This window comes from Prionailurus viverrinus, chromosome X (assembly GCF_022837055.1).
Source record: "Prionailurus viverrinus isolate Anna chromosome X, UM_Priviv_1.0, whole genome shotgun sequence".
Taxonomy (NCBI): domain Eukaryota; kingdom Metazoa; phylum Chordata; class Mammalia; order Carnivora; family Felidae; genus Prionailurus; species Prionailurus viverrinus.
In genome coordinates this window covers 60,286,844-60,358,932 of record NC_062579.1, presented here as the reverse complement: position 1 = coordinate 60,358,932, position 72,089 = coordinate 60,286,844, and the positions used below count along the sequence as shown (strand labels likewise).

At 36.7% G+C, this 72,089-nt stretch overlaps 1 pseudogene; it reads left to right on the top strand.

Moving 5' to 3' along the window:
• Positions 1–11,926: 11,926 nt before the first annotated feature.
• LOC125156989 (40S ribosomal protein SA-like) lies at positions 11,927–38,890 on the top strand (annotated as a pseudogene).
• Positions 38,891–72,089: the final 33,199 nt, after the last annotated feature.

Sequence of the window (72,089 nt, the reverse complement as noted above, 5' to 3'; positions counted from 1 at the left end):
TATGTGAGGGCACGTTTACCCCTTGCTGCTTTCAGAATTTTCTCTTTATCCTTGTATTTTGCCAGTTTCACTATGATATGTCGTGTAGAAGATCGATTCAAGTTACGTCTGAAGGGAGTTCTCTGTGCCTCTTGGATTTCAATGCCTTTTTCCTTCCCCAGTTCAGGGAAGTTCTCAGCTAGTTCTCTGGGGTTCTTCAAGTACCCCTTCAGCACCTTTCCCTCTCTCTTCCTCCTCTGGGATACCAATTATGCGTATATTATTTCTTTTTAGTGTATCACTTAGTTCTCTAATTTTCCCCTCATACTCCTTGATTTTTTTATCTCTCTTTCCCTCAGCTTCCTCTTTTTCCATAACTTTATCTTCTAGTTCACCTATTCTTTCCTCTGCCTCTTCAGTCCGAGCCGTGGTGGTTTCCATTTTGTTTTGCATTTCGTTTAAAGCGCTTTTCAGCTCCTCGTGATTGTTCCTTAGTCCCTTGATATCTGTAGCAAGAGATTCTCTGCTGTCCTGTATACTGTTTTCAAGCCCAGCGATTAATTTTATGACTATTATTCTAAATTCACTTTCTGTTATATTATTTAAATCCTTTTTGATCAGCTCATTAGCTGTTGTTATTTCCTGGAGATTCTTCTGAGGGGAATTCTTCCGCTTGGTCATTTTGGATAGTCCCTGGCGTGGTGAGGACCTGCAGGGCACTTCATCTGTGCTGTGGTGTATAACTGGAGTTGGTGGGCGGGGCCGCAGTCAGACCTGATGTCTGCCCCCAGCCCACCACTGGGGCCACAGTCAGACTGGTGTGTGCCTTCTCTTCCCCTCTCCTAGGGGCGGGATTCACTGTGGGGTGGCGTGGCCCATCTGGGCTATTTGCACACTGCCAGGCTTGTGATGCTGGGGATCTGGCGTATTAGCTGGGGTGGGTAGGCAAGGTGCATGGGGGCAGGAGTGGCAGGTTTAGCTCGCTTCTCCTTAGGTGATCCACTTCAGAAGGGGCCCTGTGGCAGCAGGAGGGAGTCAGATCTGCTGCCGGAGGTTTGGCTCTGCAGAAGCACAGAGTTGGGTGTTTGAGAGGAGCGAGCAAGTTCCCTGGCAGGAACTGGTTCCCTTTGGGATTTGGGCTGGGGGATGGGCGGGGGAGATGGCGCTGGCGAGTGCCTTTGTTACCCACCAAACTGAGCTCTGTCGTCCGGGGGCTCAGCAGCTCTCCCCCCCTTTGTCCTCCAGCCTTCCCGCTTTCTGAGCAGAGTTGTTAACTTATGACCTCCCAGAGGCTAAGTCGCGCTTGCTGTCGGAACACACTCAGTCCAACTGGCCCCTCCGCTCTTGCCAGCCAGACTCGGGTGCTCTGCTTGGCTGGTGAGCCGCCCCTCTGCCCCGGCTCCCTCCCGCCAATCCGTGGAGCGCGCACCGCCTCGCCGCCCTTCCTACCCTCTTCCATGGGTCCTCGTCTGCGCTTGGTTCCGGAGACTCCATTCTGCTAATCCTCTGGTGGTTTTCTGGGTTATTTAGGCATGTGTAGGTGGAATCTAAGTGATCAGCAGGATGCGCGGTGAGCCCAGAGTCCTCCTACGCCGCCAGCTTCTTCCAAACTCCCCTAAAGATAATATATAGTTAAATTCAGAGTACTTTAATATAACATTGCTAGTGAATCAATAAATGATAATACTATTATAAAGTTTAAGTCAAATTACTGTAAATAATTATAGCAACAATATTTGCTAATGGATACATAATAAAATATGTGAATGGTGACATCAAAATTAAAAATATATATATTTTTAACTTTCTGAGAAACCTCCATATTGTTTTGTACATTGGTTACACCAGTTTGAATTTCCAGAAACAGCACAAGAGGACTGCTTTTTCTCCATATCCTTCCACATTTTTTGTTTCTTGTGTTGTTGATTTTAACCATTTTGACAGGTGTCAGGTATACCTCATTGTCACTTTGTTGATGATGATGAGGTGATATGTCATCATCATTTTGCTGATCATTGATGAACATCTTGTCATGTGTCTGTTGGTCGTCTGGATATCTTCCTTGGAGAAATGTCTGTTCATATCTTCTGTCCATTTCTAATTGGATTATTTGTTTTTGTACAGTGTTGAGTTTTATAATTTCTTTATATATTTTAAATACTAACCCTTTATTAGATATGACATTTGCAAATATCTTCTTCCCTTCCATAGTTTGCCTTTTAGTTTGTTGATATATTCCCTCGCTGTGCAGAAGCTTTTTATTTTGATATAAAGTCCCAAAAGTTTATTTTTGCTTTTATTTCTCTTGTCTCAGAAAACATAGATAGAAAAATGTTGCTATAGCCAATGTTAAGGAAATCACTGCCTGTATTCTCTTCTGCGATTTTTATGGTTCCAAATCTCACATTTAGATATTTAATCCATTTTGAATTTATCTTTGTGTATGGTGTAAGAGAGTGGTCCACTTTTCATTCTTTAACATGATGTTGTCAGTTTTCCCAACACCATTTGTTGAAGAGATGGTATTTTTCCCATTGGGCACTCTTTCTTGCTTTGTCAAAGATTAATTCACCATATAGTCATGGATTTATTTCTGGGTTTTCTATTCTGTTAAATTTATTTATCTGTCTATTTTTTGTGCCAGTACCATACTGTTTTGATTACTGCAGGTTTGTAATATAACTCGGTATCTGGAATTGTGATGCCTCCAGCTTTGCTTTTCTTTTTCAAGACTGCTCTGGATATTTGGGGTTTTTTATAGTTTCATACAAATAATAAGTTTCTTTCTTCCAGTTTTCTGAAAAATGCATTGGTATTTTGATTGGGTTGCATTGACTGTGTAGATTGCTTTGGGTAGTATAGACATTTTAAAAATATTTATTTTTTCTAATCCATAAGCATGGAATGAATTTCCTTTTATGTGTCATCTTAATTTTTTTGCCAATGTTTTATAGTTTTTAGAGTACACATCTTTCATCTATTTGTATAGGATTATTAAAAGTTAAAAATATAATTACTCTATGATCCAGCAATTGCACTACTGGGTATTTACACAAAGAGCACAAAAACACTAATTCAAAATAATACCTGCACCCTTATGTTTATATCCGAATTATAAAACCAGTCCAAGTGTCCACTGAGAGATGAATAAAGAAGAAGTGGTATATATCCACAGTGGGATATATTCAGGATTAAAAAAGCATATTATCGTGCCATTTGCAAAGGCATGGATGGAACTAGAGAATATAGTGCTAAGTAAAATTTGTCAGAGAAACACAAATACCATATAATTTCACTCATATGTGGTATTTAAGAAACAAAACAAATGAGCATAGGGAAAAAAGAGAAAGAGAGAGACAAACCAAGAAGCAGAGTCTTATAGAGAAGAAACTTATGGTTACCAGAGGAGATGTGAGTGGATGATGAGTGAAAATAGTTGATGGGGATGAAGGAGTGTACTTATCATGATGAGTACTGGTTCATGTATGGAATTGAATCACTATACTGTATACATGAAACTAATATAACACTATGTTAAATAACTAGACTGAAAAAAAAAACCTTGAAGGGTACCTGGGTGGCTCAGACATTTAATCTTCCAGCTCTTGATTTTGGCTCATGTCATGATCTCACAGTTTCATGGAGCATCGGGCTCTGCACTAATAATGTGGAGCCTGCTTTGAATTCTCCTCTCTATGCCCCTCCCCTTTTCTGTCACTCCCTAAATAAATAAAGTTAAACACAATTTTGGAAAAATAAATAAATAAATTTTGTTGGAGAAGAAGAAAAATGTATGTATTCTGTGTGTAATTTAAGGTGTTATCAACTGAAAGTAGACTACAATAATTATAAGATTTTGTTGCAAATCTCGTGATAACTATAAAGTGAAACCCTACAGTAGATAGACAGTAGATAAAGAGAAAAGAATCAAAGCAGAAAATCAACAAATGAGAAAGTAAGACAGGAATAGAAGAAAAGGAGGGGGGTGGAAAGCCTTATAAAACACCTAAAACAATTAGCGTAATGGCTACTATAAAAACTTATGCATCAATAATCACTTTATACAAATTAATTAAATTATTCAATCAAATAATATACAGTGTCTGGATAAATAAAAATAATAAATGTTTATAAGCTGCCTATAAGAGTCTTACTTCAGCTATAATGACACAAAGAATGAGGGTAAAAGGATGTAAAAATATAGTCTATGCAAATGGACATCAAAAGAAACCAGTGATAGCTACACATATTCAGGTAAACAAGACTTTATGTGAAAAACTCTAACAAAAAATAATGTTATAAAATGATAAAGAGCTGAATTAATCAAGAGGACAAAACAATTATAAATATGTATGCACCTAGCATTGGAGTACTTTAATATATAAAGCAAATATTTACTGATTGGAAGGAAGAAGTAGACAGCAATACCATACTAGTAGGGGGACTTCAGCATATCAATTTCAACGAAAGATAGATCATCTAGACAGAAATTCTACAAGGAAACATTGGACTTGAATTACACATTAGAAGAAATCGACCTAAAACACATTTACAGAACATTTTATCTAACAGCATCAAAATGCTTATTCTTCTTAAGTGCGTACAAAACATTCCCATGATAGATTCTTCTTAGGCAACTAAACAAGTCTTAACAAATTAAAAAAGTTTGAACTCGTATCAAGGATCATTTCTTACCACAAAGATATGAAACTAGAGTACAATAAAAATAACAAAATTTGAAAATTCACAAACATTTGAGGGCTAAACAAAATGTGCCTGAATAGCCAATGGGTCCATGAAGAAATCAACAAGAAAATCAAAAGATACTTTGAAACAAAAAAGATTGAATTACAACATACCAAAACATGAGATTCAGAAACTCCAGTTCTAAGAGTGAAGTTTTTAATGAGAAGCAACAATATTAAAAAAATAAATAAATAAAACCTCTTAAACAATATAACTTTATATCTCCATGAACTGGAATAAAAAGATCAAACTGAGCCCAAAGTTATGAAATACAGGAAAATAACAAAGGTCAGAATATAAAAAAAAAATAAAATAGAGACTAGAAAGACAATAGAAAAGATCAATAAAACTATTATTTTGGGATTCTAGTCAAGATGGCGGCATAGGAGGATGCTGGGCTCACCGCGCATCCTGCTGATCACTTAGATTCCACCTACACCTGCCTGAATAACCCAGAAAAACGCCAGAGGATTAGCAGAATGGATTCCCCAGAGCCAAGCGCAGACAAGAGGCCCACGGAAGAGGGTAGGAAGGGCGGCAAGACAGTGCACGCTCCACGGACTGGCGGGAGGGAGCCGGGGCCGAGGGGCAGCTCGCCGGCCAAGCAGAGCCCCCGAGTCTGGCTGGCAAAAGCGGAGGGGCCGGGCGGACTGTGTTCCGACAGCAAGCGTGACTTAGCGTCTGGGAGGACATAAGTTAGCAGCTCTGCTCGGAAAGCAGGAAGGCTGGAGGACAAAGGGGGGGAGAGTTGCTGAGCCCCCCTGGGTGACAGAGCTCAGTTTGGCGGGGAACAAAGGCTCTCGCCAGTGCCATCTCCCCCGCCCATCCCCCAGCCAAAATCCAAAAGGGAACCAGTTCCTGCCAGGGAACTTGATCACTCCACGCGCAAACACCCAACTCTGTGCTTCTGCGGAGCCAAAGCTCCGGCAGCAGATCTGACTCCCTCCCGCTGCCACAGGGCCCCTCTTGAAGTGGATCACCTAAGGAGAAGCGAGCTAAGCCTGCCACTCCTGCCCCCGTGCACCTTGCCTACCTACCCCAGCTAATACGCCAGATCCCCAGCATCACAAGCCTGGCAGTGTGCAAATAGCCCAGACGGGCCACGCCACCCCACAGTGAATCCCGCCCCTAGGAGAGGGGAAGAGAAGGCACACACCAGTCTGACTGTGGCCCCAGTGGTGGGCTGGGGGCAGACATCAGGTCTGACTGCGGCCCTGCCCACCAACTCCAGTTATATACCACAGCACAGGGGAAGTGCCCTGCAGGTCCTCACCATGCCAGGGACTATCCAAAATGACCAAGCGGAAGAATTCCCCTCAGAAGAATCTCCAGGAAATAACAACAGCTAATGAGCTGATCAAAAAGGATTTAAATAATATAACAGAAAGTGAATTTAGAATAATAGTCATAAAATTAATCGCTGGGCTTGAAAACAGTATACAGGACAGCAGAGAATCTCTTGCTACAGATATCAAGGGACTAAGGAACAGTCACAAGGAGCTGAAAAACGCTTTAAATGAAATGCAAAACAAAATGGAAACCACCATGGCTCGGATTGAAGAGGCAGAGGAAAGAATAGGTGAACTAGAAGATAAAGTTATGGAAAAAGAGGAAGCTGAGAGAAAGAGAGATAAAAAAATCCAGGAGTAGGAGTGGAAAATTAGAGACTAAGTGATACACTAAAAAGAAATAATATACACATAATTCGTATCCCAGAGGAGGAAGAGAGAGGGAAAGGTGCTGAAGGGGTACTTGAAGAAATTATAGCTGAGAACTTCCCTGAACTGGGGAAGGAAAAAGGCATTGAAATCCAAGAGGCACAGAGAACTCCCTTCAGACGTGACTTGAATCGATCTTCTACACGACATATCATAGTGAAACTGGCAAAATACAAGGATAAAGAGAAAATTCTGAAAGCAGCAAGGGGTAAACGTACCCTCACATATAAAGGGAGACCTATAAGACTCGTGACTGATCTCTCTTTTGAAACTTGGCAAGCCAGAAAGAATTGGCACGAGATTTGCAGGGTGCTAGACAGAAAAAATATGCAGCTGAGAATCCTTTATCCAGCAAGTCTGTCATTTAGAATAGAAGGAGAGATAAAGGTCTTCCCAAACAAACAAAAACTGAAGGAATTTGTCACCACTAAACCAGCCCTACAAGAGATCCTAAGGGGGACCCTGTGAGACAAAGTACCAGAGGCATCACTACAAGCATAAAACATACATACATCACAATGACTCTAAACCCGTATCTTTCTATAATAACACTGAATGTAAATGGATTAAATGCGCCAACCAAAAGACATAGGGTATCAGAATGGATAAAAAAACAAGACCCATCTATTTTCTGTCTACAAGAGACTCATTTTAGACCTGAGGACACCTTTAGATTGAGAGTGAGGGGATGGAGAACTATTTATCATGCTACTGGAACAAAAGAAAGCTGGAGTAGCCACACTTATATCAGACAAACTAGGCTTTAAATTAAGGGCTGTAACAAGAGATGAAGAAGGACATTATATAATAGTTACAGGGTCTATCCATCAGGAAGAGCTAACAATTATAAATGTCTATGCACCGAATACTGGAGCCCCCAAATATATAAAACAATTACCCATAAACATAAGCAACCTTATTGATAAGAATGTGGTAATTGCAGGGGACTTTAACACCCCACTTACAGAAATGGATAGATCATCTAGACAAATGGTCAATAAAGAAACAAGGGCCCTGAATGAGACATTGGATCAGATGGACTTGACAGATATATTTAGAAGTCTGCATCCCAAAGCAACAGAATATACTTTCTTCTCGAGTGCACATGGAACATTCTCCAAGATAGATCATATACTGGGCCACAAAACAGCCCTTCATAAGTTTACAAGAATTGAAATTATACCATGCATGCTTTCAGACCACAATGCTATGAAGCTTGAAATCAACCACAGGAAAAAGTCTGAAAAACCTCCAAAAGCATGGAGGTTAAAGAACACCCTACTAACGAATGAGTGGGTCAACCAGGCAATTAGAGAAGAAATTAAAAAATATATGGAAACAAACGAAAATGAAAATACAACAATCCAAACGCTTTGGGATGCAGCGAAGGCAGTCCTGAGAGGAAAATACATTGCACACCAGGCCTGTCTCAAGAAACAAGAAAAATCCCAATTACAAAATCTAACAGCACACCTAAAGGAAATGGAAGCAGAACAGCAAAGGCAGCCTAAACCCAGCAGAAGAAGAGAAATAATAAAGATCAGAGCAGAAATAAACAATATAGAATCTAAAAAAACTGTAGAGCAGATCAACGAAACCAAGAGTTGGTTTTTTGAAAAAATAAACAAAATTGACAAACCTCTAGCCAGGCTTCTCAAAAAGAAAAGGGAGATGACCCAAATAGATAAAATCATGAATGAAAATGGAATTATTACACCCAATCCCTCAGAGATACAAACAATTATCAGGGAATACTATGAAAAATTATATGCCAACAAATTGGACAACCTGGAAGAAATGGACAAATTCCTGAACACCCACACTCTTCCAAAACTCATTCAGGAGGAAATAGAAAGCTTGAACAGACCCATAACCAGCGAAGAAATTGAATCGTTTATCAAAAATCTCCCAACAAATAAGAGTCCAGGACCAGATGGCTTCCCAGGGGAGTTCTACCAGGTGTTTAAAGCAGAGATAATACCTTTCCTTCTCAAGCTATTCCAAGAAATAGAAAGGGAAGGAAAACTTCCAGACTCATTCTATGAATCCAGTATTCCTTTGATTCCTACACCAGACAGAGGCCCAGTAAAAAAAGAGAACTACAGGCCAATATCCCTGATGAATATGGATGCAAAAATTCTCATTAAGATACTAGCAAATCGAATTCAATGGCATATAAAAAGAATGATTCACCATGACCAAGTGGGATTCATTCCTGGGATGCAGGGCTGGTTCAACATTCGCAAATCAATCAACGTGATACATCACATTAACAAAAAAAAAGAGAAGAACCATATGATCCTTTCAATCGATGCAGAAAAGGCCTTTGACAAAATCCAGCACCCTTTCTTAATAAAAACGCTTGAAAAAGTCAGGATAGAAGGAACATACTTAAATATCATAAAAGCCATTTATGAAAAGCCCACAGCTAACATCATCCTCAACGGGGAAAAACTGAGAGCTTTTTCCCTGAGATCAGCAATACGACAGGGATGCCCACTCTCACCACTGTTGTTTAACATAGTGCTGGAAGTTCTAGCATCAGCAATCAGACAACAAAAGGAAATCAAAGGCATCAAAATTGGCAAAGATTAAGTCAAGCTTTCGCTTTTTGCAGATGACATGATATTATACATGGAAAATCCGATAAACTCCACCAAAAGTCTGCTAGAACTGATACATGAATTCAGCAAAGTTGCAGGATACAAAATCAATGTACAGAAATCAGTTGCATTCTTATACACTAACAATGAAGCAACAGAAAGACAAATAAAGAAACGGATCCCATTCACAATTGCACCAAGAAGCATAAAATACCTAGGAATAAATCTAACCAAAGATGTAAAAGATCTGTATGCTGAAAACTATAGAAAGCTTATGAAGGAAATTGAAGAAGATTTAAAGAAATGGAAAGACATTCCCTGCTCATGGATTGGAAGAATAAATATTGTCAAAATGTCAATACTACCCAAAGCTATCTACACATTCAATGCAATCCCAATCAAAATTGCACCAGCATTCTTCTCTAAACTAGAACAAGCAATCCTAAAATTCATATGGAACCACAAAAGGCCCCGAATAGGCAAAGGAATTTTGAAGGAGAAGACCAAAGCAGGAGGCATCACAATCCCAGACTTTAGCCTCTACTACAAAGCTGTCATCATCAAGACAGCATGGTATTGGCACAAAAACAGACACATAGACCAATGGAATAGAATAGAAACCCCAGACCTAGACCCACAAACGTATGGCCAACTCATCTTTGACAAAGCAGGAAAGAACATCCAATGGAAAAAAGACAGTCTCTTTAACAAATGGTGCTGGGAGAACTGGACAGCAACATGCAGAAGGTTGAAACTAGACCACTTTCTCACACCATTCACAAAAATAAACTCAAAATGGATAAAGGACCTGAATGTGAGACAGGAAACCATCAAAACCTTAGAGGAGAAAGCAGGAAAAGACCTCTCTGACCTCAGCCGTAGCAATCTCTTACTCGACACATCCCCAAAGGCAAGGGAATTAAAAGCAAAAGTGAATTACTGGGACCTTATGAAGATAAAAAGCTTCTGTACAGCAAAGGAAATAACCAACAAAACTAAAAGGCAACCAACGGAATGGGAAAAGATATTTGCAAATGACATATCGGACAAAGGGCTAGTCTCCAAAATCTATAAAGAGCTCACCAAACTCCACACCCGAAAAACAAATAACCCAGTGAAGAAATGGGCAGAAAACATGAATAGACACTTCTCTAAAGAAGACATCCAGATGGCCAACAGGCACATGAAAAGATGTTCAGCGTCGCTCCTTATCAGGGAAATGCAAATCAAAACCACACTCAGGTATCACCTCACGCCAGTCAGAGTGGCCAAAATGAACAAATCAGGAGACTATCGATGCTGGAGAGGATGTGGAGAAACGGGAACCCTCTTGCACTGTTGGTGGGAATGCAAATTGGTGCAGCCGCTCTGGAAAGCAGTGTGGAGGTTCCTCAGAAAATTAAAAACAGACCTACCCTATGACCCAGCAATAGCACTGCTATGAATTTACCCAAGGGATACAGGAGTACTGATGCATAGGGCCACTTGTACCCCAATGTTTATAGCAGCACTCTCAACAATAGCAAAATTATGGAAAGAGCCTAAATGTCCATCAACTGATGAATGGATAAAGAAATTGTGGTTTATATACACAATGGAATTCTACGTGGCCATGAGAAAGAATGAAATACGGCCTTTTGTAGCAATGTGGATGGAACTGGAGAGTGTGATGCTAAGTGAAATAAGCCATACAGAGAAAGACAGATACCATATGGTTTCACTCTTATGTGGATCCTGATAAACTTAACAGGAACCCATGGGGGAGGGGAAGGAAAAAAAAAAAGAGGTTAGAGTGGGAGAGAGCCAAAGCATAAGAGACTGTTAAAAACTGAGAACAAACTGAGGATTGATGGGGGGTGGGAGGGAGGGGAGGTTGGGTGATGGGTATTGAGGAGGGCACCTTTTGGGATGAGCACTGGGTGTTGTATGGAAACCAATTTGTCAATAAATTTCATATAAAAAAAAGAAGTACTATCTGCATTAAAAAATACCTCGGGGAAAAAAAAGCTATTATTTTGGTTGTTTTTCGTTGTTGTTTTTCTTTTTTACAAAGTAAATGGAATTGGGAAATCTTTAATTAGAGTAAGAAAACAAAATAGAAAATTCAAATATATCAGATTATAAATGAATGAAAGGGCATCATATATGACACCATAGAATCACAAAGGATCACATGATACTATAAACAATTATATGTCAAATAATTGGATAACCTAAAAATGCAGAAACTCTTAGAGACAGAAAACCTACCAATATTTAATTATAAAGTTATAGAAAATCTGGACAAATTGCTACTAAGGATATTACAACAATAATGAAACACCACTCAACAAGTAAATATCTAGGACCAGTTGAGTCACTGTTGAATTCTACCATTTAAGTAAGAATTAATGCCAAACTTTTCAAATCTTTCTAAAAGTTCGAAGAGAAAGGGACACTTACAAAGGTATTTTATGAGACAAAATTATCCTGTTATCAAAACCATGTAAGGACATTAAAAGAAAATAAAATTATTGACCCCTGTCTCTGATAAAATCCATTGCAAAAATCTTAACAAAATATTACCAAATCAAATTCCACTGCACATAAAAATAATTACACACCATGATCAGGTGGGATTTATTCATTGGATTCAAGGATATTTCAACATACACAAATCAATAAAGCTGATGCATCACATTAACAAAATAAAGGATAAATATCATACAATTTTCTCAATGATACAGCAAACGCATTTGGCAAAATTCAACATCTTTTAATGATAAATACTCTCACAAATTAGGTATAAATGAAATATATCCGCTTTTCCATGCTACCCAGGAAGGGGTCCATAGGGTATTGTTTTGTATTCCCATTGTAACTTAAAGGGAAACTTTCACAATGTCCAGAGCCCTTGATGTCCTGCAAATGAAGGACGATGTCTTCAAATTTCTTGCAGCAGGAACCCACTTAGATGGCACCAACCTTGACTTCCAAAGGGAACAGCACATCTAAAAAAGGAAAAGTGATGGTATTTACATCATAAATCTGAAGAGAACCTTGGAGAAGATTCTGCTGGCAACTCATTCCATTGTTGCTATTGAAAATCCAGCTGATGTCAGTGTCATATCATCCCGGAATACTGGCCAGCCAGCTGTGCTGAAGTTTGCTGCTGCTACTGGAGCCACTCCTATTGCTGGCCGCTTCACTCCTGGAACCTTCACTAAAAACATCCAGGCAGCTTTCTGGGAGCCAAGACTTCTGGTGGTTACTGATCCCAGGGCTGACCACTCACAGAAGCTTCTAATGTTAACCTGCCTGCCATCGGTCTGTGTAGCACAGACTCTCTGCGCTATGTGGACATTGCCATCCCTTGCAAAAACAAGGGAGCTCATTCGGTGGGCTTGATGTGGTGGATGCTGGCCCAGGAAGTTCTGTGCATGTGTGGCACCATTTCCTGTGAACACCTATGGGAGGTCAAGCCTGATCTCTCCTTCTATAGGGATCCTGAAGAGATTGAAAAGAAAGAGCAAGCTGCTGCCATAAAGGCTATGACCAAGGAATAATTTCAGGGTGAATGGACTGTTCCAGTTCCTGAGTTCACTGTTACTCAACTTGAAGTCACAAACTGGTCTGAAGGCATGCAGGTGCCCTCTGTGCCTAGTCAGCAATTCCCTACTGAGGACTGGAGCACTCGTCCTGCCACTGAATACTGGTCTGCAGCTCCCACTGCTCGGGCTACTGAATAGGTAGGAACAACCACTGACTTGTCTGAAGCTGCTTTTCTACAGAGAAACAAAAAAGAAATAAGGTTAATGGAAAATAAACAGTTTCAAAAAGCTTAAAAAATATTTAAAAAATGAATGAAATAGGGGCGCATGGGTGGCTCAGTCGGTTGAGCGTCCGACTTCAGCCCAGGTCATGATCTCGCAGTCTGTGATTTCGAGCCCCGCGTCAGGCTCTGGGCTGATGGCTCAGAGCCTGGAGCCTGCTTCCGATTCTGTGTCTCCCTCTCTCTCTGCCCCTCCCCCGTTCATGCTCTGTCTCTCTCTGTCTCAAAAATAAAATTAAAAAAACGTTAAAAAAATTTAAAAAAATGAATGAAATATATCCCAACATAATAAAAGCTATCCATGACAAGGCCGTAAATGTTTCATTCAATGGTGCAAAATTAAAAACCTTTTTTCTAAGGTCAGAAACAAGAAAAGAATGTTCATTCTAATCAATTCTATTACTGGTAGTAATATCCAGATAACTATTCGATAAAAGAAAATCAAAGGCACACAAACTGGAAAACATATAGTATAACTGTATTTGCAGAAGACATCATCATACATATAGAAAAAGCTAAAGACTTTACTAAAATACTATTATAATAAGTGAATTTAATTAAGTTACAGGATAAAATGATTAATATGCACATTCAGTTGTGTTTCTATATGCTAACAATGACATATTTGTAAAAGCCATTGAGAAAACTATTTCATTTACAGTAGAATGAAAATAAATAATAAACTTATGAATATATACAACCAAGAAGTTGACATACCTATGCAATTAAAACTGTACAACATTGATAAAAGAAATTGAAGAAGACACAAGTAAATAGAGACATTCTGAGTTCATGGATTGAAGACAAAATATTGTTAAAGTATTCATGCTCCTCAATGTGATTACAAAATCAATGAATTCCTATCAAAATTCAAGTGGCATTTTTCAAAGACAAAAAAATCTTAAAACCTGCATGAAATTCAGAAAAGACCCCACTGGTTGCTTAACTTGCTTACACCAAGACCCATCTCCCTGTGTTCTGGTGAGACTGCCCTTCTTGGTCAAGCTTGTATCATCCCCAGCATGCTGGTCTCCAGAAGATCAGCATGCTTCTGTCCACACCATATATTTAAAACCTGTGGTTTTAAAGGTCAGAAGACTGGGAATAGGGTCTGGAGGTTACTGTGCTGCTCCTGGAAATAATGAAAGCAAACACCATGGGGGCAGACAGCATAGAAACAGCAATATGAAAAATGCTTGGGGCACACAGGGAAGATATTTTATATTCTAGGAGCTTCCCTGAGAGGCAACATTTACAAGGTGCCTCTCCAGGAAAAAAGAAGCTGTCTGGGGACAATTCCCCCCACCGTTGGGCATAAACAGAGCCACCTGAAAGGAAGCTGCTTAGCTTGGACACTGGCTGCCTAACTTGTTTACATCGAGCTCCACCACCTGTGATCTGGAAGGACTGCCCTTCTCAGTCAAGCTTGACTCAGTCCCAGCATGGCAGGACATTCCCCTTAGAAGATCAGGACAAACCCCTGCCCACACCACGTTTCCAGACTAGAGAGTTCTGAAGGGCCGTGGTTCTGGTAGACTGGGTGTCAGGTCTTATTTCACAAGCATATCAATCAGACCAGAGCACAACTAGTTAAAAGTCACCACAGTCAGCCCAGGGACCAAACGTTGCCCACATCAGGCAAGGAGAGCCTCTGCAGATGACTGGCCTGAAAGATAGAGAAGTCAGAATAGAGTAGCAGAGCACACACAGCACACACCACAGGCACTGCATGAAGCTCCTGACCCTGAGCACTATGTGACCTCTTCTTTCTAAACCCATTACCCTGAGAAGCAGGAAACATAATGGAGTTTTCTAACACAGAGAAGGCAGAAACGTAAACAAAATACCAAAACTGAGGAATTTAAAACAAATGAAAGAACAATATAAAACCCCAGACAGAGATGTAGAAAAAAACAGATAGACGTAAAATACCTAAGGAAAAATTTAAAGCAAAAATCATAATGATATTTAATGATCTTGAGAAAAGAACACATCAGTGAAACACAACAGGTATAAAAGAGTTTTAAAAAAGAATGAATCAGAGATGAAAAATGCCACAAATTAGATTGGAAACTGGCTTGCTGCAATAAACACCAGACTGGAAAAAGCAGAGTAATGTATTAGTGATCTAGAAGATAAAATAATGGACAATAATGAAGCTGAACAAAAGAAGTAAAGAACTAGGGGTGCCTGGGTGGCTCAGTTGCTTAAGTGTCTGACTTCAGCTCAGGTCATGATCTCACAGTTTGTGGGTTTGAGCCCCACATCAGGCTCTGTGCTGACAGCTCAGAGCCTGGAGCCTGCTTCAGATTCTCTGTCTCCCTTTCTCTCTGCCCCTCCTCTCTTCTCTCTCTCTCCTTATAAAATAAATAAATAAAAAAGAGTAGACTTAGAGAAATCAGTGACTCCATAAAATGTAATAACATTTTTAGTATAGGAGTCCCAGAAGGAGACACAGAAAAAAAGGGGCAGAAAGTTTAGTTGAAGAAATAATAGCTGAAAGTATCCCTCATCTTCAGAAGGAAATACACATCCAGATCCGGGAAGCACATAGAATTCTCATCAAAATCAGCAAAATCAGGCAAACATCAAGACTTTTTAATTTAATAATTTGTTTTCAAAGTTTCTTTATTTTGAGAGAGAGAAAGAATGAGAGCATGTGCACAGGGAAAGGACAGAGAGAGAGTCTCAGGCAGGCTCCACGCTGTCAGCACAGAGCCTGATGCAGGGCTCAATCCCACAAACCAGGAAATCATGACCTGAGCTGAAATCAAGAGTCAGAAGCTTAACCAACTGAGCCACTCAGGCACACCTCAAGATATATTGCTATTAAAGTTGCAGAATAAAGTGGTAATGAAAAAAATCTTAAAAGTGGCAAAACAAAAGAAGTGCTTAACTTACAAGGGAAGACCCATAAGACTAGCTTAAGATTTCTCAACAGGGGCACCTGGATGGCTCAGTTGGTTGAGCATCCGACTTCACCTCAAGTCATGATCTCCCGGTCTGTAAGTTTGAGCTCAAGTTGGGCTCTGTTCTGACAGGTTGGGGCCTGGAGCCTGCCTCAGATTCTGTGTCTCCCTCTCTCTCTGCCCCTCCCCTGCTCATGCTCTGTCTCTCTCTCTTTGTCAAATATAAAAAAAAACATTAAAAATGTTTAAATAAAAAAATAAAAAGATTTCTCAACAAAAACTTAGCAAGCCAGAAGGGAGTAGCATGATATATTCAAAGTGCTCAATAGGAAAAATTGCATCCCAATAATGCTCTTTACAGCAAGGCTATGGTTCAAAATAGAAGAAGAGATAGAGTTTCCCAGACAAACAAAAACTAAAGGAGTCCATGACCACTAAACTATCCTGGCAAGAAATATTAAAGAAGACTCTTTGAGTGGGAAGGAAAGACCAAAAGTGACAAAGACAAGAAAGGATCAGAGAAAATCTCCATGTACAGTGATAAACAAGAAATAAAATGACACTAAATACCCATGTATCAATATTACTTTGAATGTAAATGGAGTAAGCACTCAAGTCAAAACACACGGGACATCCAAACGGATAAAAGTCAAGACTCATCTATATGCTACCTACAAGAAACTTACTTTAGACCTAAAGACACCTACAGATTGAAAATGAGGGTATGAAGAATCATTTACATGCAAATGGACATGAAAAGACAGAGTAGCAATATATATATCAGAAAACTAAACTTAAAAAAATAGACTATAACAAGAGATGAAAAATGGGACTATACCATCATAAAGGGGACACTCCAACAAGGAGATCTAGCAATTGTAAATATTTATGCATCCAACATGGGAGTATATATATATATATATATATATATATATATATATATATAACATAAAATCATTCATTGATAATAATACAATAATAATAGAGAACTTTAACACCCCACTTACATTAATAGACAGACCATCTAAACAGAAAATCAACAAGGAAACAATGGCTTTGAATGTCAACTAGACCAGATAGACTTAACAGATATATCCAGAATATTTTATTGTAAAACAGCAGAATACACATTATTTTCAAGTGCACATAGGATATTCTCCAGAATAGATCACATGGTACAAGTCACATTTCAAGCCTCAAGAAGTACAAAGAGATTGAGATTATACCATACATATTTTTCTGAACACAGAAGTATGAAACTTGAGCTCAAAACAAGAAAGAAATGGAAAAGAACACAAACACATAGAGGTAAAACAACATGACACTAAATAATGAACAGGTCAACCAGAATATCAACAAATGAAGAAAAATCTAGAGCTTTTTCTCTATGGTCAGGAACAAGATGGGAATGCCCGCTCTCACCACTGTTATTTAAGATAGTTTTGGAAGTACTATCCACAGCAATCAGACAACACAAAGAAATAAAAGGCATTCAAATCAGCAAGGAAACAATCAAACTTTTAGTATTTCCAGATTACATGGTACTATATATATAAAACCTGAAAGACTGCAATAAAAAATTTCCAGAATTTATACACGATTCAGTACAGTCATAGGTTACAAAATCAACGTACACAAACATGCTGCATTTCTATACACCAACAATGAATCTGCAGAAAGAGAAATCATGGAATAAATCTCACTTACAATTGCACCAAAACCCTAAGATACTTAGGAATAAACCTAACCAAGGAGAGTAAAAACCTGTACTCTGAAGGGTATAAATCACTGATGAAAGAAATTGAAGATGACACAAAGAAAGGTAAAGCATCCCATGCTCAGGTATTGAAAAACTATCTGTAATATCTATATATCTATATCTATATCTATATCTATAAATGTATATATTACCCAAAGCAATCTCCTATTCAGTGCAATCCCAATCAAAATACTAATGCATTTCTCACAGGACTAGAGCAAACAGTTGTAATATTTGAATGGAACAACAAAAGACACCAAAGAGCCAAAGCAATTTTTAAAAAGCAAAGCAAAGCTGGAAGCATCACTATTACAGACTTCAAGTTTTATTACAAAGCTGTAGTGATCAAGACAGTATGGTACTGGCACAAAAAAAATAGACACACATATCAATAGAACAGAACTAAGAATCCTGAAATGGTCCCACAACTATATGGTCAATTAATCTTCAACAAAGCAGGAAATAATATCTAATCAAAAAAACAGGCTCTTCAACAAATAGTGTTGGGAAAATGGGACAGCAGTATGCAAAATAATGAATCTGGACCACTTTCTTACACCATACACAAAAATTAATTCAAAATGGATTTAAGACATATGTGAGACAGGAAACCATGAAATCCCAGAGGAAAACACAGGCAGTAATCCCTTTGATACCAGCCATAGAAAGTTCTTACAAGGTATGTCTTTTTAGGAAAGGGGAAACAAAGACAAAAATAAACTATTGGGACTTCATAAAAACAAAACAAAACAAAAAAAAAACTTCAAACTGGAGGAAATATTCAGCATATGTAAAAGGCAACCTATGTAATGGGAGAATATAGTTGCAATTGACATATCCAATAAAGGGTTAGTATACAAAAAATATAAAGAACTTATAAGATTCTTCTCTTCAAAACCAAATAATCTAATTAAAAATGGGCAGAAGACATGAACAGACATTCCCCCCCCCCAAAAAGACATACAGATATCCAATAGTCACATGTCAAGATGCTCGACATCAATGATCCTCAAGAAAATACAAGTCGGGGTACCTGGGTGGCTCAGTCGGTTGAGCGTCCGACTTTGGCTCAGGTCATGATCTCGCGGTCAGTGAGTTTGAGCCCCGTGTCAGGCTCTGTGCTAACAGCTTAGAGCGTGGAGCCTGTTTCGGATTCTGTGTCTCCCTCTCTCTCTGCCCCTCCCCCTCTCATGCTCTGTTTCTCTCTCTGTCAAAAATAAATAAACATTAAATAAAAATTAAAAAAAAAGAAAATACAAGTCAAAGCTATAATGAGGTATCACTTCACACCCACGAGAATGGCTACAATCAACAACACAAGAAACAATATGTGTTAGTGAGGATGTGGAGAAAGAAGAACCTTCTTACAATGTTGATGGGAATGTAGACTTGTGCAGTCACTGTAGAAAATAGTATGGAGGTTCCTCTAAAAGTTAGAACTGCCTTTTGATCTTCTAATAATACTACTAACATATACCCAAGGAATAAAATAAAGACTAATTTGAAGGGATACATGAACCTCGAATGTTTATAGCAGTATTATGTACAGTAACCAAATTATGGAAAGAACCAAAATGTCTATCAAGTGACAAATGGATAAAGAATTGGTATATATATACCAAATTATATATATATATATATATATATATATATATATATAATGGAATATATATATATATATACACAATGGAATATATATATATAATGGAATATATATATATATATATATATATATATATATATAGGAATACTACTCTGCAATACAAAATAATGAAGCCTTGCCATATCCAATGACATGGATGGAGCTAGAGATTATTATGTTAATGACATAAATCAGTCAGAGAAATACAAATACCATATGGTTTTACTCATATGTGGAATTTACAAAAAAACAAGTGATCATAGGGGGGGATAAGAGAGAGGCAAGCCAAGAAACAGACTCAACTACAGAAAATAAAATGATGGTTAATAGAGGGGAGGTCAGTGGGGGGATGGGTTTATTTTTGTGATGGGGATTAAGAAGTGCAACAGTTGTGATGGGCATCAAGTGTTGTATGTAAATGAATAATCACTAAATTGTACACCTGAAACTAATATTACATTAATGTTAATTCACAGGAATTTAATTAAAACTTTAAAAAAGTGAAATTAAATAGGTTATACAACTGCAGACCCCAGGTAAGTTAAAAGGATAATGAAAAAATACTAGTAAAAACCATATCCCCACAAAGTTGATAATCTAGATGGAATAGACTAATTCCTTGAATAACATAATCTTCCAAAACTCATACAATAAGAAACAGATGAGCTAGATAGGATGATACTTTTTAAACAAATTGAATCAATAATTATTCAAATTTCAAAACAGAAAGCACCATGCCCATTTTTGTTTGATGGCAAATTCTACCAAATATTTATGGACGAATTATAGTAATTCTCTACAGTCTCCTTTAGAGGATGGAATGGGAAGAAATATTTTGTATCTCACTTATGTGGCCAAAATTACTCTATTACTAAATTCAGAGAAAGACATTAAAAGAAAACAAATCTACAGACCAGTGTATTTCAGGAACAAAGAAGTAAAATTTCTTCAAAAAATATTAGTAACTTAAAATAAAAAACATGAAAATAATTATGTATCATGACCAATATTTGCCCCAGGTATGCAAAACTATTTTAACATTCTAAAATTAATTAATGCTATCCAAAAGAAAAATAAAGTAAAAGGAAAAAACACACATGATCATATCAGCAGATTCAGAAAAATCATTGGACAAAATTCAACACCAATTCATGAGTAAAACCTCTCAGTAAATTAGATATAGAGACGAACGTTTACCAAAATGATACAGTGTCTTAAAAACTTAGTTAACATCATAGATAATGATGAGATACTCAAAGCTCTCCTTTGAAGATCAGGTACAAGATGAGGATAACCTTTCTCACCACTTCATTTCAACATTTTCTGAAAGTCCTTCTTAAAGCAGTAAAGCAAGAAAAAGGAACTAAATAGTATATATATTAGGAAGGAAGACATAAAACTACCTTTGTAGATTAAATAATTATCTATGTCAAAAATATGAAAGAATGAACAACAATAAAAATCTTGGAACTAATAAATGATTATAACAAAATTTTAAGATACAAAGGTGATATACAAAAGTGAATTGCTTTCTTATATATCAACAATAATTAAATAGAGTTTAAAATTTTAAAAATAACATTTACAATAGCTTCAGAAACTGAAATCCATTTGTATAAATCTAACAAATTATATATAATATCTATGTGAAGAAATTGCAAAACCCCAGTGCATGAAATCAAAGAAGAATTGGAAAGCCAGTGTGTAAGAGATTCAATATTGCCAAAATTTTAGTTATTTTCAAAATGATCTATAGATTCAATGCCATCCCAATCAAAAGTCCAGCGAAGTATTTTATGGGTTTTGACAAACTAATTCTAAAGTTTATATAGAGACCCAAAATACCTCGTATAGCCAACACAATTTTGAAAGAGAAGAGCAAAGTTGGAAACTGGACATTGCAAAACTTCACATCTTACTATAGAGCTTCAGTATTCAAGATAGTGTGATAATCATTAAAGGATAGACAAATAGATCGCTAGAACAGAATAGAGTCCAGAAATAGATGACCATGAATATAGTTTACTGATACGTTACAGAGGAGAAAAATAATACAATGAAGCAAGATGATGTCTTCAACAAATGGTGTCAGCACATCTGTACAATCACATGCAAAAATTTAATCCAGACACAGAACTTATACACTGCCCAAATATTAACTCAAGGATCTAAATCTCTTTATTTATTTATTACAAAAATATTGTTTATTTATTTTTGAGAGAGAAAGAGAGCGTAAGTGAGGGAGAGGTAGAGAGAGAGGGAGGCACAAAACCCGAAATAGGGTCCAGGTTCTGTGCTGTCAGCACAGAGCCCAACACAGGGCTCTAACTCATGAACCATGAGATCATGACCTGAGCCATAGTTGGATGCTCAACCTACTGAGACACCCAGGTGCCCCACAGATCTAAATTTTAAAAACATGAGTATACCTACATGACCTTGGGTTTGAAATGACCTTTCAGATGTAACTCCCAAGTCACAATCATGAAACAAATAATTGATAAGATAACTTCATTAAAATTAGAAACTTCTGCTCTGCAATAGATATTGCAAGAGAATGAGAAGACAAACCATATATTTGGAGAAAATGTTTGCAAAGAGACATCTGTAAAGGACTGTTATCCAAAATATACATAAAAACCTCTTAAAATTTGATAATAAGGAAACAAACAAGTCGATGTAAAAATGGGCCAAGACATTAACAGACACCTCACCAAAAAGATATACATATAACAAATAAACACATGAATATGTAATCTAAATCATATGTTTTCAGGAGAATGAACACTAAACCAACAATGAGATATGACTATATACCTATTCGAATGGTCATAATTGAGAATTCTCAAAATACCAAGTGCTGCCAAGAGAAAAAACAGCAATTCTCATATATTGCTGTTAGAAATGCAAAATAGTACAGCCAATTTAGAGGACAGTTTGGTGTTTAATTTTGCTTTATTTTTACTAAACAAAATATTACTCTTACATATTTTCCAGCAGTTGTGCTTCTTAATATTTATCCAAAGAGAACAGCAATCACTTTCATCCTCCTAGAAAAAAAAAATCAAAAGAATATTAAAAAAAAACTTACACCATGAACAATACAATTTATCCTAAAAATGTAAGGTAGGTTCAAACTATGTAAATCAATCGATACGAATCATTACATTAACATAATGAAGGATAAAAATGACATGTATATCTCAGTAGATACAGTAAAACTATAAGGCAAAATTCAGCACTGTTTCATGTTAAACACACACACACACACACACACACACACACACTTGTAAAGAAGGAAGAGAAGAAATAAAAATTAAGACCGTATTTGACAAGCCCACAACTTACATCATGCTCAATGGTGAAAATTTGAAAGATTTTCCTATAAGATCAGGAACAAGACCAGGATATTCAATCTAACCAGTTATATTCAACTTAGTACTGGCAATCCTAGTCAGTGCAGTTGGACAAAAAACATAAATAAAATACATCCAGATGAGAAAGAACAAAGTTAAATTATCTTTGCTTATATATGACATATTCCTATATGCAGATAACCTTAAAAATGCACAAAATAGGGGCGCCTGGATGGCTCAGTCAGTTGGGCGTCTGACTTTGACTAAGGTCATGATCTCACGGTTCGTGGGTTTGAGCCTCGCATCGGGCTCTGTGCTGACAGCTCAGAGCCTAGAGCCTGCTTCGGATGCTGTGTCTCCCTTTTTCTCTGCCCCTCCCCCACTCATGCTCTGTCTCTCTGTCAAAAATAAATAAACATTAAAAATTTTTTTAAATGCACAAAATAACTATCAGAACTACAAGCAAATTCAGTAGTTGCAGATTTAAAAGAACCATGTAAAAGTTAGTTTTATTTCTATACATTAACAATTAACTATCCATAAAGGAAGTTAATAATGTAATCCCATTTGGTTATCAAAAGGAATAAATTACTTAGGAATACATTTAACCAAGGAAGTAAAAGGCTTGTAAACTAAAAACTATAAAACACTGAGGAAAAAAATATTAAAGCAGATGCCAATAAATGGAGAAACATCTCATGTGCATACATTGGGATAATTAATATTGTTAAACATCCTTACTACCTGAAGTGATCTACAGATTCAGTGAAATCTCCATCACAAGTCCAGAAGCAACTTTTACAGACATAGAAATAATTCAAAAGAAGAAATAATTCTAAAATTTATATGAAATCCCAAAAGATCATGAATAGCCAAGGCAATGTTAAGCAAATAGAAAAAAAAAAGCTGACTATATCACATTTCCTAATTTCAAAATATAGTAAAAAGCTACAGTAGTCAAAACAGTATTGTACTAAAAATAGACATGTGGACCAATGGAACAAAAAGTAGAGGCAAGATATAAACTTATGGTCAATTAATCTTCAAGAAGGGTGCTGAGAATGCACACTGTAGAAGAGATAGTCTCTTCAATGAATGGTATAATGCAAACATGATATCTATACCAAGAAAATAAAATTAGACTTTTATCTTACACCATACATTAAACATTGACTCAACTTCAATTAAAGATTTAAATGTAATTTCTGAAATTGTAAAAATCCCCAAGAAAACAAAGGGGGAAGTAAGCTTCTTGATATTGGTCTTGCCAAATTTCTTGGATATAACATCAAAAGCACAGGCAACAAAAGTAAAAATAGGCAAGTAGGAGTGCATCAAATTTAAAAGCTCCGAACAGCAAAGGAAACAACAGGCAGTCTATAAAATGGAAGAAAATAATTATAATCCATATATTTGATAAAAGGCAATTTAAATATATATATATATATATATATATATATATATATATATATACAACTCCTGTGGCTCAATAGCAAAAAAATGCAAACAACAACCTGATTAAATATAGGCAAAGGAATTGAACTACTTTTCTCCAAAGAAAACGTACAAAAGGACAACAGGTATATGGAAAGATGCTCAATATTGCTAATGATTAGGGAAATGTAAATCAAGAATTGAAATTAGAATCTTGAATAGATATCCAGTGTACATTTTAGCACTTATTCACATTAGCCTAGATATGGAAATATTATGTCGTATTGCAGGATTCAGAATCAGATCAGCAGATCTGTCAAGAGATGAATAAAGAAAATGTAGTCTATACATAAAATGGAATATTATGCAGCCTAAACAAAGAAAATACTACTGTTTGCAGTAACATGGATAAACTAAGAGAATATTATGCTAACTGAATGGCAGACATAGAAAGACAATGTGTGATTTATCTTATGTAATGCCTCTAAATAGTCAAATATATAGAAATAGACAATATAATTGTGATCATCAGGGGATGGGGAAAGGCCATATGAGGGGTAGTTACTCAGTGAGTAAGCAGTTATAGTTGTGAAAGATGAGCAAGTTCCAGACTTTTAGTATTTCACCACTGATCAAGTTTTTTTTTGTGGCCTTTTTATATATGGCCTTTTCAGTGTTTGGTAAGTTCATTCTAGACCTACCTTATTGCAAATTTGTTTTTTTTTTTTTTTTTTTGAATCTTCCAAATTTTTATTTATTTTTTTTGTTTTTTTTTTTTGCATTTTATTTATTTTTTTATGAAATTTATTGACAAATTGGTTACCATACAACACCCAGTGCTCATCCCAAAAGGTGCCCTCCTCAATACCCATCACCCACCCTCTCCTCCCTCCCACCCCCCATAAACCCTCAGTTTGTTCTCAGTTTTTAACAGTCTCTTATGCTTTGGCTCTCTCCCACTCTAACCTCTTTTTTTTTTTTTCCTTCCCCTCCCCCATGGGTTCCTGTTAAGTTTCTCAGGATCCACATAAGAGTGAAACCATATGGTATCTGTCTTTCTCTGTATGGCTTATTTCACTTAGCATCACACTCTCCAGTTCCATCCACGTTGCTACGAAAGGCCATATTTCATTTTTTCTCATTGCCACATAATATTCCATTGTGTATATAAACCACAATATCTTTATCCATTCATCATCAGTTGATGGACATTTAGGCTCTTTCCATAATTTGGCTATTGTTGAGAGTGCTGCTATGAACATTGGGGTACAAGTGGCCCTATGCATCAGTACTCCTGTATCCCTTGGATAAATTCCTAGCAGTGCTATTGCTGGGTCATAGGGTAGGTCTATTTTTAATTTTCTGAGGAACCTCCACACTGCTTTCCAGAGCGGCTGCACCAATTTGCATTCCCACCAACAGTGCAAGAGGGTTCCCGTTTCTCCACATCCTCTCCAGCATCTATAGTCTCCTGATTTGTTCCTTTAGGCCACTCTGACTGGCGTGAGGTGATACCTGAGTGTGGTTTTGATTTGTATTTCCCTGATAAGGAGCGATGCTGAACATCTTTTCATGTGCCTGTTGGCCATCCGGATGTCTTCTTTAGAGAAGTGTCTATTCATGTTTTCTGCCCATTTCTTCACTGGGTTATTTGTTTTTCGGGTGTGGAGTTTGGTGAGCTCTTTATAGATTCTGGATACTAGCCCTTTGTCCGATATGTCATTTGCGAATATCTTTTCCCATTCCGTTGGTTGCCTTTTAGTTTTGTTGGTTGTTTCCTTTGCTGTGCAGAAGCTTTTTATCTTCATAAGGTCCCAGTAATTCACTTTTGCTTTTAATTCCCTTGCCTTTGGGGATGTGTCGAGTAAGAGATTGCTACGGCTGAGGTCAGAGAGGTCTTTTCTTGCTTTCTCCTCTAAGGTTTTGATGGTTTCCTGTCTCACATTCAGGTCCTTTATCCATTTTGAGTTTATTTTTGTAAATGGTGTGAGAAAGTGGTCTAGTTTCAACCTTCTGCATGTTGCTGTCCAGTTCTCCCAGCACCATTTGTTAAAGAGGCTGTCTTTTTTCCATTGGATGTTCTTTCCTGCTTTGTCAAAGATGAGTTGGCCATACGTTTGTGGGTCTAGTTCTGGGGTTTCTATTCTATTCCATTGGTCTATGTGTCTGTTTTGGTGCCAATACCATGCTGTCTTGATGATGACAGCTTTGTAGTAGAGGCTAAAGTCTGGGATTGTGATGCCTCCTGCTTTGGTCTTCTTCAAAATTCCTTTGCCTATTTGGGGCCTTTTGTGGTTCCATATGAATTTTAGGATTGCTTGTTCTAGTTTAGAGAAGAATGCTGGTGCAATTTTGATTGGGATTGCATTGAATGTGTAGATAGATTTGGGTAGTATTGACATTTTGACAATATTTATTTTTCCAATCCATGAGCAGGGAATGTCTTTCCATTTCTTTAAATCTTCTTCAATTTCCTTCATAAGCTTTCTATAGTTTTCAGCATATAGATCCTTTACATCTTTGGTTAGATTTATTCCTAGGTATTTTATGCTTCTTGGTGCAATTGTGAATGGGATCAGTTTCTTTATTTGTCTTTCTGTTGCTTCATTGTTAGTGTATAAGAATGCAACTGATTTCTGTACATTGATTTTGTATCCTGCAACTTTGCTGAATTCCTGTATCAGTTCTAGCAGACTTTTGGTGGAGTCTACCGGATTTTCCATGTATAATATCATGTCATCTGCAAAAAGCGAAAGCTTGACTTCATCTTTGCCAATTTTGATGCCTTTGATTTCCTTTTATTGTCTGATTGCTGATGCTAGAACTTCCAGCACTATGTTAAACAACAGTGGTGAGAGTGGGCATCCCTGTCGTGTTCCTGATCTCAGGGAAAAAGCTCTGTTTTTCCCCGTTGAGGATGATGTTAGCTGTGGGCTTTTCATAAATGGCTTTTATGATATTTAAGTATGTTCCTTCTATCCCGACTTTCTCAAGGGTTTTTATTAAGAAAGGGTGCTGGATTTTGTCAAAGGCCTTTTCTGCATCGATTGACAGGATCATATGGTTCTTCTCTTTTTTTTTGTTAATGTGATGTATCACGTTGATTGATTTGCGAATGTTGAACCAGCCCTGCATCCCAGGAATGAATCCCACTTGGTCATGGTGAATAATTCTTTTTATATGCCGTTGAATTCGATTTGCTAGTATCTTATTGAGAATTTTTGCATCCATCTTCATCAGGGATATTGGCCTGTAGTTCTCTTTTTTTTACTGGGTCTCTGTCTGGTTTAGGAATCAAAGGAATACTGGCTTCATAGAATGAGTCTGGAAGTTTTCCTTCCCTTTCTATTTCTTGGAATAACTTGAGAAGGATAGGTATTATCTCTGCTTTAAACGTCTGGTAGAACTCCCCTGGGAAGCCATCTGGTCCTGGACTCTTATTTGTTGGGAGATTTTTGATAACCGATTCAATTTCTTCGCTGGTTATGGGTCTGTTCAAGCTTTCTATTTCCTCCTGATTGAGTTTTGGAAGAGTGTGGTTGTTCAGGAATTTGTCCATTTCTTCCAGGTTGTCCAATTTGTTGGCATATAATTTTTCATAGTATTCCCTGATAATTGTTTGTATCTCGCAAATTTGTTTTTTATTTTTTATTTTTTTTTTCAACATTTATTTATTTTTGGGACAGAGAGAGACAGAGCATGAACGGGGGAGGGACAGAGAGAGAGGGAGACACAGAATCGGAAACAGGCTCCAGGCTCCGAGCCATCAGCCCAGAGCCCGACGCGGGGCTCGAACTCACGGACCGCGAGATCGTGACCTGGCTGAAGTCGGACGCTTAACCGACTGCGCCACCCAGGCGCCCCCACAAATTTGTTTTTTAATGAAACTTTGTTGAGTTTTGCCAAATGCTTTTCATACATCTATTAAATTAATCAAGACTTTTGTTCTTTATTCCATTAATGTGGCATACCACATTGATTGATTTGCCTATATTAAATATTTCTTGATTCCCAAAGATTAGTCACATTTGTTTATGGCATATAATATTTTTAATATGGCTCTGAATTCTGTTTGCTAATATTTTATTTGGGGATTTTGCATTCAGTTTATCAAGGATATTGGCCTATGATGGGTATTATGAGGCCATTTTTTATGATGTTTATTCCATTGGGTTTGGAAACAATACTTGGAGTGATTGTTGACTTCTCTAATTTTCCAAGACTTCTTTTGTGAGCTAGTATGTAATCAAACTTAGAGAATGACCCATGCTCCTTTGAAAAGAAAGTGTATTCTGCTGCTGTCTGATGGAATGTTCTGTACATATCTGTTAGGTGCATTTGGTCTATAGTACTTTTCAAGACTGCATTTCCTGGGACACCAGATGGTTCAGTTGGTTAAACATCTCACTCCTGATTTCAGCTCAGGTGATAATCTCACAGTTCATGGGATCAAGCCATGCATCAGGCTCTGCAATGACATCATGGAGACTGCTTGGGTTTCTCTCTCTCTCTCCCTGGCCATTCCCCATTTTCTCTCTCTCAAAATAAATAAGTGAAATCTTTAAAAATTTTTAAAAAGACTACAATTTCATAATGGATTTTCTAAGTGGATGACCTATCCATTATTAAATGTGGAGTATTGAAGTCTACCACTGTTATTGTTTTGCTATCTATTTATCCCTCCCTAAATGTCAGTGTTGCTCTATATATTTAGCAGATTTTCTATTGGATAAAATCAATGTCTAATTATTATATCTTCCTCTATAATTGGTTCCTTTATCATTATGTAATAACCTTCTTTGACTTTTGTGAGAATTTTTGACTTAAAATATGATTTACCTGATAGAATTATAGCCACACCTGCTCTTTTTGTTTGCCCTTTGCATAGAATATCTTTATCCATTCCTTCAAATTCAGGATATGTGTGTCCTTACATTGATGTGAGTCTCTTGTGCACAGCATATATTTAGGTATTCTTTCTTTTTAAATCTTTTATTTAAGTAATATTTTGTTAATATATGGTGTAATACCATTTTCAGGTGTACAATATAGCAATTCAACACTTTCATACAACACCCAGTGCTCATCACAAATAAGTTCATTTTTTAGTCCTTATCAACTATTTTATCCACCCCCCCCCAGCTACCCCCTCTGGTAGCCATCAGTTTGTCCTCAATGGTTAATAGTCTGTTTTTCTTGGTTTGCCTCACTCTCTTTTTTTTCCCCTTTGTTCATTTCTTAAATTCCACATTATTTCTTATTTTTTTAATGTTTATTTATTTTTGAAAGAGAGAATGGCAGAGTGCAAGTAGGGAAGGAACAGGGGGAGAGAGAGAGAGAGAGAGAGAGAGAGAGAATTCCAAGTGGGGTCCAGGCTCTGAGATGTCAGCACAGAGCCATATGCAGGGCTTGAACCCATGATCCACAAGATCATGACCTGAGCCAAAGTCAGACGCTCAACAGACTGAGCCATCCAGGGCCTCCCACATTATTTCTTAAATTCAATACACTCATATGGTATTTGTCTTTCTCTGATTCACTTACTTTGTTTAGCATAACACTCCCCAGCTCCATCCATGTTGTTGTAAATGGCAAGACTCCATTCTTTTTGAGGGTTGAATAATATTTCATTTTATTCAACTTCTTTTTTTATCCATTATCAATCAGTAGACACCTCGGCTGTGCCAATTTGGCTATTGTAGGTAATTCCACTATAAGCATCTGGGTGCATACATCCCTTCAAATCAGTATTCTTGTATCCTTGGGTAAATGCCTAGTAGTACAATTGTTGGATCATGGGATACTTTATTTTTTATTACTTTTTTTTTTTTTATTAGACAAACTAGATTTTATTTTTTTTTTATTTTTTTTTTTTATGAAATTTATTGACAAATTGGTTTCCATACAACACCCAGTGCTCATCCCAAAAGGTGCCCTCCTCAATACCCATCACCCACCCTCTCCTCCCTCCCACCCCCCATCAACCCTCAGTTTGTTCTCAGTTTTTAAGTCTCTTATGCTTTGGCTCTCTCCCATTCTAACCTCTTTTTTTTTTTTTTCCTTCCCCTCCCCCATGGGTTCCTGTGAAGTTTCTCAGGATCCACATAAGAGTGAAACCATTTGGTATCTGTCTTTCTCTGTATGGCTTATTTCACTTAGCATCACACTCTCCAGTTCCATCCACGTTGCTACGAAAGGCCATATTTCATTTTTTCTCATTGCCACGTAATATTCCATTGTGTATATAAACCACAATTTCTTTATCCATTCATCAGTTGATGGACATTTAGGCTCTTTCCATAATTTGGCTATTGTTGAGAGTGCTGCTATGAACATTGGGGTACACGTGGCCCTATGCATCAGTGCTCCTGTATCCCTTGGATAAATTCCTAGCAGTGCTATTGCTGGGTCATAGGGTAGGTCTATTTTTAATTTTCTGAGGAACCTCCACACTGCTTTCCAGAGCGGCTGCACCAATTTGCATTCCCACCAACAGTGCAAGAGGGTTCCCGTTTCTCCACATCCTCTCCAGCATCTATAGTCTCCGGATTTGTTCATTTTGGCCACTCTGACTGGCGTGAGGTGATACCTGAGTGTGGTTTTGATTTGTATTTCCCTGATAAGGAGCGACGCTGAACATCTTTTCATGTGCCTGTTGGCCATCCGGATGTCTTCTTTAGAGAAGTGTCTATTCATGTTTTCTGCCCATTTCTTCACTGGGTTATTTGTTTTTCGGGTGTGGAGTTTGGTGAGCTCTTTATAGATTTTGGATACTAGCCCTTTGTCCGATATGTCATTTGCGAATATCTTTTCCCATTCCGTTGGTTGCCTTTTAGTTTTGTTGGTTGTTTCCTTTGCTGTGCAGAAGCTTTTTATCTTCATAAGGTCCCAGTAATTCACTTTTGCTTTTAATTCCCTTGCCTTTGGGGATGTGTCGAGTAAGAGATTGCTACGGCTGAGGTCAGAGAGGTCTTTTCCTGCTTTCTCCTCTAAGGTTTTGATGGTTTCCTGTCTCACATTTAGGTCCTTTATCCATTTTGAGTTTATTTTTGTGAATGGTGTGAGAAAGTGGTCTAGTTTCAACCTTCTGCATGTTGCTGTCCAGTTCTCCCAGCACCATTTGTTAAAGAGGCTGTCTTTTTTCCATTGGATGTTCTTTCCTGCTTTGTCAAAGATGAGTTGGCCATACGTTTGTGGGTCTAGTTCTGGGGTTTCTATTCTATTCCATTGGTCTATGTGTCTGTTTTGGTGCCAATACCATGCTGTCTTGATGATGACAGCTTTGTAGTAGAGGCTAAAGTCTGGGATTGTGATGCCTCCTGCTTTGGTCTTCTTCTTCAAAATTCCTTTGGCTATTCGAGGCCTTTTGTGGTTCCATATGAATTTTAGGATTGCTTGTTCTAGTTTCGAGAAGAATGCTGGTGCAATTTTGATTGGGATTGCATTGAATGTGTAGATAGCTTTGGGTAGTATTGACATTTTGACAATATTTATTTTTCCAATCCATGAGCAGGGAATGTCTTTCCATTTCTTTAAATCTTCTTCAATTTCCTTCAGAAGCTTTCTATAATTTTCAGCATACAGATCCTTTACATCTTTGGTTAGATTTATTCCTAGGTATTTTATGCTTCTTGGTGCAATTGTGAATGGGATCAGTTTCTTTATTTGTCTTTCTGTTGCTTCATTGTTAGTGTATAAGAATGCAACTGATTTCTGTACATTGATTTTGTATCCTGCAACTTTGCTGAATTCCTGTATCAGTTCTAGCAGACTTTTGGTGGAGTCTATCGGATTTTCCATGTATAATATCATGTCATCTGCAAAAAGCGAAAGCTTGACTTCATCTTTGCCAATTTTGATGCCTTTGATTTCCTTTTGTTGTCTGATTGCTGATGCTAGAACTTCCAGCACTATGTTAAACAGCAGCGGTGAGAGTGGGCATCCTTGTCGTGTTCCTGATCTCAGGGAAAAAGCTCTCAGTTTTTCCCCGTTGAGGATGATGTTAGCTGTGGGCTTTTCATAAATGGCTTTTATGATCTTTAAGTATGTTCCTTCTATCCCGACTTTCTCAAGGGTTTTTATTAAGAAAGGGTGCTGGATTTTGTCGAAGGCCTTTTCTGCATCGATTGACAGGATCATATGGTTCTTCTCTTTTTTTTTGTTAATGTGATGTATCACGTTGATTGATTTGCGAATGTTGAACCAGCCCTGCATCCCAGGAATGAATCCCACTTGGTCATGGTGAATAATTCTTTTTATATGCCGTTGAATTCGATTTGCTAGTACCTTATTGAGAATTTTTGCATCCATATTCATCAGGGATATTGGCCTGTAGTTCTCTTTTTTTACTGGGTCTCTGTCTGGTTTAGGAATCAAAGGAATACTGGCTTCATAGAATGAGTCTGGAAGTTTTCCTTCCCTTTCTATTTCTTGGAATAGCTTGAGAAGGATAGGTATTATCTCTGCTTTAAACGTCTGGTAGAACTCCCCTGGGAAGCCATCTGGTCCTGGACTCTTATTTGTTGGGAGATTTTTGATAACCGATTCAATTTCTTCGCTGGTTATGGGTCTGTTCAAGCTTTCTATTTCCTCCTGATTGAGTTTTGGAAGAGTGTGGTTGTTCAGGAATTTGTCCATTTCTTCCAGGTTGTCCAGTTTGTTGGCATATAATTTTTCATAGTATTCCCTGATAATTGTTTGTATCTCTGAGGGATTGGTTGTAATAATTCCATTTTCATTCATGATTTTATCTATTTGGGTCATCTCCCTTTTCTTTTTGAGAAGCCTGGCTAGAGGTTTGTCAATTTTGTGTATTTTTTCAAAAAACCAACTCTTGGTTTCGTTGATCTGCTCTACAGTTTTTTTAGTTTCTATATTGTTTATTTCTGCCCTGATCTTTATTATTTCTCTTCTTCTGCTGGGCTTAGGCTGCCTTTGCTGTTCTGCTTCTAGTTCCTTTAGGTGTGCTGTTAGAGTTTGTATTTGGGATTTTTCTTGTTTCTTGAGATAGGCCTGGATTGCAATGTATTTTCCTCTCAGGACTGCCTTTGCTGCGTCCCAAAGCGTTTGGATTGTTGGATTTTCATTTTCATTTGTTTCCATATATTTTTTAATTTCTTCTCTAATTGCCTGGTTGACCCACTCATTCGTTAGTAGGGTGTTCTTTAACCTCCATGCTTTTGGAGGTTTTCCAGACTTTTTTCTGTGGTTGATTTCAAGCTTCATAGCATTGTGGTCTGAAAGTAAGCATGGTATAATTTCAATTCTTGTAAACTTATGAAGGGCTGTTTTGTGACCCAGTATATGATCTATCTTGGAGAATGTTCCATGTGCACTCGAGAAGAAAGTATATTCTGTTGCTTTGGGATGCAGAGTTCTAAATATATCTGTCAAGTCCATCTGATCCAATGTCTCATTCAGGGCCCTTGTTTCTTTATTGACCGTGTGTCTAGATGATCTATCCATTTCTGTAAGTGGTGTATTAAAGTCCCCTGCAATTACCACATTCTTATCAATAAGGTTGCTTATGTTTATGAGTAATTGTTTTATATATTTGGGGGCTCCGGTATTCGGTGCATAGACATTTATAATTGTTAGCTCTTCCTGATGGATAGACCCTGTAACTATTATATAATGTCCTTCTTCATCTCTTGTTACAGCCTTTAATTTAAAGTCTAGTTTGTCTGATATAAGTATGGCTACTCCAGCTTTCTTTTGGCTTCCAGTCGCATGATAAATAGTTCTCCATCCCCTCACTCTCAATCTAAAGGTGTCCTCAGGTCTAAAATGAGTCTCTTGTAGACAGCAAATAGATGGGTCTTGTTTTTTTATCCATTCTGATACCCTATGTCTTTTGGTTGGCGCATTTAATCCATTTACATTCAGTGTTATTATAGAAAGATACAGGTTTAGAGTCATTGTGATGTCTGTATGTTTTATGCTTGTAGTGATGTCTCTGGGACTTTGTCTCACAGGGTCCCCCTTAGGATCTCTTGTAGGGCTGGTTTAGTGGTGACAAATTCCTTCAGTTTTTGTTTGTTTGGGAAGACCTTTATCTCTCCTTCTATTCTAAATGACAGACTTGCTGGATAAAGGATTCTTGGCTGCATATTTTTTCTGTCTAGCACCCTGAAAATCTCGTGCCAATTCTTTCTCGCCTGCCAAGTTTCAAAAGAGAGATCAGTCACGAGTCTTATAGGTCTCCCTTTATATGTGAGGGCACGTTTACCCCTTGCTGCTTTCAGAATTTTCTCTTTATCCTTGTATTTTGCCAGTTTCACTATGATATGTCGTGCAGAAGATCGATTCAAGTTACGTCTGAAGGGAGTTCTCTGTGCCTCTTGGATTTCAATGCCTTTTTCCTTCCCCAGTTCAGGGAAGTTCTCAGCTATGATTTCTTCAAGTACCCCTTCAGCACCTTTCCCTCTCTCTTCCTCCTCTGGGATACCAATTATGCGTATATTATTTCTTTTTAGTGTATCACTTGATTCTCTAATTTTCCCCTCATACTCCTGGATTTTTTTATCTCTCTTTTTCTCAGCTTCCTCTTTTTCCATAACTTTATCTTCTAGTTCACCTATTCTCTCCTCTGCCTCTTCAAGCCGAGCTGTGGTGGTTTCCATTTTGTTATGCATTTCGTTTAAAGCGTTTTTCAGCTCCTCGTGACTGTTCCTTAGTCCCTTGATCTCTGTAGCAAGAGATTCTCTGCTGTCCTGTATACTGTTTTCAAGCCCAGCGATTAATTTTATGACTATTATTCTAAATTCACTTTCTGTTATATTATTTAAATCCTTTTTGATCAGCTCATTAGCTGTTGTTATTTCCTGGAGATTCTTCTGAGGGGAGTTCTTCCGCTTGGTCATTTTGGATAGTCCCTGGAGTGGTGCGGACCTGCAGGGCACTTCCCCTGTGCTGTAGTGTATAACTGGAGTTGGTGGGCGGGGCCGCAGTCAGACCTGATGTCTGTCCCCAGCCCACCGCTGGGGCCACGGTCAGACTGGTGTGTGCCTTCTCTTCCCCTCTCCTGGGGGCGGGATTCACTGTGGGGTGGTGTGGCTCGTCTGGGCTACTTGCACCCTGCCAGGCTTGTGATGCTGGGGATCTGGCGTATTAGCTGGGGTGGGTAGGCAAGGTGCTCGGGGGCAGGAGGGGCAGGCTTAGATCGCTTCTCCTTAGGTGATCCACTTCAGGAGGGGCCCTGTGGCAGCGGGAGGGAGTCAGATCCGCTGCCGGAGGTTTGGCTCCGCCGAAGCGCAGAGTTGGGTGTTTGCGCAGAGCGAGCAAGTTCCCCGGCAGGAACAGGTTCTCTTTGGGATTTCGGCTGGGGGATGGGCGGGGGAGATGGCGCTGGCGAGCGCCTTTGTTCCCCACCCAACTGAGCTCTGTTGTCAGGGGGCTCAGCAGCTCTCCCTCCCTTTGTCCTCCAGCCTTCCCGCTTTCTGAGCAGAGCTGTTAACTTATGACCTCCCAGACGCTAAGTCGCGCTTGTTGTGGGAACACAGTCCGTCAGGCCCCTCCACTTTTGCAAGCCAGACTTGGTGGCTGTGCTTGGCCGGCGAGCCGCCCCTCCGCCCCGGCTCCCTCCCGCCAGTCCGTGGAGCGCGCACCGCCTCGCCGCCCTTCCTACCCTCTTCCGTGGGCCTCTCATCTGTGTTTGGCTCCGGCGACTCCGTTCTGCTAATCCTCTGGCGGTTTTCTGGGTTATTTAGGCAGATGTAGATGGAATCTAAGTGATCAGCAGGACGTGCGGTGAGCCCAGCGTCCTCCTAAGCCGCCATCTTGCCGCCGACCTCCTATTTTTTATTACTTTTTTAGGAACTTCTATACTGTTTTCCAGAGTGGCTGTACCAGTTTGCATTCCCAACACTAAGAGATGGTTTCCCTTTCTCCACATCCTCACCAACACATGTTGTTTCTTGTGGTTTTGATTTCTAATCTTACAGGTGTGAGGTGATATCTTATTGTAGTTCTGATTTCTATTTTCCTGATGATCAGTGATGTTGAGCACATTTTCACATCTATTAGCCATCTGTATTTCTTCTTTGGAAAAAATGTCTATTCATGTCTTCTGTCTGTTTGTAAATTGGATTATTCATTGGGTCTTAAAATCCATTCAATCACTTTGTTTTTCTACTGGTAAATTTCATTCATTTACATTTAATGTCATCATTGATAAATAAGAAGTTATTGTCATTGTATTAATTTTTTCTTGTTCTTTTGCAGTCTTTGTGGTTTAATGTGTTTTTTTAATTATTTTTAATTTAATTTAATTTTTTTAATTTACCTCCAAATTAGTTAGCATATAGTGCAACAATGATTTCGGGAGTAGATTCCTTAGTGCTCCTTACCCATTTAATCCCATCTGCCCTCCCACAACCCCTCCAGTAACCCTCAGTTTGTTCTTCATATTTATGAGTCTCTTAGGTTTTGTCCTCCTCCCTGTTTTTATATTATTTTTTTCCTTCCTTATTTTCATCTGTTTTGTCTCTTAAAGTCCTCATATGAGTGAAGTCATATAATTTTTGTCTTTCTCTGACTGACTAATTTCACTTAGCTTAATACACTCTAGTTCTAACCACGTAGTTGCAAATGGCAAGATTTCATTCTTTTTGATTGCCGAGTAATACTTCATTGTGTATATATATACCACATCTTCTTTATCCATTCATCCATCGATGGACATTTGGGCTCTTTCAATACTTTGGCTATTGTTGATAGTGCTGCTATAAACATGGGAGTGCTTGTGTCCCTTCAAAACAGCACACATATATCCCTTGGATAAATGCCTAGTAGTGCAATTGATGGATCGTAGGGGAGTACTATTTTCAATTTTTGAGGAACCTCCATACTGTTTTCCAGAGTGGCTGCACCAGCTTGCATTCCCACCAACAATGCAAAATAAATCCTCTTTCTCTGCATCCTCAACAACACCTGTTGTTGCATTAGCTGCTAATGTTAGCCATTCTGACAGGCGTAAGGTGGTATCTCATTGTGGTTTTGAATTGTATTTCCCTGATGATGAGTGTTTATTTTTGAGAGAGAGACATAGCATGAACAGAAGGTCAGAGAAAGAGGGAGACAGAATCTGAAGCAGGCTCCAGGCTCTGAGTTGTCACTACAGAACCCAATGCAGGGCTTGAACTTCTGAATCACCAGATCATGACCCGAGCGAAAGACACTTAACTACTTGAGCCACTCTGATGTGTTTTTAAGTGATAGACTTAGGTTCTTTTTATCTTTTGTGTATCTACCATAGGTTTTTTTTCCCCTCATCATTACTACTGTGTGTCCATTGAAACTCTTATAGTCTATTTTATGATGATAGATATTTAAATTTTATCAAATATGGAAGCTCTACACTTTTAATATCCCCACCCAGTTTATGGTATTGATATCAACAGTTTCTTCATTTTTAAAGTGTATTTATTTTTAGACAGAGACAGAGAGAGAGAAAGTGCAAGTGGGGGAGTGGCAAAGACAGAGGAGAAAGCAAGAATCCCAGACTCTTCATGGGCAGCATGAAGCTCAACACAAGGCTCAAACTCTCAAACCCTGAGATCATGACTTGAACCAAAGCTGGATGCTCAATAGATTGAACCACCCAGGTGCCCCTCAATGTTTACCCCTTTTTATATTTTGTTTTCATCATGAAATATTTGTCATTATAGTCTTAAAACTTTTGAACTTTAACTTTTATATTTGGGTTAAAAATCATTTATCTACTGCCATTCCAAAATTAGAATGTTCTGTATTTATTTATATATTTACCTTTACCAGTGAGACTTGTTCTTTCATACATCTTGGTGTTTCTGTTTACTGCCTATTTGTTTCAACTTGAACAACGCCTTTTAGCACTTCTCTTAAGATAGGTCTAGAGGTGATGCATTCCTTTAACTTTTGTTTACCTTTGAATGTTTTTATCTCTCCTTCATTTTTGAAGGGTAGCTTTGATGGTTATGATATTCTTGGTTGGCAAGATATTTTTTAGTAGTTTAAGTATATCATCCCATACCCTTCTTATCTGCATGGTTTCTGCTGAGAAATGTGCTGATTTTCTTATGGAAGTTCTGTTATATGGGACAAATCATTCTTCTGTTGTTTTCAAAATTCTCTCTTTGGGTTTCTCATTTTACAATTTAATTACAATTTGCTTTGTAAAGATCTTTTTAGTTGCAACCTATTTACGTAATTTCAATCTTCATGAATTGGGATGTCCATTCTCCTGCCAAAATTTGGGAAGTTTTTTATGCATTATTTCCTTGAATAAGTTTTCTTCACTTTTATCACTCTTCTCTCCTTCTGGTACTCTCATCACACATATATTGTTTCTTTTGATGGGACCCCACAAGTCCCATAAGCTTTCTAAATATTTTTACATTATTTTTTTCTTAGTTTTTGCTCTTATAACTGGATGATTTCAAATGACCTCTTCGAGTTCAATAATTCTTTCTGCTAATAAATCAAGTCTGCTGTTGAAACTGTCCTTTGAATTTTTTAATTCAGTCATTCTTCAACTCTAGGATATTGATTTGGTTTTGTTTTATGGTTTCCATTTCTGTTTTGATCCTCTCCATTTGTTCATCTATTGTTTACCTGATTTTGTTTAGTTGTCTGTGTTCTTTTCTATCTTACTGAGTTTCTTTAAGATTATTAGTTTGAATTCTTTGTCAGGCAGTTCACTGATCTTTTATTTAAAGTCAGTTACTGAAACTTTATTAATTTCCATTCATGGTGTTGTTTTCCTGAATTTTTATACTTCTTAAATCTTTGCACTAGTGAATTTACATTTTACAGTAACAGTCACCTCTTGTTGTCTCCACAGGCTGACATCTGCAGGGGAAGGCCTTCAGCAGGTAGCTTGGTCTGGAATTCTGGGAGGGCCTGTTGGTGGCATCTGTGAATGGAAGGGGTTTTCTGCTGTTGTACATGGGTGAATACATTCTTCCAAAATCTTTGGGATCCACAGTCAGATAGTGCCTATAATTTTATTGTTGAATATTAGCCATTAGTGAGTCTCTGTGGTTGGTTCAGGCTTATAGTCAACTGATTTTTAATAAGGGTGCCAGAACATTCAGTGAGGAAAAAAAGTAGTCTTTTCAATAAGTGGTACTTGTAAACAAACATATACACATAAAAAGAATAAAAGACCTCTACCTCTTTTCATATACAAAAATTAATTATAAATGGATCAATGACCTAAACACAGCAGGTAAATCTGTACAACTCTGATGAGAAAACATAGGGGAAAATCTTCATGGCCCTGAATTTGGCAGTAAGAGTTTACATATGACACTCAAAGCAAGAGCAATAAAAATAAATGGATAAATTTAAGTTCAAATTTAAAATGTCAAAAAACATTATCAAGAAAGTAAAATGAAAACCTATATAATGTGAGAAACTATCTACAAATCATATATCTATTAAGAATCTAGTATCTATAATATATTTTTAAAAACTTTTATAAATCTACAGTAAGGCAACTTTAATAAGTGAATATAAACATGAATAGATATTTCTTCACAAAAAATATGCAAATGTCCCAAAAACACATGAAATGAAAGTCAATGTCACTAGTCTTTAGCTACATGCAAATCAAAACCACAATGTGATACCCCTTCACACTCCTTCGGACAGTTATATAAAGTGGAAATAAAACAAGTGTTGGCAGGTATGTGGATAAATTTGAACAACTGTAATTCTACTACTTGTGGAAATGTAAAATACTTCACTTGCTTTGATAAAGTGATCCTTAAAATTAAGCAGAGTTATCACAAAGCAATTTCACTCAAAGGTTTATGACTTCCAAAATTAAAAACAGGTACTTTAAAAAGTACATAAATACACATACACACATAAGCATTATTTTCAATATCAAAAATGTGCAATTACTACTATACATCATGTGTGAATGAATAAACATGGTGATATATATGTATATAAATTACGTTTTATTATCTTATATAAGGGAGTATCATTTTACTACAAAATGGAATGCATGCTACAATGTGGATCAAACTCTAATACATTGTATTAAATTAAAACTGTCTGGCATACCAGGTCACATATTTTATGATTTCACTTGAATGAAATAGAATGAATAGATAAGTTCACAGATAAGTAATACAGGTAGGTGTTTTTACTACTTTGTGGTACAGATATGGGGAAAGGAAATAAATAGAAACTACTTAGTAAGGAGTTTTAGTTCAAAATGATGAAAATATTTTGAAACTAAATAGAAGTTGTGTTTGTATAAGAATGTGGCATAGCTACATGTGAAAGGATGAAACTGGACCACATTCTTATATCAAACACAAAAATATACTCAAAATATGAGACCTGAAAACATAAAACCCTTAGAAGACAAATGGTCAGTAATTTCTCTGACATTGGCTGTGGTTGGCTTTCTATATATGTCTCCTAAGGCGAGGAACAAAAGCAAACTTGTAGTGTACATAGCATAATTTAAACACTTGGCAAATCACTATGCCAGACACCTGAAACTAATGTAACACCGTATGTCAACTGTACTTAAATAAAGAATAATAAACTATTGAGACTACATCCAAATAAAAAGTTTCTGCACAGCAAAGAATGCCTTCAACAAAACAGAAGGCAACCTACTGAATGGGAGAAGATGTTTGCAAATGATATATCCAATAAGGAGTTAATATCTAAAATATGTAAGGAACTTATACCACTCAAAACAAACACGAAAAAAAAATAACCCAATTAAAAATTGTCAGAGGACCCGAATAGATACTTTTGGCCATACAGATGGACAAAAGACACATAAAAAGATGCTCAGTGTCACTAATCATCAGGGAAGTGCAAATCTAAACCACAGTGAGATATCATCTCATACCTGGCAGAATGGCTAGTATAAAAAAGATCAGGAATAAGTGTTGGCAAGGAAGTGGTAAAAAAGAAACTTTCATGCACTGTTGCTGGGATTGTAAATTTGTATAGCCACTGTGAAAAATATTATGGACATTCCTAACAAATGAAAAATAAAAATACCATATGATCCAGTAATTCTACTACTGGGTATTTACACAAAGAAAATGAAAACACTAATTTGGAAAGATATATGTGCCCCTATGCAGCATTATTTATAATAGTTAAGATATGAAAGCAGTCCAAGTGTCCATTAATAAATGAATGGAAAAAAGAAGATAGATGATAGATAGATAGATGATAGATGTAAAATCGAATATTACTGAGCCACAAAAAATAATGTAATCTAGCCATTTGTGCCAACATGAATGGACCTAGCAGGCATTGTGCTAAGCCAAATACGTCATACAGAAAAAAAGATAAATACCATGTAATTTCTGTCATATGTAGAATCTAAACTTTCATCATATGTGGAATCTAAAAAACAAAACAATGAATAAACCTATTGAAAAGCAGAATCAGACCTATAAATATAGAGAACAAACTGATGATTTCCACAGGTGAGAGTAGAAGCATGGGCAAAATGGGTAAAGGAGAGGGGGAGCTACAGGTTTCCATTTATGGAATAAATAAGTCAAGGAATTAAGGGTATAGCAGAAGGAATATAGACAATGGTATTATAATAACATCACATAGTTACAGATGGTACCTACACTTGTGTTGAGCATAATGTAACATACAGAATTGTTGAATCAGTTTGTATAACTGATACCAATATATTATTGTGTGTCATCTATGCTCAAATTTTAAAAAATGTTAATACACTGTTTTTTTAAACAGATAAGTGTATTTTATGTGAATTTTCTGTTAAATTACTTTTTAAACATCATGATAGATGGGGCTTCTGGGTGGCTCAGTCAGTTAAGTGTCCGAATTCAGCTCAGGTCATGATCTCTTAGTTTGTGGGTTCAAGCCCTGCTATCAGGCTCTGTGCTGACAACTCAAAGCCTGGAGCCTGCTTTGGATTCTGTGTATCCCTCTCCCTCTGCCCTTCCCCCGTTTGTGTGCTGTCTCTCTAAAATGAATAAACGTTATTTTTCCATTTTTTGTGTCTTCTTCAATTTCTTTCATAAGCTTTCTATAGTTTTCAATGCACAGATTTTCACCTCTTCAGTTAGATTTATTCCTAGGTATTTTATGTTTTTTGGTGCAATTGTAAATGGATTGATTTCTCTTTCTGTTGCTTCATTATTGGTGTATAAGAATGCAACTGATTCTTGTGCATTGATATTATATCCTGCGACTTTGTCAATACTACCCAAAGCGATCTACATATTCAATGTAATCCCTATCAAAATAACACCAGAATTCATCACAGAGCTAGAACAAATAATCCTAAATTTGTATAGAACCAGGAAAGACCCTGAATAGCAAAAGCAATCTTGAAAAAGAAAACTGGAGCTGGAGGTGTCACAATCCCGGACTTCAAGCTGTATTACAAAGCTATAATCATGAAGACAGTATGGTACTGTCACAAAAACAGACCCTCAGATAAATGGAACAGAATAGAGAACTCAAAAATACACCTATAAATGTATGGCCAACTAATCTTTGACAAAGCAGGAAAGAATATCCAATGGAATAAAGAGAGTCTCTTCAGCAAGTTGTGCTGGGAATACTGGACAGCGACATGCAGAAAAATGAACCTGGACCACTTTCCTACACCACACACAAAAATAAACTCAAAATGGACGAAAGACCTAAACATAAGACAGGAAGCCATCAAAATCTTCGAGAAGAAAGCAGGCAAAAACCTCTTTGACCTGACCCGCAGCAACTTCTTACTCAACATGTCTCTGGAGGCAAGGGAAATAAAAGCAAAAATGAACTACTGGGACCTCATCAACATAAAAAGCTTCTGTGCAACAAAGGAAAGAATCAGCAAAACTAAAAGTCAAGTGACGGAATGGGAGAATATATTTGCAAATGACATATCAGATAAAGGGCTAGTATCCAAAATCTATAAAGACCTTGTGAAACTCAACACCCAAAAAACAAACAATCCAGTGAAGAAATGGGCAGAAGACATGAATAGACACTTCTCCAAAGAAGACATCCAGATGGCCAAGTGACCCATGAAAAAATGCTCAACATCACTCATTATCAGGGAAATACAAATGAAAACCACAATGAGGTACCACCTCACACTTGTTAGAATGGCTAACATTAACAACACAGGCAACAACAGATATTGGTGAAGATGCGGAGAAAGATGATCTCTTTTGCATTGTTGGTGGGAGTGAAAACTGGTGCAGCCACTCTGGTAAACAGTATGGAGTTTCCTCAAAAAACTGAAAATAGAAACACCCTACCACCGAGCAATTGCACTACTAGGTATTTATCCAAGGGATACAGGTATGTTGTTTCGAAGGGGCACATGCACCCCAATATTTATAGCAGCACTATCAACAGTAGCCAATGTATGGAAAGAGTCCACATGTCCATCGATGGATGAATGGATAAAGAAGATGTGGTATATATATACAATGAAGTATTACTCAGCAATCAAAAAGAATGAAACCTTGCCATTTGCAACTACATGGATGGAGCTACATGGTATTATGCTGAGCGAAATCAGTCAGAGAAAGACAAATATTGTATGACTTCACCCATACGAGGAATTTAAGATACAAAACATGAACATAAAGGAAGGGAAAAAAATAATATAAAAACAGAGAGAGGGTCAAAAGATAAGAGACTCTTAAATATGGAGAACAAATAGAGGGTTGCTGGAGGGGTTTTGGGAGGGGGGATGGGCTAAATGGGTAAGAGTCATTAAGGAATCTACTCTTGAAATCATTGTTACAGTATATGCTAACTAACTTGGATGTAAATTAAAAAATAAAATAATAAATAATAAATAGAAAAAAATAAAAAATAATAAAATGAATAAACCTTAAAATATTAATAAAATAACACATGATACATGAGAGCAACATAAAGAGATATATCAGCTAAATGATAACTTGGATGGGACTTAAAACTGAAAATGGACATTAGGTGAGAATTAAGGAAATCTAAATAAACTATGTATTTTATTTAATAATAAAAACTCTGGAGGGTAGTTGATATTGTATGAACAATATATTAGTTTTTGAGGAAGTATAAGCTTACAAGAATTATATATTTAAAGTGAATTCCCAAGTTACAAAAGTAAATTTCATTGTTTAGGATGGAAATGTAAGCTGACAAACTTTTAGAGGTAACAATAAAAATAATGGTGATAATAATTATTTATGTAGTATATTATAAAAGTGATTGTCATGTTTTTCTTCACATCTAAGTGCCCGACACATGGTATATACTTAATAAATATTTGATTAATGAATGAATGCTTTGATTGTGGTCTTTTCTATGTATTAAAAAAAGATCAAAAAAGAGTCAAAATAATATTTTTGACAGTCTTTTTAAGTAATGTGGATTGATTGCACAGCTGGTTCTTTGACTGCCTAGGGATCAAACAGTAAGTTGAGAAAAAGGAAAACAGTAATTTCCACTGAAAAACAACTGATTTGGTGACCCTGTCTATTCACAGTCTAGCTTTCTAAATATTCAGTCTATGAAACTTAATGCAGAACTAACAAATGTCAAATGAGGTTTCAACTTTAACTAGAAGGATAAAAGAAAGGCTCTTTTGCAAAATATGTATAATATGATTCCATTTGTGCAAATATAAGTATGTACATAGAAGTGTTTGTAGCAGCCTAGTAAATTTATAAAGGTTATTGTATTTCCTCAAGGGTGTGGGACTATAATGAAGGTAAAGTTTATTTTAATTTTATATCCGTCTAAAACGTGGGATTTAAAAAAATTATTGGCATAATTTACATTATAGTTTTCAATATTACTAAAATATATGTGCCATATGAGAGACTCTTTTGGTTCTTGTGAAATGGGTATGCTGTGCTTCACTCTCCATAGACTCTATCAAATCTACATCTTTGAATGAAGCTTTTAAACATTATTTTTCTTCTTTGCATCTCTGCTAAGCCTTTGAACTACTTAGAGATTACAGTTTCAGCACATCTCATAATTATAGCCAAATATGCCTTAATTTTTTTCTGACTTTAAATTTCATTGAATTTATTTTTATAATAATTTACACATAATTCTGATTTGGGTTAAAAACTGACTACTCCATCTGAAAGTAAAAAAAATCAAACAACGCATAATCTTTTCCATGTGAAAACTTTGCATATACGAGCACTCTATCTATAAAGTTATGTTAATTAATATGTTAATTAAATATGCTTCACATGAAGACTGCCCACATATACATGGTACATTTTACTCAATTTTTAGACATGCAATGGTCAGCCTTCTATTAATATGCTTTTCAGGAAGGCTGAAATGAAAGAAACAAAGTACTGACTTCTCATCAACAATGTTACACATGATTCTAACACTAGAATTACTTATTTTAAAATTGTATTATTGAGTTGTTTGTAAGACCCCAGTACTTTGATCTGTGTGGCAGAGAAACATTAAAAATTACTAATAATGAGGAAGAAATCTTACATTGAAATTGTAATTTTCTCCCAACTGAATTTCCTGCCTCCATCCCCTTTTTCATTCTTCCACACTGTGGCTTCATTTAAGGCTATAGTGAGTTATCTTTCTAAATACAATTCAGGAAACATACTAGTGGGCAACTACCTGCCCAGCTTGTCTGTGACTAGGGGCTTCCCAGGATATGGGATTGTCTGTGCTAAAATCAGAACAGTCGCTGGCCAAATAGGACCATCTTTTTTGTTTGTTTGTTTTTACCCTAGTTTATGTCTTCTCACAATTTTTGGGCGGCTTTATCCCAGGATACAAGACCTTTCACTATATGATCCATGCTTAGCTTCTCTGTTTCCAATAGTGTTGTTGTTGTTGTTCCTGACATTTACACTCTAGCTATACCATATTTCTATATTACTTCTGGTAAAATCCTGCAGCAAACTTTTTTCATAATATTTTCATATACCAATATTATTTCTCCCATCAGCGATCACTTCACCTTTTTCTTCACCTGGAGAATTTACAATATTCAACTTTATCTTTCTAATCTATGATGATTTCTCTAAATCTCATTACACTTTTCTCTCCTGATAGGGCTCTCTCAGTAGTCTCTGTGTGTATTCATTAAAACCTATGACATTGTTTATTTATCTGTTTGCAATACTGTCTTGTCTACTAGATTGTGATGTCAAGAGATGCACGGATCCTGTTATCTACGTAAGCAACTGCAATATATGACACAGAGTTATCATTCAATGTCATATTAATTATTTAATGTTAATGAATACTCTATTGTGCTATATACACCAATAACTACTAAACAAGCAACGACTAGTATGGCTATAGTTACTACGGTTAATTAAAAAAAAAAGTCTAAGGCTAAATGCCAGCCATCAAAGAATATACAATCTTAAATTAAACAGGGATTCTCCAATAGAAGTTTATGCTAAAAGGGAATGAACAAATATATTTTATATTGCTGGCATAATTTTTTTTAAATCTTTTAATTTATAGTCATTGCAGATTAACATGCCCCTGTAATCAATAATACAGAGAGATCCTCTCTTTTGCCCATTTACATCCATGTGCAGATTTTTGTGTGAATCTGTTCATTTCTATGGGATAAATGTTAAAAAGTACAGTTGCTACCTTATTTGAGATTTTTATGTTTAGTTTTAATAGAAACTTCTCAACTGGTTTCCAAAGTGGAGGATTCAAAATAAAATGTATCATTTTACCTTCTCACCAGCATTCTATGAATGGTAATATTTCTCAATAACCATGAAAATATTTGATATTGCCACATTTTTTTATTTATCCAATTTGAAAGGTGTATAGTAATATGGCATTGTGATTTTAATTAGCATCCTTTTATGGTTACTGATGTAGGACATTTTTAAATAAATTTTTAAGGTTTAAGTAGACTTATTTTTACAAGGAGGGCCCTACTGAGCAGAACCTTATAGACCAATATATGTGGTCCCAGGATGTCACCACGGATAAATTGAGAGGTCATGATTGCAGAGGAGGTCACTGTCATTGAAGGACATGATTCAGGGAAAGCTGGTCAAGAATGCAGCAGACATGATCAAGACAGGCTGGGGGTGGTCAAGTCACAGGGTGAGGGACAGGACAAACCCCTTCAATTCCACTTCTTGTACTTCTCTAGATGTGACAGTATCCAGCCCAATGGTAAGAGGAAACATAGAAAGCAGGGAGGTGAGCCCAATGGCTATAAATCATGGTCCCAAGCTCTTCCTGTGGCAGCATGGAATGGATCTGGGCACCCAGCATTGGGAGCTGCTGGGTAAATCCTGTCAGGACACTCAGCAGCAGTGGTGTCAGCATGGACATGACCTCATGGAATAACTGCAAATAGTCGATGTAAAACATTTTAAAATGTGCTTATTTTGCATCTGCATAAAAACAAATGAAGGCAGTGTATGACTCCCTGGTAATGACAAAAATATAGTCAAATTTTGTTTCCATAATATGGTAATAGTGGTACATAATGCATTTACAACTTTGTAATTTCAAAGTTAAAAAACAAATGTGGTAAAAATAGCCATAAATACAATAATCTGTTATTAGTTATACAATATAAAATTACATGAATTATAACACCAATAAGCTTAAATGTGAGGAGGAACAAAAATAAAAGTATAAAACTTAAGAATTCTATTGAAGTTAAGTTGTTATTAAGTTAAAAAACGATGTTGTGATATTAAAATGCTTTATATAAGCTTCATGATAAGACAAATTGTACTACAAGACGATGTGTAGTAATTACACAAAATAGCATGATAGAGAAGTCAAAGTGTATTGGTACCATAAGACATCAAAACACACACACAAAAGACAGCAGGATAAGAAACAAAGAACAATGGATATATGAAAAAAACAGAAAGCAAATCACAAATGGCAATAAGCATTAACAGATAATAATTACTTCAAATAAAAATAAATTAAATTCTCCAATCAAAAGACAGAATGTTTGGGGAGTTGCGGCAAGATGGCGGCTTAGGAGGACGCTGGGCTCACCACACGTCCTGCTGATCACTTAGATTCCATCTACACCTGCCTAAATAACCCAGAAAACCGCCAGAGGATTAGCAGAACAGAGTCGCCGGAGCCAAACGCAGACGAGAGGCCCACGGAAGAGGGTAGGAAGGGCGGCGAGGCGGTGCGCGCTCCACGGACTGGCGGGAGGGAGCCGGGGCGGAGGGGCGGCTCGCCAGCCAAGCAGAGCCCCCGAGTCGGGCTTGCAAAAGCGGAGGGGCCGGGCGGACTGTGTTCCGACAGCAAGCGCGACTTAGCGTCTGGGAGGTCAGAAATTAACAGCTCTGCTCGGAAAGCGGGAAGGCTGGAGGACAAAGGGAGGGAGAGCTGCTGAGCCCCCTGACAACAGAGCTCAGTTTGGTGGGGAACAAAGGCGCTCGCCAGCGCCATTTCCCCCGCCCATCCCCCAGCCGAAATCCCAAAGGGAACCGGTTCCTGCCAGGGAACTTGCTCGCTCCGCACAAACACCCAACTCTGCGCTTCTGCGGAGCCAAACCTCCGGCAGCGGATCTGACTCCCTCCCGCTGCCACAGGGCCCCTCCTGAAGTGGATCACCTAAGGAGAAGCGATCTAAGCCTGCCCCTCCTGCTCCCGAGCACCTTGCCTACCCACCCCAGCTAATACGCCAGATCCCCAGCATCACAAGCCTGGCAGGGTGCAAGTAGCCCAGACGAGCCACACCACCCCACAGTGAATCCCGCCCCTAGGAGAGGGGAAGAGAAGGCACACACCAGTCTGACCGTGGCCCCAGCGGTGGGCTGGGGACAGACATCAGGTCTGACTGCGGCCCCGCCCACCAACTCCAGTTATACACTACAGCACAGGGGAAGTGCCCTGCAGGTCCGCACCACTCCAGGGACTATCCAAAATGACCAAGCGGAAGAACTCCCCTCAGAAGAATCTCCAGGAAATAACAACAGCTAATGAGCTGATCAAAAAGGATTTAAATAATATAACAGAAAGTGAATTTAGAATAATAGTCATAAAATTAATCGCTGGGCTTGAAAACAGTATACAGGACAGCAGAGAATCTCTTGCTACAGAGATCAAGGGACTAAGGAACAGTCACGAGGAGCTGAAAAACGCTTTAAACGAAATGCATAACAAAATGGAAACCACCACAGCTCGGCTTGAAGAGGCAGAGGAGAGAATAGGTGAACTAGAAGATAAAGTTATGGAAAAAGAGGAAGCTGAGAAAAAGAGAGATAAAAAAATCCAGGAGTATGAGGGGAAAATTAGAGAATTAAGTGATACACTAAAAAGAAATAATATACGCATAATTGGTATCCCAGAGGAGGAAGAGAGAGGGAAAGGTGCTGAAGGGGTACTTGAAGAAATCATAGCTGAGAACTTCCCTGAACTGGGGAAGGAAAAAGGCATTGAAATCCAAGAGGCACAGAGAACTCCCTTCAGACGTAACTTGAATCGACCTTCTGCACGACATATCATAGTGAAACTGGCAAAATACAAGGATAAAGAGAAAATTCTGAAAGCAGCAAGGGGTAAACGTGCCCTCACATATAAAGGGAGACCTATAAGACTCGTGACTGATCTCTCTTTTGAAACTTGGCAGGCCAGAAAGAATTGGCAAGAGATTTTCAGGGTGCTAGACAGAAAAAATATGCAGCCAAGAATCCTTTATCCAACAAGTCTGTCATTTAGAATAGAAGGAGAGATAAAGGTCTTCCCAAACAAACAAAAACTGAAGGAATTTGTCACCACTAAACCAGCCCTACAAGAGATCCTAAGGGGGACCCTGTGAGACAAAGTCCCAGAGACATCACTATAAGCATAAAACATACAGACATCACAATGACTCTAAACCCGTATCTTTCTATAATAACACTGAATGTAAATGGATTAAATGCGCCAACCAAAAGACATAGGGTATCAGAATGGATAAAAAAACAAGACCCATCTATTTGCTGTCTACAAGAGACTCATTTTAGACCTGAGGACACCTTTAGATTGAGAGTGAGGGGATGGAGAACTATTTATCATGCGACTGGAAGCCAAAAGAAAGCTGGAGTAGCCATACTTATATCAGACAAACTAGACTTTAAATTAAAGGCTGTAACAAGAGATGAAGAAGGACATTATATAATAGTTACAGGGTCTATCCATCAGGAAGAGCTAACAATTATCAATGTCTATGCGCCGAATACCGGAGCCCCCAAATATATAAAACAATTACTCATAAACATAAGCAACCTTATTGATAAGAATGTGGTAATTGCAGGGGACTTTAATACACCACTTACAGAAATGGATAGATCATCTAGACACACGGTCAATAAAGAAACAAGGGCCCTGAATGAGACATTGGGTGAGATGGACTTGACAGATATATTTAGAACTCTGCATCCCAAAGCAACAGAATATACTTTCTTCTCGAGTGCACATGGAACATTCTCCAAGATAGATCATATACTGGGTCACAAAACAGCCCTTCATAAGTTTACAAGAATTGAAATTATACCATGCTTACTTTCAGACCACAATGCCATGAAGCTTGAAATCAACCACAGGAAAAAGTCTGGAAAACCTCCAAAAGCATGGAGGTTAAAGAACACCCTACTAACGAATGAGTGGGTCAACCAGGCAATTAGAGAAGAAATTAAAAAATATATGGAAACAAACGAAAATGAAAATACAACAATCCAAACGCTTTGGGACGCAGCAAAGGCAGTCCTGAGAGGAAAATACATTGCAATCCAGGCCTATCTCAAGAAACAAGACAAATCCCAAATACAAAATCTAACAGCACACCTAAAGGAACTAGAAGCAGAACAGCAAAGGCAGCCTAAGCCCAGCAGAAGAAGAGAAATAATAAAGATCAGAGCAGAAATAAACAATATAGAAACTAAAAAAACTGTAGAGCAGATCAACGAAACCAAGAGTTGGTTTTTTGAAAAAATAAACAAAATTGACAAACCTCTAGCCAGGCTTCTCAAAAAGAAAAGGGAGATGACCCAAATAGATAAAATCATGAATGAAAATGGAACTATTACAACCAATCCCTCAGAGATACAAACAATTATCAGGGAATACTATGAAAACTTATATGCCAACAAATTGGACAACCTGGAAGAAATGGACGAATTCCTGAACACCCACACGCTTCCAAAACTCAATCAGGAGGAAATAGAAAGCTTGAACAGACCCATAACCAGCGAAGAAATTGAATCGGTTATCAAAAATCTCCCAACAAATAAGAGTCCAGGACCAGATGGCTTCCCAGGGGAGTTCTACCAGACGTTTAAAGCAGAGATAATACCTATCCTTCTCAAGCTATTCCAAGAAATAGAAAGGGAAGGAAAACTTCCAGACTCATTCTATGAAGCCAGTATTACTTTGATTCCTAAACCAGACAGAGACCCAGTAAAAAAAGAGAACTACAGGCCAATATCCCTGATGAAGATGGATGCAAAAATTCTCAATAAGATACTAGCAAATCGAATTCAACGGCATATAAAAAGAATTATTCACCATGACCAAGTGGGATTCATTCCTGGGATGCAGGGCTGGTTCAACATTCGCAAATCAATCAACGTGATACATCACATTAACAAAAAAAGAGAGAAGAACCATATGATCCTGTCAATCGATGCAGAAAAGGCCTTCGACAAAATCCAGCACCCTTTCTTAATAAAAACCCTTGAGAAAGTCGGGATAGAAGGAACATACTTAAAGATCATAAAAGCCATTTATGAAAAGCCCACAGCTAACATCATCCTCAACGGGGAAAAACTGAGAGCTTTTTCCCTGAGATCAGGAACACGACAAGGATGCCCACTCTCACCGCTGCTGTTTAACATAGTGCTGGAAGTTCTAGCATCAGCAATCAGACAACAAAAGGAAATCAAAGGCATCAAAATTGGCAAAGATGAAGTCAAGCTTTCGCTTTTTGCAGATGACATGATATTATACATGGAAAATCCGATAGACTCCACCAAAAGTCTGCTAGAACTGATACAGGAATTCAGCAAAGTTGCAGGCTACAAAATCAATGTACAGAAATCAGTTGCATTCTTATACACTAACAATGAAGCAACAGAAAGACAAATAAAGAAACTGATCCCATTCACAATTGCACCAAGAAGCATAAAATACCTAGGAATAAATCTAACCAAAGATGTAAAGGATCTGTATGCTGAAAACTATAGAAAGCTTCTGAAGGAAATTGAAGAAGATTTAAAGAAATGGAAAGACATTCCCTGCTCATGGATTGGAAAAATAAATATTGTCAAAATGTCAATACTACCCAAAGCTATCTACACATTCAATGCAATCCCAATCAAAATTGCACCAGCATTCTTCTCGAAACTAGAACAAGCAATCCTAAAATTCATATGGAACCACAAAAGGCCCCGAATAGCCAAAGGAATTTTGAAGAAGAAGACCAAAGCAGGAGGCATCACAATCCCAGACTTTAGCCTCTACTACAAAGCTGTCATCATCAAGACAGCATGGTATTGGCACCAAAACAGACACATAGACCAATGGAATAGAATAGAAACCCCAGAACTAGACCCACAAACGTATGGCCAACTCATCTTTGACAAAGCAGGAAAGAACATCCAATGGAAAAAAGACAGCCTCTTTAACAAATGGTGCTGGGAGAACTGGACAGCAACATGCAGAAGGTTGAAACTAGACCACTTTCTCACACCATTCACAAAAATAAACTCAAAATGGATAAAGGACCTAAATGTGAGACAGGAAACCATCAAAACCTTAGAGGAGAAAGCAGGAAAAGACCTCTCTGACCTCAGCCGTAGCAATCTCTTACTCGACACATCCCCAAAGGCAAGGGAATTAAAAGCAAAAGTGAATTACTGGGACCTTATGAAGATAAAAAGCTTCTGCACAGCAAAGGAAACAACCAACAAAACTAAAAGGCAACCAACGGAATGGGAAAAGATATTCGCAAATGACATATCGGACAAAGGGCTAGTATCCAAAATCTATAAAGAGCTCACCAAACTCCACACCCGAAAAACAAATAACCCAGTGAAGAAATGGGCAGAAAACATGAATAGACACTTCTCTAAAGAAGACATCCGGATGGCCAACAGGCACATGAAAAGATGTTCAGCGTCGCTCCTTATCAGGGAAATACAAATCAAAACCACACTCAGGTATCACCTCACGCCAGTCAGAGTGGCCAAAATGAACAAATCCGGAGACTATAGATGCTGGAGAGGATGTGGAGAAACGGGAACCCTCTTGCACTGTTGGTGGGAATGCAAATTGGTGCAGCCGCTCTGGAAAGCAGTGTGGAGGTTCCTCAGAAAATTAAAAATAGACCTACCCTATGACCCAGCAATAGCACTGCTAGGAATTTATCCAAGGGATACAGGAGCACTGATGCATAGGGCCACTTGTACCCCAATGTTCATAGCAGCACTCTCAACAATAGCCAAATTATGGAAAGAGCCTAAATGTCCATCAACTGATGAATGGATAAAGAAATTGTGGTTTATATACACAATGGAATATTACATGGCAATGAGAAAAAATGAAATATGGCCTTTCGTAGCAACGTGGATGGAACTGGAGAGTGTGATGCTAAGTGAAATAAGCCATACAGAGAAAGACAGATACCATATGGTCTCACTCTTATGTGGATCCTGAGAAACTTAACAGGAACCCATGGGGGAGGGGAAGGAAAAAAAAAAAAAGAGGTTAGAAAGGGAGAGAGCCAAAGCATAAGAGACTGTTAAAAACTGAGAACAAACTGAGGGTTGATGGGGGGTGGGAGGGAGGAGAGGGTGGGTGATGGGTATTGAGGAGGGCACCTTTTGGGATGAGCACTGGGTGTTGTATGGAAACCAATTTGTCAATAAATTTCAGAAAAAAAAAAAAAAAAAAAAAAAAAAAAAAAGGGCGCCTGGGTGGCGCAGTCGGTTAAGCGTCCGACTTCAGCCAGGTCACGATCTCGCGGTCTGTGAGTTCGAGCCCCGCGTCAGGCTCTGGGCTGATGGCTCAGAGCCTGGAGCCTGTTTCCGGTTCTGTGTCTCCCTCTCTCTCTGCCCCTCCCCCGTTCATGCTCTGTCTCTCTCTGTCCCAAAAATAAATAAACGTTGAAAAAAAAAAATTAAAAAAAAAAAAAAACAAAAAAAAAAAACATAAGACAGAATGTTTGAATGGGTAGAAAAACAAAATTCAGTGGTATGCTGCCTACAAGCTAATCACTTTAGCCTTAAAAACATACATAGACTGGCAGTGAAGAGATGAAAAAAATTCAAGCAAATGGTAACACAAAAGTAGCTATACTTTTATTAGACAAAATAAATTTTAAACTAAATATTTAAGAAAAGACAAAGAAGGCCATTATATAATGATAAAGGGGTTAGTACACAAAAACTATATAGTAATTATAAATATGTATGTGCCCAACATAGGAGCATTTAAAGACATAAAGCAAAAAAAATAACAGAGCTAAAAGGAGACATAAATAATTAAATAATAGTTGGGGACTTTAATACCCCACTCTCAACAATGGATAGGTAATTCGGACAGATAATCAATAAGGAAACAGTAGATTTGAACAATGCTATATGCCATATGAACCTAACAGACATATACAGAACATTTTGTTCATCAAGAGCAGAAGGCACATTCTTCCCACATGCACAGGGAACGTTTTCTAGGATAAACCATATGTTAGTCCAAGTCTAAACAATTTCAAGAAGATTGAAATTTTAACAAGTATCTTCTCTGATTACAAAATTTAAAAAAGTATCTTTAGACAAATGAAAATGAAAACACAATATACCAAAACATGTGGCATACACCAAAAGAATTACAAAGAGCGATGTTAACAGTAATAAAAACCTACTTTAAGAAGCAAGAAAAATCACAAATAATTTAATTCTACACCTTGAGGGACTAGAAAGAAAAAAATAAATGGAGCTCAAAGCTAACAGAAAGAAGAATATATAAAGGTTTGAGCAGACATAAATGAAATAGAGAACAGGAAATAGAAAATACTAAACTAAGAGTTGGTTCTTTGAAAAAACAAACAAAATTCAGAAAGCTTTATTTAGATAAACCAAGAAAAAAAGAAGAGTACCAAATTAATAAAATTAGAAATGAAAAAAGAGACATTACAACTGATACCACAGAAATACAAAGAATCATAAGAGGCTACTATGAATAACTGTACACCAAGAAACTGAACAATTTAGAAGAAATTTCTAAGAATTTTTGTTTCTAATAAAATTTGTTTCTAAGAAAATTTCTTAGAAACATACAAACTACCAAGACTGAATCAGGAAGATACCGAAAATATAAATACACCAATTACTATCAATGACATTTTTACGAAAAATATTGACTAGTTTTATTTTAAAATAACATCAGCAAAATAGTAGAATAACGTTTAAAAGTAAAAACCAGCAAAACTAATAATGACATTGAATTAGTAACCAAAATTTTCCCCCTAAAGAAAAGTCCAGTACAAGTGGGTTTCATTGGTGAGTTTTAACAAACATTTAAAGCATCAATGCCAATCTTTCTCAAGCTCTTTCCCCAAATTAAAGAGAAGGAAATACTCCAAACTTCATTTTATGAAGCCAGCATCACCCTGATACCGAAGCCAGAAAGCAAAACTACCAGTGAAGAAAACTACACACTAAAATCTCTGAAAAATATAGATGCAAATGTTTTTAAAGTTTATTTATTTGGGGGGGGGGGCAGAAGGAGAAGGAGAAAGAGAGATTCCCAAGCAGGCTCTGCACCATAAGCACAAAGCATGATACAGAGCTCAAACTCACAAACCATGAGATCATGACCTGAGCTGAAATCAAGAGTTGGATGATTAACCGTTTGTGTTACACGGGCACCCCTAGATGCAAAAATTATAATAAAATACTAAAAAAAACAAATTCAGCAGTACGTTAAAAGGATCATTCACCATTATCAAGTGAGATTTACATCTGAGATGCAAGGATGGTTCAATATATGGAAATAAATCAATGTGGCATGTCACATTAATAAGATGAGAGTAAATAGCATATTATCATTTTCATGCAGAAAAAACAATTGGCAAAGTTCGACTTACATTAATGTTAAAATTCTTGATAAATTAAGTATAAAATGTCAATACAATAACTGTCACATATAGTGAGACCATAGCTTATATCATACTTACTTGTGAAAGTTTAAAAGATTTCCCTTTTAGATTAAGAATAAGACAAGCATTTCCACTCTCACCTTTCTTATTCAAAATAGTATTGAAAATCCTTGCTACAACACTCATCTGAGAAAAGGTAATGAAAGAAATCAGAATTGGAAAAGAAAAAGCAAAATTGTCTTTCTTTCCTGATGACATGATTGTGTGTGTGTGTGTATGTATATGTGTATGTATATGTATGTATATATATATATATATAAACTTTTATATATATATATAAACTATATATATAAAACTATATATATATATAAAATATATATATATATAAACTATATATATATATATATATAAAATTATATATATATATATAAAAACTAAACAAAGAAACTTAGGTCCTATCAACAAATTCAGTAAATTTGCAGTATACAAAATTAGCATACAAATATCAGTAGCATTTCTATACACTAACAACAAATTATATAAAAAAAGAAATAAAGAAAACAATTCCATTTACAGTAGCATCAAAAATAATAAAACAATTAAGAATGAACTTAACCTAGGAGGTGAAAGATCTCTACTCTGAAAATCAAAAGGCATTGATGAAAGAAATTACTGATGATACAAACACATGGAAAGTTATCCTCTGTTCATGGTTTGAAAGAGCTAATATTCTTAAAATGCCTATATTAATAAAATATAATTATAGATTTGATGCAATCCCTATCAAGATTCCAATAGCATCTTTTACATAAATACAAATTTTTAAAAATTTATATGGAACTATAGAAAACACTGAATATACAAAGGAAGTCTGAGAAAGAAGATGAAGTGGGGGACATCATACTTCCTCTACTATAAATTATGGCCATCAAAACAGTATGCTACTAGAATAAAAAACAGACACATAGACCAATGGAACAGAATTGAGAGCTCAGAAATAAACCCAAGAATATATTGTCAACTAATATTTACAATAGAGCTAAGAGTACTCAATGAAAAAATTCAGTCCCTTCCATAAATGGTGGTGGGAAAATTGGATATTTGATTTTAAATGAGAAAAAAATGAAACTAGACCCCTGTCTTATGTCACTCACAAATTTAAGTCAAAATGGTTTAAAACTTAAATGTAAGACACAAAATCATGAAACTCCTGGGGGGAAATATCAAAGGAATAAAGCTCTATGACATGGGTCTTGACAATGATTTTTAAATATAACTTAAAACACAAGCCATAAAATAAAAAATAAACAACTGAGAATATATCAACTTGAAAAGCTTCTTCACAGCCAAAAAAAAAAAAAAAAAAAACAATCAACAAGGTGAAAAGATAATGTATGTAATGGGAAAAACATTTGCAAACCATATATCTGATAATGGGTTAATGTCCAAATTACATAAAAAAACTCACACATCTCAATAACAAACAAAAACAAAAAGACAAGTAATTTAATTAAAAAACAACAGATGTCCTATATAGACATTTCTGTAGAGAATGTATATGAAAGGCCAACAGGTAAATGAAAATATGCTCAAATCAGTAGTCATTAGGGAAATGCAAATCCAATCACGATAAGATATCACATCACACCTGTTAAATAGCCATTATTAAAAAGACAAGAGATAACCAATGCTGATGAGGATGTGACAAAAAAGTAGAACCCTTCTGTACTGTTGGTAGGTTTGTAAACTGGAACAGCTACTATGAAAAATGTTATGAATGATCCTCAGAATGTAGAGTATAAAATTAGCAGGTGACCTAGCAATTCCTCTTCTGGGACTATATCCAAAGGAAATGAAAACACAAACTCAAAAATTTTTCTGTACTTGCATGTTATTAGCAGCATTATTTACTAGCCAAGATATGCAAACAACCTTTCCACTTACAGCTGAATAGATTAAAAAGCTGTGACACACACACACACACACACACACCATTAAAGCCAAACATTATTCAGCCATAAAACAAAAACAAAAACAAAAAAAATCCTTCCATTTGTGAAAACATGACTTGAGGGCACCATGATAACTGAAGAAAAAGACAAATACTCTATGATCTCATTTCTATGTGGAGTCTGAAGAAAAAACATACTCATAAAAAAAGGGAACAGATGTGTGGTTGCCGGTTAGGAATGGCATAGAAGGAATCTAGAGAAAAGGTTCAATCATCCAGTTACAAGATAAAGAAGTACTAGGCATGTAAATACAGTATGACTATAGTTGACATTGCTGTATGATATATATGAAAGTTGTTATAACAATAAGTTTCAAGAGTTCTCATCACAAGAAAAAAGATTATTTTCTCTTTTCTCTTTCTCTTTTAATTGTATCTGTGTCAATGATTCATGTCAACTAAACTTTCATCAATAATTATTTTGCAATATATGGAAGTCAAACAATAAGGCTATATACCTTAAACTTATACCATTACATATGTCAAATATATATCAATAAAACTGGAAAAATTAGCTAGATATATTTATGTGGGTCTACATTTGGGATTTCTATTGTAGTCCCTTGATCTATGTGTCTATTCTCTACCAACTCCACACTCTTTTGATCACTGTAGGTATGTGAGTGTTAATATTGGCTCTAATGTTTACTATTTATTATGATATAATAGTTTCTCCCAACATTATTTTTAAATTGTTTTAGATGTTGTAATCTCTGTGTTTTTCCACATAAATTGTATAAGGTTTTTTATGTCAAAAAAATTTCTGGGAATTTGACAAGAATTTCATTAAACCTACAGATTAATTTGGAGTGAGTTAACATCTTTACTATTTTCAGTTTTCTAATCCATATGTATTGTTTGCCTTTTCATTAATGAAAGTCCATATTTTGAATTTGTTTCAACAGAGGCGTCTGGGTGGCTCAGGTGGTTAAGCATTCAACACTTGATTTTGACTCAGGTCATGATTTCATGCTTCATGGGATTGAGCCCCTCATCAGCTGCCATGCTAGTGACATAAAGCCTGCTTAGAATTCTCTCTTTCCTCTCTCTATGCCCCTCCCCTCACTCTTGCTCTCTCTCTCTCTCTCTCTCTCAAAATGAATAAGTAAATATTTTTTAAATAAATAAATTTAAACAGAATTTAAAATTTCTTTAAATGTTTAATTTTTAGAGAGAAACATACAGATCATGAGTAGGGGAGGGGCAGAGAGAGTGGAGACACAGAGTCTGAAGGAGGCTCCAGGCTCTGAGATAGCACAAAACTCGACATGGGGCTTGAACTCATAAGCTGTGAGATCATGACCTGAGCTGAAGTTGGACACTCAACCAAGTGAGCCACCCAGGCCCCCTCAACAGTATTTTTAATTGTCAGAATACAGATACTGTAAATGTTTTTTAAATTATATAACAGAACATTTCTTTATTGTGCAGTAATTGTGTATGATATCATAATTTTAGTTTCAATTTAAGCAAAGCTGTCATTGGAATATATAAATATAATTATTTTTTATTTGTTTCAAGTTTTTATTTAAGTTCTAGTTAGTTAACATACAGCGTAATATTGGTTTCAGGAGTAGAATTTACACTCAGTGCTCATCACAACAAGTAACCTCCTTAATATCCATCACACTTTTTTGTGTTGATATTGTATGCTGTGATGTTACTAAAACTACTTATAAATCATAGAGGTTTTATTTGTAGATTTCCTAGATATTTTATACGTAAGCAATTTTGCCGTTTGGAAATAGGGTACTTTTCTTGCTTTCTTACCAATTTGTGTGACATATATTTATTTATATTTGTCTTATTATTTTTGTTATAACTTCCCCTAACATACTGGATAATATTGTCAGGAAAATACATATGCAATCTTTTTACAATCTTAGAACAATCATTCAGACCTTCACCATTAATTATGATGACACTTACAGTTTTTATAGATGCTTTTTTGTCAATCTGAGAGCACCTCCATACATTTCTAAAATCCTGAGGGTCTCTATTGCACATGGGTGGAGAAACTCACTTCAAATATGATTTAGGAAAATTCCAAGTAAAAGAATGGAAAATATATGCAAACATTAAAAAAACCAAGATGTTTATATTAACATCAGATAAAGTAGATTTCAGAGCAAAGAAAATTACTAGAGGCAGATATTACATAATGACAAATTACCTATGCACCAAGAACACATAATGATCCAAATGAAAATATTCCAAGATACTTAAAATTAAAACTGGTAAAACTAAAAGAACAATAGATCAAATTATGTTTGGGAACTTTAACACCCTTATGACTGCCACTGATAGAACTACCAGAGATAAGAGTACCAGGGAAGGTGTTGGCAGTAGGAGGATCCTACAGATACCCCTAGATAACAACTGAAATCAGTGTAAATAACTCAGAGAATGACCCAAAGACTTGCAGAACAGGCTTATATTTATTTAATTAAACAGAAGAGGCCACATTGAGAACTGTAAGAAAGGCATGCCTGGGGCCAGGAACAATAGTGACCTGAGAAACTTACCATGGGATAGGGGAAGTATGGAGAGGAAAGAGTAAACCCCACACTAGGCATCCCAAGCAAGGGGTACTGGCAAAGGAAGCAAATCCTTTTAACATTTAGCATTGAAAACTAAAGGTGCCTTACAATCAGTGGGGCTTAATAAAAGGAACATTAAAAATCAATAGGTTCAACACTCAGAAAGCTAGCAAGCAATAGGAAACAGTCACTGTCATTAAAGTGACAGCATAACAAAGAACTCTACCAAGATAAAGCAGAGAATCACCAGTTTGAGAGTCCCCTGGGGTATACAGGAAGTAGAGTTATTTGCTAGTTTCAAAATATGTTCATGAGGGGCAGGGATCCTTGAGAGACTTCTGCAAGAACAAAGGAGCTGACTGGTACTATTTCTCTCCTCCACCCTTCAGCCTAAATGCAGGGATACCTGTAGAAACCACTGCAAACACTTTCTCATAGCTTGCTTACAGTGTGCCTTGCCCCCATGTTGTCCTGGGGGTCTTCTCCATCCAACTTACCCCACTTGGCAGGAGTTCTCCATGCAACTCCAGGTATCCTCCCACAAGAAGATGAATACAAACCTTGCTAACACGGTGCACCCCACCTATGTGTTCTATGGACTGCCCCATCCAACCTGTTCCACTCAACAAGAGTCTAACCAAAGCTACTCCAGAAGCATGTCACTGTGCAAACAGCCCCAACAGTGACCAGCACCACTCCAAAATGACTCCTTACCTGGGGAGAAGGAAATATAACCACACACACAACTTGGACTGGGGTGGGGGACATCTGATCTCACTACCAACTCTGCGCACCACCATAAACCTTACAGGGGACAGTACAAAGAAAGACCCCAGTAGTTTGAGGTTGCTGCAAACTCAACAGACACACTGGATATAGGCGTCTTGTCCAACTTCAGGCCCTGCCACAAAACAAGTCTAAACAAACTCAAAAAGATTGAAATTATACCATGTAGCTTTTCTGACCACAAAACTATAAAACTAGAAATCAACCATGATAAAACAAGTCTGGAAAGAACACAAATGCATGGAGGTTGAATAGCATGTTAAGAAACAATAAGTGAAACAAAATATCAATTAGGGAGTCAAAAATTCATGGAGAAAAATGAAAATGAAAACACAACAGTACAAAATCTTTGATAAACGTCAAAACTGCTATGAGGGGAAAATTATAGATATGCAGGCCTACCTCAAGAAGCAAGAAACCTGAAATAAACCACCTAAACTTAAATGTAAAAGAGTAAGACAAAGAAAAACAAAGCTCAAAACTAGTAGAATGAAGGAAGCAATAAATATTAGAGCAGAAATAAATGAAATATAAACTAAAAAAACAATAGAACAGATCAATGAAACCACAATCATTTGTGAAGAGAGCAAGAAAATTCATAAACTTTTAGTCAAATAAAGAAAAAAAGAGGGAAAGACGACCCAAAAAATAAAATCAGAGAGGGCATAGCAGGAAAAACAGGCATCACCACAGAAATAGAAAGAATTATAAGACAATATTACGAAATATTATATGCCAACCAATTGGACAACCTAGTAGAAATGTATAAATTGTGAGAAACATATAACCTTCCCAAACTGAATAAGAAAAGAATAAAAATTTAATTAGACAGGTTACTAGCAATGAAATTTAATCAGTAATCAAAAATCACCCAACAAACTGAAGTCTGGGATCAGATGGTTTCACAGGTGAAATCTACCCAACATTTAAACAAGACTTAATACCTATTCTTCTCAAAATATTCCAAAAAAATATAAAGGAAAGGAACGTTCCAAATTCATTCTATGAAGAGGGAGCAATACCCTGATACCAAAACCAATTACAGACACTACAAAAAGTAAAATTACAGGCCAATATCTCTCATGACCATAGATGCAAAAATCCTTACTAGAATATTAGTGAACCAATTCCAACCATACATTAAGAAATCATTAATGAAGATCAAGTGGGATTTTATTCCAGGGATGCAAGGATCATTTCATATTTGCAAATTATTCCATGTGATAAATCATATCAATAAAAGAAAGGATAAAAATCACATGATCATTTTAGTAGATGCAGAAAAAAACATTTGACAACATACAACATCAATACATGAAAAAACTCTCAACAAAGTAGGGTTGGAGAGAACATTGAACATGATGAAGGCCATATATGAAAAAGTTAGTCAGAGAGGTTTTTTTTTTTTTTTCTCTAAGCTTCCCTCCTCCTCTGAAAAGCTAGAAATAGCAAATCATTTTGAACACCCAAGAACTCGATTGGAAGTCTTAGAGAACAAAGCCCCAGTCTACAAACATACAAAAAAAAATGTGTGTAAGGTAGAAACTGCAGAGTTGATTTGTGGGAGAAAAGAGCCACAGTCACTGCAGTGGAAGGGGAGGCCCTGATTGCAGACAGATGAACTAGCAGAAAGATTGTGAGAAAGAGTGAAAAAAAGGTGAAAACACACACACGGGTCTACACAAGAAATCTGTCCCCCAAACCATTGATGGGGAAAAGGAGAGGGTTTCAATACTGCCAGTATTTATAAACAGTAGAAGGCAGAGGCTAAAGTTTAATAGGTCAGTGCCTGGTGGTACTCTGGTGAGGAAGCAGGGCAGAACCCCAGGAGAAGGCAGCATGGTCTGAGGATCCCCTCAGTTGCTCAGGGGGAAGCAGTTCCTCTGCTTGGAGTGCATTTGATAGTGGTGATCTGGCCTCTTCGAAGGCAAAAAGAAATCTGCTGATGCCATTGAGTTGCCCCACTCACCAGTATAGGATCAAAGATACCAGCTGAGGGCAGCAAACCGTGGCCCCAGTTGTGTGTTGTAATTTACTATAAATTTCAAGGTGCTGCCATGGCACCAACGCGTCACTGTTCCCTGGGATCAGCTGGTACCTGCCAGAACACAAGGAGACCCTTCCCCAGGGATCAGCATGGGTCCAAGCCAAAGAGGTCTCTGAAGGTTGGGGTTTTGAAATACTGTTTCTCCTGAGATAAAACAAGGGTGCTACACCTCCTAGGCAGGTGGACACCTTGGTCAAGGGCATGGTGAGAGTGGGATCTAATGAAAGCCAAGGACACAGGAGGGGTAGTCATTTGTACATCTGTGAAGGCACAAAGTTCCTACTCCGCAGACTAGAGAACAGGGAGAAGCCATTTTCACCCCTAACCCACCAACACTGATTGACCTAAGTGAGCTAAAGAGTGCCAACTAGTGGAGAACGGACCCATTAGAATAGCCTTGCCCCCACCATGTGTCCTCCAGGAACATCTCCACTAAGGCAAAGCCACCTGAGAGTCAGATCAGAAGGCTCCTTTCCCAGAAGAGCAGCACAAACTCAGCCAACACAGTAAATCTCTTGATCATAGAGTGCTGAAAAGCTTCAGCTCTAGGGGGAAAAAGGATCTAGCTTCCTTTGGGGTTTTTTGGCATTTTTAAAAATGTTTTTGTTTTGGATACAGAAAGAGTAATTTTTTAACTTTTATTTTTTTATCTTTTCTTTTTTTCTGTCAAGCTTCTCTTAACAAAGCTTGTTAACAAAACAGACCAAAACACATCTAAGATATAGCTTTCTTTATTTAATTTTTAATTTTTAAATTTAATTTTATTATTTTTCCTCCAAAATGACAAGACAGAGAAATTATCCCAAAAGAAATAAAAGAAAGAAATGATGGACAGGGATTTAATTAATAGAGATATAAGGAAGATGTCTGAACTAGAATTTAAATTAACAATTATAAGGATTCTATAAGACTCTAGAAAATCCTTCACTGCAGAGGTAAAATTTAGTAAGGCTTAAATTAAAAATGCTATAACCAAGCTGCAAACCTGAATGGATGCCAAAATAGTGAGGGTAGATGAAGCATAAGAATGAATTAGTGATATTTAAAATAAAATTATGGAAAATAACAAAGCTGAAAAGAAGAGGGAAACCAAGGTAATAGATAATAAGGAAGACTTAGGAAACTCACTGACTTATTAAAATGGAATAACATTTGTATCATAGAAGTCCCAGAAGCTTAAGAGAGGGAAAAGGCGGGAAAGGTTTATTTGAACAAATTATAGCTGAAAATGTCCCTAACATGAGGGAGGACACAGACATCAAAATCCAAGAAGCACAGAGAACTCCCACTAAATTCAACAAAAGTCAGGCATTGCTAAGGCATATCATAGTCAAATTCACAAAATACATAGACAAGGAAAGGATCTTGAAAGCCTCAAGGGGAAAACATTCCTTAACCTACAAGGGGAGACAGATTGAATTCACAGCAGGTCTGTCCACAGAAACTTGGCAGGGCAAAGGGAATGGCAGGATATATTCAATGTGCTGAATGGGATACATATGCAGCCAAGAATACTTTATCCAGCAAATCAGTCATTCAGAATAGAAGGTGAGATAAAGAGTTTCCAAGACAAACAGAAACTAATGGAGTAGGTGACCACTGAACGAGCCCTGCAAGAAATATTAAGGGGTATCTCTGAGTGGGGACAAAAAGACCAAAAGCAACAAAGACTAGAGAGGAACAGACAACATCACCAGAAACACCAACTTTACAGATAACACAATGGAACTAAACTCATATTTTCAATAATCACCCTGAATGTAAATGGATTAAATGTTCCAATCATAAGATATAGGATATCAGAATGGAAGGAAAACAAACAAACAAACAAACAAACAAGACCCATCTATATGCTGCCTACAGTTAATTCATTCTAGACCCAAAGACATCACCAGATTGAATGAGTGGGGATGAAGAACCATCTATCATGATAATGAATGCCAAAATAAAGCTGGAGTAGCCATACTTATATCACACAAACTACACTTTAAAACAAGTAATGCAACAAGAAATGAAGGAGGGCGTTATATCATAATTAATGAGTCTATCCATCAAGAAGATCTAGCAGTTATAAATATTTATGGCCCAAATTTTGGAAGAACCCAAATATATGAATCAATTAATAACAAACATAAAAAAAATAATTGAAAACAATACAATAATAGTAGAGGAACTTAACACCCCACTTATAGCAATGGAATGATCATGTAAGGAGACATGCATCAAGAAAACAATGGCTTTTAATGACACATTGGACCGGATGGACTTAAGAGATATATTCAGAATATTCCATCCAATAGAGGGATATGCACATTCCTTTTGAGTGTGCACAGAACATTGCCCAGAATAGATCATACACTGGGATACAACTCAGGCCTTAGCAATTACAAAAATACTGAGATCATACCATGCATATTTTCTGACCACAATACAATGAAATTTGAAGTCAATCACAAGAAAAAATTTGGAAAGACTACACATACATGGAGGTTAAAGTGCATCCCACTAACCAGTTAATGGGTTAACCAGAAAATTAAAATAAGTAATAAAAAATACATAGAGGGAAATGAAAATGAAAACACGACACTCCGAAACTTTTGGGATGCAGCAGAGGTAGTCCTAAGAGGGAAGTATATTGCAATACAGGCCTACCTCAAGCAGCAATAAAAGTCTCAAATACACAACCTAACCTTACACCTAAAGGAGATAGAAAACTAGCAGCAAATAAAGCCTAAAACCAGCAGAAGAGAAGGAAATAAAAAAAAGACTACTCCAGAAATTAATGATCTAGAAACAAACAAACAAAAACCAGTATTAACATATCAGCAAAACTAAGAGCTGGTTCTTTCAAAGAATTAATGAAATTGATAATCCCATAACCAGACTTATCATGAAGAAAAGATAAAGGGCTTAAAAAATAAAATCACAAATGAAAGGGAACAGATCACAACCAACACCACAGAAATACAATTATAAGATAATATTGTGAAAAATTATATGCCAAAAAACTGGGCAATCTGGAAGTAATGAATAAATTCTGAGAAACATGTAAATTATGAAAGCTGAAACAGGAAGAAATAGAAAATTTGAACAAACCAATAACCACAAAGAAATTGCAAGAGTAACAAATATGTCACAACAAGCAAAAGTACAGGGCCAGATATTTTCCCAGGGGAATTCTACCAGATATTTAAAGAGCTAATATGTATTTTTCTCAAACTGTTCCAAAACTTCCAAACTCATTCTATGAATCCAGCATTATCTTGATTCCAAAACCAAAATTTCATTGAAAGGCAGAATTACAGGCCAACATCCCTGTTAAACATGGATGCAAAAATTCCCAACAAGATACTAGCAAATTGAACCCAAATGTAAAGAATTATTCACCACAATCAAGTGGGATTTGTTCCTGGGCTGCAGGGTTTTTTCAAATCCATCAATGTGATATACTGCATTAATAAATTAATGAAAGAAAGGATAAGAACCATATGATCCTCTCAGTAGATGCAGAAAAAGCATTTGACAAAATACAGCATCCATTCTTGATTAAAATAAAAATCTCAACAAATTTGAGATATATGGAACATAAGATCATAAAGGCCATATATCAAAGACTGGCTCTATTATCATCCTCATTGGGGAAAAAATTAGAACCTTTCCCCTATGGTCAGGAACAAGACAAAGATGTCTACTCTCAATGTTACTTAGCATAGTGCTGGAGTTTTAGCCTCAGCAATCAGAAAATGGAAAGGAGGGGCACCTGGGTGCCTCGGTCGGTTAAGCGACTGACTTTGGCCAGGTCATGATCTCATGGTTTGTGAGTTCCAGCCCCGCGTAGAGCTCTGTGCTGACAGCTCAGAGCCTGAAGCCTGCTTCAGATTCTGTGTCTCAATCTCTCTCTGTCCCTCTCCCACTTGTGCTCTTTCTCTGTCTCTCAAAAACAAATAAATGTAAAAAAAAAAGAAAATGAAAAGGAATAAAAAGCATCCAAATTGGCAAGGAAGAAGTCAAACTTTCACTATATGCAGATGACATGATGCTCTCTGTAGAAATCCTGAAAGACTCCACCAAAAAATAGCTAGAAGTAACACGTGAGATCAGCAAATTTGCAGGATAAAAATCAATGTAGATAAATTAGTTGCATTTCAATATACCAATAATGAAGCAGCACAAAAAGAAATCAAGAAATTGATCCCATTTGCAATTGCACCCAAAATAATTAGATACCTAGAGATAAACTTAACCAAAGAGGTAAAATATTTGTACTTTGAAAACTATAGAACACTTATGAAGGAAATTAAAGAGGACACAAAGAAATGGAAAATCATTCCATGTTCATCAATTGGAAGAAAATAACATTGTTAAAATGTCAATACTACTCAAACTAACCTACACATTTAATGCTATCCCCATCATAATACCACCAGAATTTTAAACAGAGCTAGAACACATGATCCAAAAATTTGTATGGAGCAACAAAAGACACAGAATACCTAAAGCAATCCTGGAAAAGAAAAACAAAACTGGAGGCATCACTATTAAAGAGTTCAAGCTATATTTATAAAGCTGTAGTCGTCAAGACTACTATGGTACTGGCACACAAACAGACACAGAGATCAATACAACAAAATAGAAAACGCAGAAGGTGACCCACAACTATGTGGTCTACTTATCTTTGACAAAGCAGGGAAGAATATCCAAATGGAAAAAAAAGGCTATTTAACAAATGGTGTTGGGAAAACTGGAAAGCAACATGCAGAAGAATGAAACTGCATGACTTTCTTACACCATACACAAAAACAAATTCAAAATGGATGACAAACTTAAATTTGAAAGTGTAAACTATGAAAATCCTAGAAGAGAATACAGGCAGAAACCTCATTTACATTGGTCTCAGTAACTTACTAGACATGTCTATGGAAGCAAGAGAAACAAAATAAAAAATGAACTATTGGAACTTCATCAAAATAAAAAGCTTCTGCATGGTGAAGAAAACTTCTGCATGGTGAAACCATCAACAAAACTAAAAGGCATCCTATGTAATGGAAGAAGATATTTGCAAAGGACATATTGGATAAAGGGTTAGTATCCAAAATTCATAAAGAACTTTTCAAACTCAACACCTAAAAAACAAATAATCTAGTTAAGAAATAGAAGACACTTTTCCAAAAGAGACATCCAGATGCCCAGCAGCCACGTAAAAAGATGTTCAACATCACTCAGCATCAGGGAAATACAAATCAAAACCACAATGAGATACTACCTCACACCTGTCAGAATGGTTAAAATTAACAATACAAGAAACAACAGGTGTTGGCAAGGATGTGGAGGAAGTGGAACCCTCTTTCACTGTTGGTGGGAATGCAAACTGGTGCAGCCACTGTGTAAAACAGTATGGAGTTTTCTCAAAAAGTTAAAAGTAGAAATAACCTATGATCCAGCAATTGTACACTAGGTATTTACCCAAAGGGTACAAAAATACAGATTCAAAGGAATACATGCACCCCGATGTTTATAGAAGCATTATCAACAATACCCAAACTACGTAGAGAGCCTAAATGTCCATCATCTGATGAACGTATAAAGATTTGCTCTACACAAATAAATATAATATAGATATATATTACAGGATACTACTAAGTTATCAAAAAGGATTAAATCTTACCATTTGCAATGATGTGACTGTAACTAGAGTGTATTATGCAAATCAAATGCATTAGTCAAAGAAAGATTTCACTCATCTTATTACACATAAGATTTCACGTATTATTTCACTCATATATGGGATTCAAGAAATAAAAAAGATGACATATGAGAGGGGTAACTAAAACCCAGAGTCTTAAATATGGAGAACATACTGTTTATAGCCAGAGGAGAGGTGGGGGTTATGTGTGAATTGGTGAAGGGGATTGAAAGTACACTTATGGTGATGAGCACTGAGTAATGTATTGAGTCTCTATATTGTGTACCTGAAACTAATGTAACAAAATATGTTAGTTATACTCAAATTTTTAAAATAAGTAACTACTGGTGATAAAATTATCATTGGTATGAACTAGATGATCAAATTAAATAACACAGTAAGGTTACATTTACTTTTATTGAACATTCCATACACCACAGCATGGTATACATTTTTGTGTGTATAACCATGAATATCTACCAAGGTCAACTATATCTCCAACCATAATAAAATCTCAAAGTGTGTTTTAAAACGTTGAAGTTATGCATTGTGTTTTCTGTGACCTTGATGAAATTAAATGACAAAGAGTAACAAAGCAAGAACAAGAAATTCTCCAACCATTGGAAACAAAACAACACGTTTTCATTTAATCTGTGTGTCATGTGTGCCAAAAAGAAATTTTAAAATACATACAACTAAAAGAAAATGGAAATAAACCATGTCAAAAGCTATGTTGTAAGGAAATTCATAGCACCTAATGCTTAAAAAATATAGGAAAAATCTCAAATTAATTATCTATGTCATGTATCAGCTTTAGCAGTTTTTCCTTTGAAAAACTTTAGAAAAAAAATAAACCAAAGCAGGAATAAGGAAGGAAATAATACAAATGAGAGCAGAAATTAATAACATTTAAAAGAGGAAAGCAATAATAACAAAAGAAAGATTAATTAAACAAAAAGCTGTTGTTTGAAATAATAAAATTATAAATCTTTAGGAAGACTGACAATCAAGAGAGAAGAAAAACCCACAAGTATATGGAATTTAACAGGAACTTTCCCTGAATATTCTACAACCATTAAATTGATAATAAGATTATATAAATAATATATAAAATAATAATATTCATAGATTTGGCAACATATAAAAAATGGGTCAATTCCTTAAAAAGCACAGACTACTAATAACTTGATATGAAAACAAACAAAAAATACAGTGCTAACAAAAAAAGGAAATAAAATATAGATAATTATCTCACAAATGTCAATGCAAAAATTATTAACGAGTATTAGAAAATTGTGTGCGATGATGTATGAAAATGTATGAACCATGTCCAAGCAGAATTTATTTCAAATTATTCAAGGCTGGTTCAACATTAGAAAACCAATCAACAATAGAGCGCATCCAGAGGCTAAAGAAGAAAAAAACATTTGACAATAACAACTAAGTGAAACTATCTTTGACCAAACCCAACATTTATTCATTGTAAAATCCAGCAAAGATTTTAACAATAAAATTTGAAAAAAAAATTGTAGTGCGGTTTCTTCTTCAGAGTTTGGAAAAATCCCCACCACTTTCTACTATATAACTGTTTATTCCCCCAATTTTTTTAATATACTGTATGCTCTGCTCTCTTATTTTACCAGTTTCTCATGAAAACATTTGGGCTTAAGATCCTTGATGGAATCTAGTCTATTTGGAGCTCCCAATTCAGATTCCTTTTATTTATTTTTCTTGTCTGGTTACTGTGGCTAGTACTTCCAGTACTATATTGAATAAAGGAGTGAGAATGTACATCCTTGTCTTATTCCTTAGAAAAAAGCTTTTAATTTTTAATCATGGAGTATGATATTCACTGTGGGTTTTTCATATACGACCTTCATTATTTTCATATGCATTTTTTTAATGTTTATTTATTTTTGGGAGAAACAGCATGATCAGGGGAGGGGCAGGAGATAGGGACAGAGGATCTGAAGCAGGCTCTGTGCCGACAGCAGAAAGCCCAATGTGGGGCTCGAGTCCATGAACCTTGAAATCATGACCTGAGCCAAAGTCAGTTGCTTAACCGACTGAGCCACCCAGGCATCCCAAGACATGTTCCTTCTAATCTTACTTTGTTGAGAGTTTTGTCATGAATGGATGTTGTATGTTTTCAAATGCTTTTTCTGCATCTGTAAGATGATTATGTGGCTTTTATTCTTTCTCTAATTAATCAGCTAATATTTTTAAAAACTAAACTTTCTACTCCTTTCTTCCTCTATTCTCCATCTGGAACTACAATAATACATAAGTTGTTTTGTCTGATAGTATGCCATAATTTTCTTGGACTATCTTTCCTGTTTTTCATTTTTCTTTGTTTTTTTCTTGCTGAATAATTTCAGAAGTTCTGTCACCTAAAACTCATATTTTTCAACTCAATCCAGCTGATTATTTGTGCTATGTATTGCATTTAAAAAATTTTTATTCATTGTATTCTTCAGTTCTAGAATTTCTATTTTTTAAATAATCTTTTTTTCTGCTAACTTTCTCATTTTATTTTTTTTTTAATTTTATTGAATTTGTGCATTCCTGCAGCTCAATGAACTTTCTTAAAAATCTCTTCAGCAAATTACAGATATCCATTTCTTTGGGTTGGTTACTGGAAAATTACTGCGTTTCTTTTGTGGCATCATGTTTTTTCTTTATTTTTCATGTTTCTTGAAGTCTCGTACTGTTGTCTTTGCATTTGAAGAGGAGACACGTCCTCCACTCTTCATTAAATGGCTTCAGGGAAAAAAATATGTCTTTAAATGGCTTCAAGGGAAAAATTGTGTCTTTTCTTATAGGGATTCTGAGGCTTTCATAATACTTTTCTATAGATACACCTATAGATACACAGGCTTCACACTTCTTGTTTTCTCTTGAAGGATAACTCAAAAAATCATATGCCTTCTCATAATTCTGCAAAGCTGGACTTTGTGTTGACAGTCTCCC